General features: G+C 40.3%; 4 protein-coding genes and 1 pseudogene across 6 annotated transcripts; 1 reads left to right on the forward strand and 4 right to left on the reverse strand.

The window, feature by feature from the left end:
• Positions 1 to 8,618: 8,618 nt before the first annotated feature.
• LOC131247201 (uncharacterized) lies at positions 8,619 to 10,080 on the forward strand. The gene has a single exon (XM_058247623.1). It carries the CDS (start codon positions 8,733 to 8,735, stop codon positions 9,507 to 9,509), a length of 777 nt encoding a protein of 258 aa, XP_058103606.1. The 5' UTR covers positions 8,619 to 8,732; the 3' UTR covers positions 9,510 to 10,080.
• Positions 10,081 to 13,571: 3,491 nt separating this feature from the next.
• Positions 13,572 to 15,583, reverse strand: LOC131247202 (anther-specific protein LAT52-like). Its single transcript, XM_058247624.1, has 2 exons — positions 14,352 to 15,583; positions 13,572 to 14,281 (listed from the first exon to the last, which is right to left on the reverse strand). The coding sequence occupies exons 1-2, from the start codon at positions 14,509 to 14,511 to the stop codon at positions 13,953 to 13,955; spliced, it is 489 nt and encodes a 162-aa protein (XP_058103607.1). The 5' UTR covers positions 14,512 to 15,583; the 3' UTR covers positions 13,572 to 13,952.
• A 1,199-nt stretch (positions 15,584 to 16,782) lies between these two features.
• Positions 16,783 to 30,596, reverse strand: LOC131245378 (14-3-3-like protein D). 3 transcript variants are annotated; one of them, XM_058244808.1, is made up of 7 exons: positions 30,404 to 30,594; positions 30,008 to 30,314; positions 29,800 to 29,887; positions 26,578 to 26,687; positions 26,342 to 26,490; positions 17,155 to 17,210; positions 16,783 to 17,036 (listed from the first exon to the last, which is right to left on the reverse strand). In XM_058244808.1, the coding sequence occupies exons 1-7, from the start codon at positions 30,474 to 30,476 to the stop codon at positions 17,034 to 17,036; spliced, it is 786 nt and encodes a 261-aa protein (XP_058100791.1). In that variant the 5' UTR covers positions 30,477 to 30,594; the 3' UTR covers positions 16,783 to 17,033. The 3 variants fall into 3 exon arrangements, with proteins under 3 accessions (XP_058100791.1, XP_058100790.1, XP_058100792.1); XM_058244807.1 differs by having other exon boundaries at positions 17,155 to 17,213; XM_058244809.1 differs by lacking the exons at positions 16,783 to 17,036; positions 17,155 to 17,210; positions 26,342 to 26,490 and adding an exon at positions 26,968 to 27,098 and having other exon boundaries at positions 26,674 to 26,813; positions 30,404 to 30,596.
• A 7,865-nt stretch (positions 30,597 to 38,461) lies between these two features.
• Positions 38,462 to 39,160, reverse strand: LOC131247204 (heavy metal-associated isoprenylated plant protein 28-like; annotated as a pseudogene).
• Positions 39,161 to 43,156: 3,996 nt separating this feature from the next.
• LOC131245379 (phosphoenolpyruvate carboxylase 2-like) lies at positions 43,157 to 57,200 on the reverse strand. Its single transcript, XM_058244811.1, has 10 exons — positions 56,777 to 57,200; positions 55,296 to 55,687; positions 54,900 to 54,984; positions 51,897 to 52,119; positions 51,038 to 51,141; positions 50,805 to 50,892; positions 49,507 to 49,661; positions 45,539 to 46,537; positions 44,273 to 44,659; positions 43,157 to 43,782 (listed from the first exon to the last, which is right to left on the reverse strand). The coding sequence occupies exons 1-10, from the start codon at positions 56,942 to 56,944 to the stop codon at positions 43,486 to 43,488; spliced, it is 2,898 nt and encodes a 965-aa protein (XP_058100794.1). The 5' UTR covers positions 56,945 to 57,200; the 3' UTR covers positions 43,157 to 43,485.
• Positions 57,201 to 72,089: the final 14,889 nt, after the last annotated feature.

Here is a 72,089-nt window from a genome sequence, read left to right on the forward strand (position 1 = left end):
ATGACATATGCAAGGGTCAATCACATCTCACAATAAACATGCAGATGATGCGTATGAGCATGTATCATGATGCTATACAGTCGCATACTCATAATCGGTATCAATAACCGGCATTGACAATCGACCTCGACAATGTGGACATTTAACCAACATTGCCTCCAAGGAATGACTCACATAGAGCCAAACATAAAGTGGTCCCATGGCTTCACACAAAGGCCTATTATACATCACAATGGGCCTCATATAAGAGTTACATACACAACAGGTGGACCCTACACATGGGCCTCAAATACATTACACGGGCCACAACCCATGGGCCTCAAATACAACAAGCGAGCCGCATCAATGGGCCGCACCAATGGACCTCATATACGCAACAGGTGGGCCCTGCTCATGGGCCTCAAATACAGGATGTGGGCCCTACACATGGGTCTCATATGCATCAAATGGGCCACGTATCTGGGTCTCGAATACATTAAATGGGCTACGTGTCATGGGCCTAATACACTTCCCAATGGCAGCACGATAAGGGCCTAATACACATCATAAGGGCCTCGTGTTCTTCAAGTCGGGCCTCATCATATGGGCCTCATATGCGCCAAGGGGGCCGCATCAACGGGCTGCACCAATGGGCCTCATACATCACATTGGGCCTCACCACTTGGGCCTAATATACACCACATATGGGCTTCACATATGGGCCTTAAATATACATTAAGTGGGCCGCATCAATGAGTCATAAATACATCACATGGGCTTGATTCAAAGGCCATAAATACATCACAATGGACCTTATACAAGGGCCTTATCATATCGGGGTGGGCCCTACACATTCTAAATGGGCTCCATACACATCATCTGGGCCTCGCGTGGCAGCCAAAATGGATGGACGGCGTGGCTGTGAAGTACCTCAAAGTGGGTCCCACCATCAAATGGGCGGTGAGAATATTACGCATACATCATGGTGGGCCGCACCTGTCTAGCAAACGGAATGGACAGCGTGGTTGAAAATACATAACGTCAAGGTATGCTCCATGGTAGACGGACAGTGTGGAATATATTACATAATCAAGGTGGGTCCCACCTGCCCACACGTGTCACACATGTGGGGTGGCCTGTTGGACGGTACGAATAGAACACATACGTCAAGTGGAGTCCCACCATCCTTTGCTGATGGACGGTGTGGATATAAAATAGGTGGATCACGTGGGATATAATACATACATCAAAGGTGGGGTCCACGTATACGTGGACCACCAACACATACATCAAGGTGGGTTTCAACAACGGCCTTGTACACATGAAGGTGGGCCTCAACAACGGGCCTCATTTATCCCATTGGGCCTTATCAAATGGGCCCCAAGTACTCACATCGGGCCTTACAAAATGGGTCGAATCAATGGGCCAAGTCGAATGGGCCGAGTTGAATAGGCCAATTCAAATGGGCCGAATACAATTCATCTATTTTTAGAGATCAATATAGGGTATTATAAAAAGTGAATCATATCAAAAGATCAACTGGACCGCACTCCAAATAATAGTGGTGACGATGATTTCCACCATTAAAATTCTCAAGGCCCACCATAACATTTATTTTCTATCCAATCTGATCGTAAGGTCACACAAACTTGAATTAAGAGGAAAAACAATTTCCTAATGATCCAAAACTTCTGTGACAACAAAAGGTTTCAACGGCAGACACTCAATCCCCACTGCTTTTTACTATGTGGTCCACTTGATAGGTAGATTTGCCTCATTTGCCTCAAGCCTTAAGGCTAGCTTGCCACTGGATGGACGGTTTGGATGTAACCCATACATCATGGTGGCCCTACACATATAGCAGGTGAGCTTACACCTCCAAATGGGCCCACCAGATGAACAACTTGGATATACAACACATATATCGAGTGGGCCGCATGCCCAGCGGACTGGATGGCATAGAATACAAAACATACATCGCGGCGGGTTTTCAACAGATGGCCGGCCTGATAGACACAAGCATTAAGGTGGGCCATTGTACAGACGGTGCAGGTCCAACACTGCATCATGGTGGGGCAGTACACGACACTGTTCAGATGGACGGTGTAGATGAAACACATACTATTAAGGTGCATCCCACGAAATTTGGTGACATCATTACACAGCTACATAGCTGGTGTGGGGATCCCAACCAGTCTGTCCAGCAAGTGGGTCTCACATGGGGCCCACCACATACCTATATAATATATAATATATTATTTTATATACATATATTTATTATTATTATTATATTTTCTTTTTTAAAAAATATACAAAGCTACTATCCAGAAGCTTGGTTGAATGGACGGTTTAGGTGTAAGGCACGTACACCAAGGTGGGGTCCTCATTGACGGACAGTGTGTGTAGCACATACATCACTGTGGGGTTCACGGTCCTGGACAAGGATGGAGTGGAGATAGAACAAATACATCATGGTGGACCATACCACCATACTTGTCCAGCAAGCAGGGTGAATGGCATGGCTGAAATCACATACGTCAGCGTGTACTCCACGGTACATCGTCGAGGGACAAACGACTTGGATATACAATGCATAAATCAAGGTGGGTCTCACCTACCCACATGCGTCACACGTGTGGGGTGGGCCCACTCTATCAACAGATGGACGGCATGAATACACAACATACATCATAATGGCCCACAGCACACCGTCCAGACGAACGGTGTGAACAAATACATCACGGTGGTCCCTTAGCACCGTCCAGATTTCTCTGGATGGTGGGGCTCTTGGCATGGCACATGGATCAAGGTGGGTCCCTCATGGGGCCCACCATAATGTTTATCTTCCATCCAATCTGTTAATAAGGTCATACAGGGACCTGAGTACAGAGGAAAAATAAATTTCATAATGATCCAAAACTTCTGTGACTCAGAAAGGGTTCCAATGGTAGACGTTTAATCACACTGTCCCGTATGATGTGGGCTACCTGAGCATCACATACGGCTAATTTTTGGAGGGGGTCCACTACCCTAAAGGGGCTAACAAATGCACGGTATTGATGTCCACACACATCATGGTGGGGCCTACGTTTGGGGACCTACGGTCCCTGGCCGACCATCCCAGCGCAGCAGGACGCTGTTGCGGGTCCTCTGGATTTGTTATTATTATTTTTATTTTGGATTTGTGTGTGTTTTTTCCTAGGCGGGGCCCACATCAGGTGAATCCAACCCAACCACTGGATTCCAGGACTCGAGACGGACCAAACAAGCCCAATATGCAATGTGTTTTGGCGGGTAGAAATATCAAGGTGGATTTCAACAGTAAAAACTACTGTTTTCGATACTATGGCCCGCCAGAAAATCGGATGTGCTTCATTTTTCGGCTTAACGCCTAAAATGAGCTAAGAAATAGGATGGACGGCGTGGATTAAATCCATGCATCAAGGTGGGGCCTACATGAATAGCCCACCATAACTTTTAGAATCAAACTGATATTTTTGTTTTCACTACACGTCCAGCGTCCCTTGACGCTGGACGATTTGGGCACAAGTGGGCCTTGCTTAGGTGGGCCACCAAATGCACGAATGGTGTGGATAAAACATACATCAAGTGGGGTACATCCGGGTGTGCCACACCGGCACATCGTCACACACAATAAAAGTGAAAGAGAGAGAGAGAGAGAGAGAGAGAGAGAGAGAGAGGAATAGAGGCACCCACTTTACTCTTTTTCTTCTTCCCATATACTCCAATTCTTCTATGAAGCTCTTTCAATGGTGAAGATGACGATCAAGAGGTTGGATTGGTGGGGATCTAAGGTGGGAGAGGGATGGATTTTTGGGATGGGTTGGACGTCCATGGCCCTTGAAATGGAGAATAAAAAGGAAAGAGGGAGGGAGGGAGAGAGAGAGATAGGAGAGAGAGAAGAAAAGATCATGGCTTGAATTAATGATGTAAGCCATCATTAATTGCTTGGTAAGGGAGGGTGTTGACTTTTGGAAAAAGGAGAAAAAATGATTACCTAGCAAATCACCTCATGATGACTTAGAAAATTGTGTCATTGTAATAGGTAGGTCCTGCAATATGCAGTTTATAGTCATTACAATGCGCGGGCCACAACTTATGATCTAAGCGTCGCATTAACGCACGAGACGCGGCGATGACGCGGTTGCTAGGGTACAAGTTTCGAGTTAAGACGACTCTGATATATGGGACACGGCTCAGGATCGCGTGCAAACGTCGATAACAGATCGCGGGTCGCCGGAATTCGACCGAGAGGACCGCGGAAGCCTACGGAATGGTACGGGCTAGGATACGGGTCTTATAATGTAACCACCAACAAAATGAGTATATAGCTTGTTTCAACCATTTAAAAGTTTTATAGGATGAATCCATGTCATCCAGAAAGATTGCTACATTAAAATATGCCGAAAACAGAAAATCACCATTAAAGCTTACCATCCTCATGTTGATCAAAGTTGCACCGTAAGTTCTCTAGTGTCTGTATTATCTATTTGTACCAATTCCGAGGTTGAAATCCAACCCCATATACGCCATTTATCAAGTAAGCTTCCCTCCCAAGTTTCCTATTTAGGAATCAAATCATAGTTGTAGTTCATAAGGTTTGACTCATTGAGTTGACTCACCAAGTTGACTCAGCGAGTCGATGTGTTGATGTAGTTGGATTCAAGTCTAGAATATAAAAATTTTAGGATAATAGAAGTATAATTAGTATGTGTGTTTTCCTGTAGAGATCTCTAACATTTCATGTAAAAACGCTCACCAAGTGGCGTTATGTTCAATTGAGTTGAACTTGATCTAATTGGACCGAATGGACCGCTTTTGTATCGATCTTAGATCTTCTCCCCTAATCCAACCATACATGGAATCTGTCACACTAAATCATGTAGGTGATCTTCCCTGTTGAAAGTTTTAGGTTAACATATATATTGATTTGATTGTTTATTATGTATTAAATTTATTTGATCATTATCATGAATTGCATATTATTTTATTTGATTTCTTGGTTGCATATTGTAGAGATAATTTATTTGAGTTATTAATTGACTTCATTTCATTGTCGTGACATGCTTAAATTATAATTATTTTCTTATTATTACATGATGAAGAATATATTTCAATTTATGGGTGCTCTGCCCCAAAAGGATCACCATGTTATTTGTTTATGGGTGCTCTGCCCTAAAAGGATCGTTGTATTTTTATGGGTGCTCTACTCAGGGTCATTTTTAAAAGGATCGACACAGTACGGGTGCTCTACCCAGGGTCATTCTCGAAAGGATCGGCACGGGTGCTCTGCCCTGAGAACTTACTCTAAAAGTTTATTCACCAGGTGCACTGTCGAGGGTCATTCCCTAAAAGGATCGACACTGGTGCTCTGCCGAGAGTAATTCCCTAAAAGGATTAACACACATGGGTGCTCTGCTCTGGATTGAACCACAAGGAGTTTAAATGACTATATCATCTTATTTAGTTATTATGAAAAACAAATTGTTATTGTTGTAATCTAAAATGCCGATTCAATAATCGTAATTGATCATATTTATTTTATTAAGTTGTATTAGTGTTAACGTAGAATTTTCAATTTTGGAAAGGATGTTACCCTACGAGCCGTTACGCTCACACCCGTATAGATTATTTTGCAAAGTTTGTATATGAAGAATCAGTTGGGCAAAATTGAAGACTTTTTACCTTATTTATTTAGAAATTAATTAAAGTTCAATTGATATTGTTATTAATTATTTTTTAATATCAATGTAATTAAATATTCAATGATTGATTTTTGGATGTTATTTAATGATAATTACTTTGACCCTTTTTAGTTATTGTGATTGCCATAAAAATCATGAAAATAATGTGGGTTGTGGTGTATATTTTGTTTAAAGTCAACTCATAGTCCTGAAATTCGGGTTCGGGCCTAGCCAACTCGGGTTCCGAATTTCATGGCATAATAGATTGGTATCAGAGCTTAGGATTTAGATTCTTATGAGGACCTTTGATATATGTTACACTAATGGTCAGATTAAGCCTAAGTTGGAATCAATTTGAGAGCCTATGATAAAGATTGAATTAGAGATCCAAATATAGGATTCTTTGCTTTTACGATGAAAAGAAATATTTATATGAACTTAGGGAATCTGTTGTATCTGTATGACATCAAATATGATATTATTTAGGCCTGACATTGAACTAACAGCCTAAAACTGGACTCTAAGAAATTTTTAATAAATTTTAGCCTACTACGTTAAGTTGGAAAGCAATAATAAGTACAAAATACCTGAATTCTAAAATTATAACTAATTAATTATAATTTCGCTTAAGGCGATTCAAAATCTCAATCATATATTAACAAGTGTAATTTTATAGAAAAATAATACAAAAATATAATTATAAGTTTCTCTTATACCGATATTAATTTATGTGTATATTAGTCAGAAATCTTTACACGTACGAGTCCCGTTAGTGTTCCTCAGCTTCAAGGCAGGCAATCCGAAGAGAGTTCACAATGCTAATTGCATTGGCCCCCACGTGAAACAAATAACACATGCGTGATATCACAGCCGTTCATCAGACAATCTTTAGTACTCATGACGTGATATAAGTGGAAAAAACCTGTATTAAACAAATGAATGGCTAAGGGGGTGTTTGGACGGGCAGATTCAGTGGTATTAAGATGGATTTGGCGGGATTAGATTGCCAAATCCACCGTGGTCTCTACACCAGCTTGTTTGGGCGGCGAGGTATTACACTGGATTGGAAAGATCGATGGATTTCGCCGGATTAGATGACGGATTCCCAAATCCACTCCTCCTCCTTATATCCACTGGCAGAGTTCTCTCTCCTTTCTTTTCGCTCGCAGCAGACGGTCCACATCTGTTTTGGGAGGCGTTGTGGACCACCATCTTATATCAGGTGAGCGATCCAAACCGTTCATCAGTCACAGCCTCCACGCATGATCCAAGGATGTTGTTATTTCCAGCAAGGAAAGAACGAAAGTTGATCTGTCTTCCCGAACGAAATGGGCACTGCACAAAGCCGAACAAGGAGATGATGAGATCAGGGACCTCCCCTGCTCCCACGCAATGATCCTTGAAAATCTGGGTCATCCAATGACCAAAGGACGTAGATCCGATGTCACCCAAGGAGACCAGAAGGGGATAGGAAAAAACGGAGGATCGGCTTCTTACTTTTCTATCTCTATGCTTTTGAGGTTGGATTTATCTGTGAGTCTGATCTAAGCTGAGAAGACGGTGGTAGATGTGCCTGGCCAAACGGAAATGAACTTTGCATCCCCAAAGTCGTCCACCCGTCCAAACACGCCATAGCTTGGCCGCTGGATATAGCAATCCAGTGGGATTTGTTGTAATCCACTGACACCACCTCGGTAGCCATGCAATCCACCCTAATACAACCCAATCCCATCCAGGCCGCCTGTCTAAACAGGCCCTAAGGGGGTGGTTGGCGCATGGCATTGGAAAGGATTAGGTGGGATAGGATTCAAAAAACATAATTATTACACATGTCAGGGATTGTCCGCTAATACCACGGGATAAGCTTAATTCTATGCTATGTTTGTAATGAGGTGCTACATTGAATGGATATACCAACCATCATTTGAAACTATTGAGAATAACACATGTTATATCCAAATTGTTCATTTGTTTTATAACCTCATTTTATGGCATGAGCCTAAAAATGAGGCAGATCCAAAACTTATGTCGCCCGAAAGAAGTTTTCAGCGGTAGGTATTCAATCCAAATGAGGCAGATCCAAAACTTATGTCGCCCGAAAGAAGTTTTCAGCGGTAGGTATTCAATCCCCACCGCTTTCTATAGTGGGGTCCACTTGAGCTTTAGATCTACCTGATTTTTTGGCCCATGTTCTAAAAGAATCTCAAAAAATGAGTGGACGGTGTGGATATAGCCCACACATCATGGTGAGACCTACACAACTTGCTAACATTGAGTGGAATTGGCATTGACCCGGTGCAATTCCATCTAATCAAATTCCAAGCTTTTCCATTCTTACCAAACATTGAGTGGAATTGGCACGGGATCGAATGCAATTCCATCCCACCTAATCCCATTTAATACCATGCGCCAAACGCCCCCTAAGAAAAACTAATGGTGATTCGATTTCAATGTAAGCACGGGATGCGGATTGAACGACCACCGTTGAAACATTCTAGCCACAGAATTTTCGTATCAGGCTAAAATTTTGAACTGATTTCAGTTCATCCCAGTGGTAATGACCTTATAAACGGTTTGGATGGCATATAAACCTCAAGGTGGACCCCAGGAAGGTTTCAACGGTAGGAACACTTTTTACTCTCCTATGGCTTCCTTGAGTCTTGGATCCAACTCATTTTTCGTATCGAATCCTTGATTGATCTGGAAAAACAGATGGACGGGGTGGATTTCTCACAAACATCACAGTGGAGCCCACCTAGCTTCCCAGTGGTAATGTGCGTCCGTACATATGTGTCAATATAAGATAAGTACGAATTTCCGACACGTGAAATCTACAAAATGCGAATTGCCAAATGAGCTTCTCTGATATTACGCACTTGAGTCTCTTTCCACGTGTGAGTGAGTGTACTTACAAGATCGACGGACGATTGAAATTCGAATTTCTCTGTTGGTCTCTCAACTCAAGAAAGGAAGCGAAAGACGGTCCCACCTTTTCTCGTTTCATCTTCACCCTCGGGCAGACAGAGAGAAAGAGAAACGGAGAGAGATATGCTTTCTGTAATGCTGGTGCGTTCTCTCGTCTTGGGAGAAAACATCAACGATCCTCTCCTTCTAAATCGAATTGCCCATCATCATCATCATCATCATCATCATACCCATGATGTTGATGATGATGATCATGGTCATGACCATCATCATCATAGGGCATGTCTCTTCTTCATACCCACCCATGAAATCATCCATGACACATACAAGCTAGCCACCATAGCTAGAGACATGGGCATGGACTTCACCCCAAACGCTTCCCTCACCAACATCCTCTTCTCATGGCCATCATCATCATCATCTCCCATCACCATCATCCCTCTCCCATTCCCATCTCTCTCCTCTGCTTCCATCTCCCACCTCCGTCGCTTCACCCGTATCTCCAAAGGCCTTTTCAAGCTCGTTTCTTGCGATCCCACCGCGACGAATCATCACAACCGTTCATCTTCTCCTCCTCATCCTCTCTCCCTCTTTTCCCGCCTCAACGGAGAGAGAGTCGACGACATGGAAGCCTTCTTCCGTATACTCGCGGGGAACGGCTGGACTCTCTTCAAGACTAAAATCGACGGTGGGGATTTGTTTGTGTTCCGGAAGATGGATCCAGATCGACTGAGAGTTCGGTGGTCTAAGGGACTTGGGAACGTTGGTAAGTCCCCTTCTCGTGGGGACTGTCGTAGGGTGAGAGAGGTGAGGTTGCCTCCTTTGGATTTTCGCCACGTGTCGCTGCGGATCTTGCATTACATCCTTCTAATGACGGACGGGCTCTTCTATCTCGCATAACTGAACGGCCTTGATTACGACGATGACGATAATAAGAGCCTGCCGCGACTCCGGATCTAGCGTGTGCCGCTGACCTATGATTTCAACCGTCCATATTGTCGCTATTACCATGAATAAGACATTTCCCATCATCCTAGCCTTCCATTCGTAGAGTTGAATGACAGCCATTGAAAATTTTCTTTCCATTGTTCTAAATTCAGCTGCAGATGGCGATGACCACAATATGGACGGTTCTGATCATTTGACCACTCAACATGTGGCGGCAGCGGCACGTAGGCAAAACGAACTTGGTGGGCTGTTCCTTTCTTGTAAAGAAAGGTTTTTCCGATTCTGAAAAAAATAAGTTTTTAATTTTTATATAGAGAAATAATGCGGTGAATCTGACTGTTGGTTACCTGTTAATATTTGATCCGACGGCTGGGTGGGTTTCTTTGTATGTCCACGAAGGACGTGGTTCTTGCAGCACTCACTGACGTCTCAAAAAGAAAGATGGCCACGTGCGCCTGTCGTATGAGCACTACTGTAAAAGCCCATTATTCTCTATGGAAAATGAAAGGGACGCGGATTGCGTACTGACAGTGCTACGTGGTTCCATCGTGATATATATATAACAGTGCTATGTGGGTCCATCGTGATATATATATATATATATATATATGTGTGTGTGTGTGTGTGTGTGTGTGTGAGACTCTTACCTACGCTATCCATATATATTTTCAGACTATTTCATTGCATAAGACAAAAAATGAGGCAGATACAAATCTCATGTGGACCACACAATAGGAAAAACCAAAAGAGGGGTGATTGAACACTCACCATTAAAAACTTCTTAAGGGCTACAAAAGTTTTATATTAAGCTTATATTTGTATTTTCACTCTACTCTGGTGTGGGCGACTTGATAATTAACAGGTCGGATGAAAAATAAATATTACAGTGAGCCCTACGAAGGTTTTAATAGTGGGCATTCAATATACACTGTTTTCTTGTGGTGTGGTCCACTGGACATTTTAATATTCCCGTTTTTCTTATTATGTTTTATAATGATCTGAAAAAATAGATGAATGGCTTGGATAAAACACACATACACCATGCAGGGCTCACAGAGCATTGTCATTAGCCACCCGGCTACTGACGACTGTCAGTACGCAATCCGCGCCCATGGTTTTGGCCTGACTGCTGAGCGCGGCTTGGCTGGTTACCCCAACACCAGCCAGATAGTGTCAAATCTCTGTAGGCCCACCTTGATGTATGTGGTTCATCGATGCTGCTATTCTATTTTTGCGAGCTCATACTAGAGCAGGAGTGTAGAAAATGGGAAGCGGATTGCATGGTAACTCAGGACGACAAGCGTAGTTAGTAAACTCTGTGGGGTCCACTGAGATTTATATATTTTATCTATTCCTTTCATACATTTTACCAGATAATTTTAGGGACCGAGTCTAAAAATGAAGCATATCCAAGCTCAAATGGACCACATCACGGGAAACAGTGTGAATTGAACGTCTGTCTACCGTTGAAAGTTTCTTGAGGGCCACAGAAGTTTTGGATCAATGGTATATTTGTGTTTTCCCTTTCATCCATCTTTTCGTGATCTTATGAACAGGTTTGATGACAAATAAACATTATTGTCTAGCCTAGAAAGGTTTCAACGGTGGAAATCATTATTCCCACTGTTTCCTGTGGTATGATGTACTTGAGATTTGGATATGCTTCAATATTGGGCTCAACCCCTTAAAAGAGCTGAAAAAACGGATGGACGGCGTGGATAAACCACGTACATTCATGGTGGGCCCAACTGAGTAACTCAGTACGCAATCCGATATCCGGAAAAGGATCCTTGGTGGGACCCATTAAAGAACACAAGTGCCCGGGCTGGCCTGACTCTCACGAACGAGTGAGAGATCTAGGATGTTGATCCAGTGGGCCTCACATGAGTTGAGGCCCGAATGTAGCTCGGGTCTCTGATTGTTCAAGGCCCAGATCCGGGGATAAGATTACAATGCTTGGAAAGATCGAGCTCGGTCACGGCCTGGCCAATCCAGCCACCGACAGCCATTGGGATTTTGAATAACTTAAGCCCGTAACCAGATGATTAGTTATTAGGCCTGAAAGAATCTTGGCCCATCCCAAAACCCTATCAAGGATGGTCGATGATCTGTCCTTTCAAAACAGGTGGTCTTCGTGGTGGGGCCCACCTTATACATGGCCGTATGTCCTACACGAGAAACTTCGCGGAAACGATGTGCCTGCACAGCACATATGGCCCACTTGCAAGAACCCCGTTTTGCTAGTGACCCCATCACTAGCCGGCTAGCTGGTGTCAATGCTCTGTGAGCTTCACAACGATGTATGTCTTTAATTCACGCCGTCCATCCATTTTTCCAGCTCATTTTAGGGCATGAGCCCAAAAATGAGGCAGATTCAAATCCCAGGTGGACCACACCACAGTAAACAGTGGGGATTGAATGCTTAACGTTGAACAATTTTTTGGGGCCACAGGAGTTTTGGATTAAGCTGATATTTTTGTTTTCCCTTCATCCAGATTTGTTGTGACCTTATCAATGCATTGCATTTCAAATAAACATTACAGTGGGCATAGGAAGTTTTTAATAGAGGACGTTCAATCAAAACTGTTTTCCTGTGGCGTGGTTCACCTGTGTTGTGAATCTGCCTCATTTTTTGAATCATTCCCTTAAATAAGATGGAAAAATGGATGAGCGGCATGGATAAAACACATACATCATGTTGGGGCCCACAGAGCTTTGACACCAGTTAGCTAGCTGATGTTGGGGTCACTAGCCAAACAGCATCCCACTTGCAACTGTGCTGGAGAGAGGTGACATTAGGGCTACAACTTGGGTTGGGCTCAACACAAACCTGACTAACCCAATCCGAGCTTTAGATTAGTTGGGCTCGGGCTAAAAAATTTCCAACCCAAAACCAGGTTGGGTTGAGGGCGTGGACAACCCAATCCAGGCTAAAATCAACCTTATATCCGATACACGTAGATGTAAGTTAGGCCTAATATTTCACGATACAAAACCATGGTCTACATGAAAAGAAGAGCTCATGGCTCGAACCATTCATGCCATGGGCTCTATATGCTATGCAAGGTTTATGATTGGAATTGTCCACGCACACGGATGGTTTCACACGTGGATATTTCACATGTGGCCCACCAGATGGGTGTGCTAGCCTGACTTTTTTGTGCTAAGATCATCTTGAGGGTGTGGCCCACTTATGCACGCCCAGCCGTGTTTAGAGGTATGTGTGGCTAGCATCGCTCTACAATCGTATTTGGACAATGGTTTGATATTAAGAGGGGCTGGAGGCAAAGCAAGATCTTAGCCATTCATCAGGTGGGACCCGCAGTGAACATGACCTTGACCCAAAAATAAGGGCAGTCAGCCCATCAGTTCCGGCATAAGTTTAGAAGAGAAAAAGATGGTAATTGACTAACGATCCGTATTCGATGTATACACGTGCCAATCTCCGGATTCAAAACAGTGCAACTAGGCAGGAGCTAGGTTGGTTTTTTTTTTTTTTTTTCAATGGGGGCTTGTGTGGGGCCCACCCATGATCCGTACGTGGAATCCAAACCGTGCATCTGGTGGGTGACCTTGTTTGGAATCGCTGCGGTTTAGTTGTGTAACTTCAGCCTGATGGGGTGCAGCTGATGACTAGCTTGGACATCACTGTGGACCCCACAAATAGTGAGTGAGAATGCACAGCAGCAGTTCGAAATAACAGCCATAGATGGGATGGATAAGATCTAGTACCCTAAATTAATTTTGGGGCCCATCATATAAAGGTTAAATCAACACAATTCCACACTCGCATAAAACACATGCATCATAACAGTAGGTACATAATTATAATGCAATTAGTACAGCACTTTCATGCAAATAAATATAATCATGTAAGTCCACATCCAACTTGAATTACATTTTGTTAGTATATGCCCCAAAACATACACATCAACCATTAGAAGAGAGAGAGAGAGAGAGAGAGAGAGAGAGAGAGAGAGAGAGAGAGAGAGAGAGAGAGAGAGAAGAAAAGAAAAGAAAAGATAACACACGTGGATTAGAAATTATCATATGCAGTCGACCGCATGGAAACTTGCCATGCAAATGAGTTGTTGAAGCCCCCTTAATCACCCAGCACGAACAACAGGTGGGCCACATTATAAAAAATAATAAAAAAAAAATACAGATAACTGCCCAAAAACCTTCTTATTCTTGTGTGGCCCACTTAATGTTTGAATTTGTTTGATTTTTGCACCGTGTGATCTTCATATCTATCAAAACACTTAAATGGGATGGATGTCATCGAACACAAGAGGTGAACCCCACTGCATGTGATCATTTCTCATGTATATAGTATAGTGATATAATAATCAAACACCATTGAAATTTATTAAGTTGAGAGAAGAATCGGCAGAATTATTTTTTCTTGCGGAAACCTACTTCTTTGAGAGCCTCGGCACAACCAGCCACATCATTATCTATCATGAATCCCAAGGGATTAGCGTAACGGATGTTTGATTCAATGCCGGCATTCCTAGTGAGGACGATGGGTCCACGGTCACGCTCAGGGTCTAATTTTTGGCAATCTTTTCTTGGGCTACTCACAGCCACAGCTTCGCACATCTCTTCTTCATGGTCCCCACCAACTCGAATGTTGTAACCGCCTGTCTCGTTCGTAACACCCTCAGCAGTGAAAGTTATTTCATTAGTTATAAGGCTCTTGCATTCGATCTTCACTTTCGCACCTACAACACCCAATGAATTTGAATATACATGGAAATGAATATGGAATTGACTATGAAGAAAATCAATCACCTGCAATGTTTTCACTCAAACGGGTTTCGAAGCCGGCACGGCAGGTGTCGCAGTATACCGTGCCTTGCACGCGTAGGTATTCAACGCAAGAGGCGAAGCTTAAGAGAGAGAAAAGACAAAGGGAAGCTGCAAGGATGGAAAGAGCATTGAATTTTGCCATTGATCTTTTTTTTTTTTTTTATCCTTCTTCTTTTGTGTAGAGGAGAGCGAAAGAGTATATAAGATTTAAGGGAGGGTGCAACGGTTGCTGTTATAACGGCATTTCTGTTTTAATGTTGGGAGGAAAAGGTAGTGGCAGTTACGTGAGGTTGAGAGGGTGAAGAATGGATTGACCGATTCCTTGTTGGTTACGCAACCCATTCAGCTGGCAGTTAGTTACCTCGCTCGTGTGTCAAAAATCACGTGGGGCCACACATTATGAGGAAAATGGTTGATTGCTATAGAAATGAACCAACGGTCAAGATCTATTTACGTTTGATAATCTACTTGATGCATGGAGTTGTTCAATCTTTGCTCTAGCATACTTAGAAATGTGTGTCGCATTGCTAATGGCCTGGATCTTGTACACGTGTGCGATGTTGGATTCTTTTTGCTGAAAAAGTCCCGCCATCTCATCATCGACTATACAGTTTGGACGCGGATGGTGGATCCAGCCAGGTGGGTGCAACCCTTATCATGGGGCCCACCTCGATGTATGTTTTGTATATCCACACCCGTCCATCAGTTTTGGCAGCTGATTTTAGGGCATGTTCCCAAAAATGAAGCTGATACAAATCTCAGGTGACCACACAGTAGGGAATGAATTCCCACCATTAAAAGCTTCTTGGGGGCCACAGTTTTGAATCAAGCGCTATATGTGTTTTCCATTCATCAATGTCCGTGGGACCTTATCAACAGGTTGAATTGCAAATAAGCATTACGCGTGGACCCCTTGGCGTTCAACACATACATTGTTAAGAAATGGTCAGCCAGGCAATCTATGTACCAAAATGAATGTGGATTCCCTAATCAGCCAGGCCAAGTTTTTCATTAATTACAAGAGAAATAAAAAAATGCATCAATCCAAAGTGCTCGTGGACGTGCAGCTCAATAACTGTACTACCCTGATTTTATTTTATTTTATTTTTTGGCATATATGCCCCGCCTCATGAATGGACCGGATCTCTTACACCGTCACATCAAGGCAGCTAATTGAATCACGTCCCTTAATCCTCATTAAGGATGAGAAGTATCATTTAATATATATATATATATATATATATATATATATATATATATATATATATATATAGAAACGCTCACTTACGAACCAGTTCGTACGTACTACGTACGAACTTTTTTGAGAACCCATCATACGTGATGTGGATCCATAATCTGAACCGTTCATGTGAAGGAGAACCCATCATACGTGATGTGGATCCATAATCTGAACCGTTCATGTGAAGCAGCACCTCGTGAATCCCCCTGGGCCCAAGTTTCACTTTGATCTAAAACTTTATGGGCCATGGAAAATGAAAACAGTTTCCTCCCTTGATTTGCATTTCTCTTTTCTATGGCCCACCATAATTATATATCGGGGTGAAAATTTGTCACATGAAGTTTCATGGGATTCCGCATCACATGGACCGTTCAGATTAGACATCCATGGCACGTGTGCAAAGGTGCGCACGTGCCTAAGTGCGCAGGGGAGCATGACTCATATATATATATATATATATATATATATATATATATATATATATATATATATATATATATATATATATAGGTATTGGGATATCAATCACATTGCTTGCTCGGATGTTTTAACTCGCGAAGAAAATATCCAGGCAAAAGAATGTGCTAGCTTAGGACTTCAGGGCAGGGCCACTGGCTGACCAGAAAAGTTAATTGGGATCATGGTTCTCGCTCGAAAGAGCAGGTGAAACCAATGGAGGATACAATGCCATCCCAGATGACATTGCCTCGGGAGAAACAACTCTCCCCAGCTGAGTTTAAACTCATAACATGTCAATCCTCTTTCACATATTCCAGGCCCATTGATTTGATCATCACTGTTGCTACAGGTGGGTCCACAGTCACCAGGCTCTTTAATAAACCCTCAAAAAGCCCTTTGGCACAGATGGGTTAGTGATTTGTTAGGGATGATCAGACTTTTTTTTACTCTGCATCCTATTGTTGATTTGGATGGCAGTGGCGGGTGGTTTTTGGATTGTCATTGGCACACATAAATGCAATAATCTCCTTTTCAACCAGATTATGCTCTATTGGGAATAAGACTTTGCTCAACGGCTCAACACATTGAGAAAATTTCAGTTTCCAACTTACAAAATGTAAGATGGTGCTAGTAGTGATCGTTGATGTCAGGCACCCAAAACACTGACAGTGTGCTGTAGTTCAAATGCTCACATCATCATACTGGGTACACCAATACAAAAAAGTACATCTCTAATCTAGCAAATACCAGTTCTCACTGGACATTTAACATCAGCAAAGCTAAACGATTGGGATTGAAAGTGAAACACAAACCCAAATAATCCAACTATATTGCATACATGGAACTCCAAATGACAAAAGCTACGGAGCCAAGAGGTGCAATGGGATTCCCAACAACCCCATGAGAAAAAAGTATCCTCCTGTTTACCCGAGAGACATGGCTCTTGGGCTTCAATTCCACTTGCATCACTGCACGACATTTCACATATATTAGATGGACTCGCATTCAAGTAAATCGGCCAAATAGAAAAATAAAATAAAATTATTGCTCCACAATTCAATGCAGAGAGCAAATGAAGAAACTCACCTCTGCATCTTCAGCTCCACCAGCTCTTGCGCTGCTGCTGTCCATCTTCTGAGGGTCTTCTGTCAGCAAATAGGTGTGTGCCAAAAGCCAGTGAGAAATGACAAAAACAGCAGAATGGCCGTGATGAAGATAGTAGTTGATAAGCAAATATCTCGAGTGATTGTAACCTAGTGAGTAACACACGTGTTGCGCCCATGAATGAGGGCATTCATATGTCCAAAAGGCATACAATAATAATCACCAAAATTGAATGTATCTCGATACTTCAGCACTTCAGACACAGGACCACTGAAATTAATGAAACACTAACCAACCAGTCAAAAGATTGCTCTGGATCATTGCTCAATTATTTGTTGACAAAAGAAAATTAAAACAGTTAAAAATTCAGCTATTAAGTTAACATTTTCTTTTCCCTAACATGTAAAATGCAGCTATTAAGCCACCAAAATTCAGATCCTGCCATGCGAATACACAGCAGTGCCTGAACCAGCTAACAGTTCAAAAGAAGCATGCCTTTCCACACATCTTGACGATCAGCTAACAAAGGTAAGGGACACCAATTGGGGGTTTTCTTCGCCTCAGAAAAGAAAATGTTGTCCATGACTCCATGGTAAACATGAGAGCTACAGAATACTTGGACATCTAAAGCCAGTCTAATTCTAATAGAGAGGCTTTTTTCCCTACATTTGCAGTGGTAATATAAGTCAGCTGAGGGCAGAATGTAGCCTGTGTACAAGGCAAATATGGGACACGGAGCCCAGGAGGGCGCTCCTCCCACCTGGCTGCCAGACCAGCTTATGGACAAGATTTTTCAATAGTCACCACGCTCATTATAACAGTACTCACTCTATACAATGTTATGTAATGAAACACACCTGTCAAATAATATCCATTATTTAATATATTATTTTTAAAGGTCATTGCTTTGAACAGAATACCTGCTGATATATACACAGTGGGGTTTTAATCCAATGGCATTACATCACGGCAGTGTTTGAAATATCAGTATCACGTTATATATCGCACCCTTGGGATGTAGATATATCGTTTGTATCGGGAAATTTATCGCACTTTTTGGAAAACACTGGGAAAATTGTTGAAATTTTCAATGAAACTTCAGGGATAGTTTAAAAAAAAAAAAAAAAAAAAAAAACCTTAACACACTTTTAAAACATAACATCTCCAAAAAGAAATGCACATTATCATAGGTTTCCTTTGTATAGAGTCCTAAGCCATGCATTGTCTGATTGAACTAATGCAATTATATTCAAAATGAATGCAATAATATTTAGAGTGTATGTGATGAACATTTCATCAAACACTCCTAAATACTTAGAAATTAGTCTCAATTGACAACTGGTTGAAGGGAATTTTTTTTTAAAAAAAAACAAATTAATATTTTAATATTTTGTTTAAATTTTTTTTTAAAAATTATTTTTATTTTCCAAAATTTGACAAGGATTTACCAAATCCGTAGATCAGCCCTCACACATTCTTGATTTCATGGTTGGAGTGCAACATTGCAAGCAATATGGGAGAAATTGGGAAATTTTCGAAATTTCCTAAATTTTTTCCAAATCGGACCACCTACACTCAAAATTTGAAATTAGTGTGTATGTGATGATCGTTTCACCTAATACTCTTAAATACTTTGAAATTAGTCTTAATTGACAAATGGTTGAAGGAAAATTTTGAAACATGGAGAACATGAAAAACCAATGGATATCGAAATCAAAGCTCCAACTCCATGAATTTTCATGCAAAACATGAAGAACCAATGGATATCGAAATCAAAGCTCCAACTCCATGAATTTTCATACAAAACATGAAAAACCAATGGATATCGAAATCAAAGCTCCAACTCCATGAATTTTCATGCAAAACATGAAGAACCAATGGATATCGAAATCAAAGCTCCAACTCCATGAATTTTCATGCAAAACATGAAGAACCAATGGATTTTTAATCATTTGATACTGATTTTAAAAAAGGAGATTGGAAATTGAAAATGCTCAGCGGATCAAACATGTGGGATATATCGGCACTACCTATGCGATTCGTATGGCATAGGTGGGATACAAGATATATCGTCAATATTTAAAACATTGCATCACGGTAGCCAGTAGGTAATGCTATTTTCAATAAATAAATAAATAACAGCTATTATGTTCTCCTGGGCCCAACCCATCCCATTTTTTCCATTTTCTGTTTATTTCCCTTCCATGAGAACAATGTCAATCAACTGTCATAAGGTCGTACCATCATTTTTCACTCGTTGCAAGTGGAGAGGATCTTCAACAATGGCAGCAAAGGCTACTAAATTGAAAGCAAAGCCTATCAGCTTTACAAGATTAATGAAAGCAATTCAGCCCTAACAGAGCTGATCCTTCATTAGAAACAACACCGATGCAGGACATGAAAATTAAATATGATATGTAAGATCTCAGGCTTTAGATTATACTAATTCAAAAACAATCACATAAAATTCCACATCCCACACATAAGTTCAAACATTCAAGCAAGGGGAATCTGTGCGGGTCCAGACCTACATAGGCTAGGATTGGATCAGTAAAATTATGAACCAAACGATACTCAAAGGAAAGTAAAAAATCATCTACACATGCACAGCAATTAGTCCCTAATCTAAAGGATTCACTAATTCCAATTCAGAGAACCCTAGGGTAAGAAAAGGGACAAATAAATTGAAAGTAATGCAATCTACGGTTAGGGTTAGGGAGAATAGGTATGAGAGGAGTAAAATATACGAAAATCTGAACCTGAAGATATTCCCCGCGCACGGACAGCGGGCCAGGCATGTCGCACGTGCGCAGGGGTCTGACCGCACGTGCGAGGGGGCGCCAAACGCGGAAAGCGCCTCCTTGGCTCTAGTCGGCTAGGGGAGGGCTTCAAAACTCCCAAGTTTCGTGTCGATCGGATGCACGGTCTGTGCGTGATGCTCCGCTGAAGTTTCAGCCCTCCGTAGGGCCAGAATCTGGAATTCTGCTGTAAAGAGGAAAACTGTTACAATAAAGGACAGATTTGAAGCGCGGATGGTGGTAGGAGACGAGAAATAGAGATGGTAAGGGATGAGGCGAATCGGGATCGATGTGGCTTCGCACCACGATAATTAGCCCTTCGATGAAGGGAGGGCTTTGCACCCAATTGGATTTCCACAACTCGAGAACTCAGAAGAGTAGAAAAACACAGAATTTTTATTAAGTTTCAATAAGAAAAAAAAAAAAACCTACAAGGGGTGCCTATTTATAAGAAAACCCTATACTTCAAAACTCGCGCCATGTGCGCAACCTATTACTTGGCAATGAAGTAAACAAAAATAAAAACTAATCAAAGATATCTAAACCGTCCATGATACTCTAAATAACATTAATAAGTAAAACCTAAAATATAACATTAATTAGACTAGTAGGCCACGATTATGAGATCCCATGATGGGCTTTACTTGACTATCGGGCCCACTCCAACGAACCAAAACTCCGTCTTCTAGCCTCCTTGCGTACGTGTGCATGTGCACGTGATGTTCCCATCAAACACCCGCAGAAAAAAAAAAAAGAAAAGAAAAGAAAAAAAAAGAAGCAAAAACAGGAAACTTCAGGAGACGGGGGCATGGAGAACCCTGGAAGTCGTTAAAAATTGATCCACTACTTGCAGCAGATAAATGCAGTGAAATATCCCCTTTACATGCTATTGGCATCATTTATTTCACATATTCTTCAGTAAATTGACAATGAAACAGTATCGCCAACCCTTTTTATCTTCCCTTCCAGTACAGTAGAAGATTGTTTGCCTGCCAAGCAATCAAAGGCTTGCAAACATGCATTACTTGAAAGGAGCTGGATCTAAGCACTTCCTTGGGACAACACATGCTTTCACAACCTTCAAGTACAGTTTTAACTAGCATCTATGCAAGTGAACAGAAATCCTCTTGTGAGGGAGGTCTTTGTTCTAATTTCTGAACGAAGTAAAATGAAAAGAGCTTTAAGGCAACATACATCTAGACCCATACGTAATGGAGTCAAAACTGGCAGGCTTCTTTAAGCTATGATGAGAAGGGTACAACAGCATACATTCTACATAAGATGGAAACAAAAGAATTCCCATGTTCAAGTTGGAGAAGGTAAAGCCAACGCTGATAGCACACAATCTCAGGAGTTTACCAGCTAGGGCCATCGACACTAAAAAAAACAACCCAAGGTCAAATTTCTCACAACTCTGCAAATGATAGTACAGTAACCATAGTCTGCCAACCCGGTGACTTGACCCAGGACTCAGGCAAGTCAAGTCCACCAGGTCAACAACTGGGTGACTGGGTCGAGATACGCCAGGATTGCACCTAAGTCAGTTACTTTGGAGTTGGGTAAAATTCAGCTGAATCAGCTCTAACATGGCAAGTAGTCAGGGTCAGAATCCAGGTTTGCGGTCTAGGAAGGTAACAAGGAACCGTCACCAAGTGAGCATGAAAACCCTCTGGCTATGGAAGTGTGAGATTGAGGAACCATTTGGTTACTGAGAAAGTTCCATTCAGACAGATTCTTGTCCGGATAGGACACGTCCATGGTTTGTAACAACCATTAATCCGACTTTTTTTTTTGAAGCGAACAACCGTTATTCTGACAGCATCACTAATTCCAATAAAGCCAAAGACAAGGCCTAAAAAAAAAAAAAACTGTGATTTGGACAATCCAGACACTGTTGGTTTTAGCTATTTTCCATAAGATGCGAGCAGCTAATCTTTGTTAGGGCTGTGAATAGGTCGACCTGGGGTTCACTATGGTGCAGATTTTGAATGGTTCTGGCTAGGCCTATTCATAATTTCATTTTGTCAGGCGCCCGGTCCATTGACAGTCCTAATCTTTGTACACACACATGCCACACGTGCCAAAGATGTGAATGTGCCATGAGTGATGTGCCACATTGGACCGTCAAGCGTCCATATATGCTGATACCCATGTGTACATATGTCACATGTGCCATCGTGCATCTTCAAGCGGCCGAGATGTGCCACCGGCCCACCGCACAAGTTCAACCAACTCACATGTGCGACATGTACTAGTATAAATATACAAGTGCAGCACATGTCCACATGCTTGTTCAGACAGGGTGTTTAACAAACAATGGTTAGTACAACAAAATAGCCTATCCATACATGCCCATTCGGACAAGCCTATCTGGAATAAGTGTTTAAACACTTCCATGCGAATACAACTTTGATGGTAACCACACAAGTCCTAAGTTGTCAATGTTTGCTAGAAACTAACAACCATGAAGACTGAACTCCAGAGCATTTAAGACAACCATAGCCATCATGGTGCTGGAGACAACAATGGCAGCAGCAAAACTGGCAGCGATAACTACCAAGCCAGTGAGCCATGAAAACTGCTGATAGAAAGAGCACACTAATACTAGTTACACCTACAGTAAACCCTACTGGACGCTGCAAATTTTTTTTTAAAGGCATATACATTGGATGCTGCATCTCTTGAAGAATTTAGATAAGAGAGCCTAGGAATGTAAAATTGGTTCCCTGATGCTTATCCATGGTTAGGACCAATGTATGCCAAAACAGTTACGCAACGGCTGTTATGTAGCAGCAGTTGTAACCATTATGCGTTACAGGGCCGAAACAGCCGTTACAGAAAAAAAAAAAAAAAACACACAAAGGCCAGTAATGGTCTGAAACAGTTTTTTTTTCCAAAAAAAAAAAAATACTATAACTGCTGTTATGGCCCGTAATGTAACGGTAACAGCAATGGCCATTACGGCCACCGTTACCATTATGGAATACCTTGGTTAGGACAGCATTTTATGTGATATGTGATGCAATTAATTAGAACACAATGCAATCGAAGCCAAAAGACTATATCTTGCTTGTGAGGTAATCAGTTGGCACTGGTGGTTGATAGACAGTGAGATCCATCTCAGATTGAGCATGGGCTCAATACCAAATTACTAACAGCCAGGCAGTTTTGCCCAGATGAGATGAGAGTTGAAATTAGACTAGGAAGTATAGAATTGTGAATTTAAACCGAACCATACAGTTAAATTCCTTTGGTTTGCGCAACAAGTCAAATCATGAATCACCATATAAAATGCATATTTTCCAACGTCATGCAGCAGTTAGCAGATCCGGAGAAAATATAAATAAGCACCAAAAACTTTTGTTCAACAGCTCATATATGTTATTATTCATAAAAAGGAAAAGGACAAATCATACATCAGATTATTCATCCCATAAGAAAAGGAGAACCCATTTATGTGATGCATGTAGTGCTCAATATAAACACCATACCTTAGTTGGTTCTGAAATATCATCACCTCCTACTTCTACATGCACTTCTACATACACATTGTACCTTTGTTCTGAAAGGTCACCATCTCCTATCCACGCACACATCATGCCTTTATTTATTTATTTATTTTTATTTTGTTCTCAACCTCCTGCTCCTACCTTTTCCTGGTCCTCACTGTTTCTTTGACTTGCCAATCTGACTCGACTCAAAACAGGAAGTCACTCTTCCCAGAGAGGCAATTCAAGCCTCGAGAATTTAGTGATTTTGCTTTTACCCATATGATATACACATTATGGAGCATATAATTACAAGTTCACATTCATATGCTCCAAAAATGCAACTTCCCCTTTTCTTCATAGTTTTCCTGTTTGTTTTTTTTTCTTTTTCTTTTCCCTATAACCTAACTAGCCACTCTAGAATGATTCTACATGTCTGTACTCCAAAACATCACCTAACTTGTCACTCTAGAAAGATTCTACATTTCCCTACTCCAAAACATCAGTAGTTGTACTTGTGCCCATCTGAATAATTTATTTATTTTTCTTTTCAAAGGCTACATATATTTTATTGAAACCAAGAAAATTTACAAAAGAGGTAATGAATCACCAACCATGAGTGACCCTCTCATCCATGGTGTGCCGTAAAGGCTGTTAAGTAAAGGTAATGATGGCAACCGTTACACGTTACGGGGTCATAAAGGCCGTAACGGCCGTTACAGAAAAAATGACCCGTAAAGGCCGTTACAGCCCCCGTAATGGCCTGTTATGCCTCTTGTAAAGGCTGTAACGGTCTAAATTACAAGATATTCCTTTTTGTCATCATCTAAGCCTGATCCCAATTAACTAGAGTCAGCTACATGAATCCTGTCCCACTATTTCACCCTATCAAGGGTAAGACCTTCAGTTAGACCACAGGTCATGAAGTCTTTTCTGACCAACCCCATCCATATATTCCTTTTTATCTTTTATCCATTTAAATACAACAACCCTACCCAAGCAAACCAATGACCATGCTGTACCTGGGTCTCAAATATTACCGAAATTAACCATGCAATAATGTGGAAAGATGCAGCATACCAGGAAAGGATCTGCTGAGGAATAGATCTATACCATGCAATGGATGATCACTTCAAACTGCAGAGCTAGAGCCCAGAATGGAGTTGAAAGAAATAAAAAGGAGCATCCATAGTTACACCTAACTTACCGCTCTATCAAACCTACATCATCTACGCATGGCTCAAATATTACTGAAATTAACCATGCAATAATGTGGAAAGACACGGCATACCAGAAAAGGATCTGCTGAGGAATAGATCCATACCAATCAATGGATGATCACTTCAAAATTTGAAAGAAATAAAAAGGAGCATCCATATAGTTACACCTAACTTACCCCTCTATGAAGCTTACATCGTCTACACATGACTTTGCAACCAGATAGAGTAATGAGGAGCTTCTGAATTTTAAATCTAACAATGAAAGCATATGGGACATCGGGCAACCAATAAATTACCATGGAAGGGAGGCTGAACAAGATACCCAAAACAAATACACTCTTGTTTGTTAACTTTTAGATTGACGATAAATAAAGGGATCCATCCACAGACTATGCAGCATGCATGTCTTTTAAAACGAGTCTTCTTAGAAGAGTCGCATAGACCCAGGACAGTTATATATGAGGCATCTAGCAGGTGATTAACAATCCCCCTAAATATGCATGCACATATGTTCTTCCTATATTGAAAGTTGCCACCCTAGTTGGCCCACCTATTTCACTTGACGGCTGTCAAGGGTAATTAAAGTAACCAGAAAACATAGTGAATAGACCTCATGTTTCTAAAAGGAAGATACATAATGGAGAGGAAAAAGACATGAATTATGTGCATACATACAATGCAGAAATTCAGTTTTGAACATCGTCCTAGACTTCACATTCTCAACCATAGTTTGACTATTCGTCTGACTGTGATGGAACTTCGACTCAGTCAAGGCCAATCCAGTTTGGCACCATGAGTCTTGTACCATGGATCTGACTCAGATGAGTCAGTTACAGACTCGGACAATTCTGCATAGTCAGGCCAAGTTGACCTGTGCAACTCGTCCAGCCAAGAAGTGCATTAAAAAATATAAAAAATAATAATAATTTTAAAAAAAAAAAAACAAAAAAACAAAACAGCTGCCTTGCATCTGCCATAAGGACGCCATGCAGATAGCATGAACGCTGCCCATGGATTTTCAGTTCTGGCAAGTGGGCCCATGGTTGGCAATTCAGATTGTTGATATGTCAAGGATCGCTGTGGATACACCACACTCCAAACAATTTTTCAGATTGGTGATCCATAGATACTCAGATGGACAGATAAGAAGAAAAAAGTAATCACAATACACATTTAACTGAAATAATAAACGTCATTGGATTCTTCCAGACCGGATTTTTTTGGGGGCCGTGCTCCATTCAAGATGCGAATCAACAGACTGATGGTTTGGATTTACTGAACCATGGGCTCCATTTGCCAGAATTGGAAATATGGGGCAACTCACCCCAACTTGTCTAGTATGACTTAACTTGAGACCAGACGAGTTGATCCAAGTCGGTCTTAAAACCATGTCCTCAACCTTCCAATTTCCAGTATGATAGGAATTTTTTTCAGGCATCACATTCAGAAATTATGCTTAAAGAATGATGCAATTTCTACGAAACGATGAAAGTTGCAATGAAAACTCCGGCCCAAAATGCATGTGAGGGAAGGGTGAATTCAGCTCAAGGGCCAAATTAAAGAAATTAATATGCAAAAACTGGAGCACTTAACACCTACTGACTGATGCAACCAAGCCCACACAAATCAACTTTGCATTAAACAAAGGATTCAACCATATTACCTCCGTCCTCTGGAATGTCAGAAGTCCACAAGGTGAGATTATCCCTCAGAAGTTGCATGATCAAAGTGCTATCCTTGTAAGATTCTTCACTCAGAGTGTCAAGCTCAGAAATGGCTTCATCAAAAGCTTGCTTAGCCAGGTGGCAAGCCCTGAAAAATAATAAGAAGCCATTTGGATATAGAGAATTTATGATTCAAAGAAATAGCATCTCATCACACAGAATATAACATGCACACCTTTCAGGTGAGTTCATAATCTCATAATAAAAGACGGAGAAGTTCAATGCCAAGCCCAATCGGATTGGATGCGTAGGAGACAAATCTGCTTCTGCTGTGGTCGAAGCTGTCTGCAGACAGGTTGCATAAAATTATACTAAGAGCCAGCTGTATGGCACACAAAACTACCATCTTTCCACAATATCTTTTTAAGATACTTAATGGCACGCCATATTGTCTTCGGCAATGCAGGATATCTACAGGTTGCACACGGGTTAACAATTGATATCTTTATACACAATCACAAAATCATACATAAAACAAGGAACTCCATGATAAGCATTTTTTTAAGTGAAACTCCACGATAAGCATGCATTCAACTAAAATTTAAATCATTACAGAAGCACCTACTCCAATATCAACCGCACTTTCAGGAATACCAGCAGCTCTGTGGCGGTATTGAGTAGGAGGGCTGTCATGTTTGTTAGTCTTTTTCCTTGCTCTTTTGCGGCTTGCCGCTTGTATTCTTTGCCTTTGGCCGCCTTTTAATAAAATTCATTACTTTTCAAAAAAAAAATCAACTGAGAAACTAATTATTAACCATTTATGACTTGAATCTGATGGTAATATTTTTTATAAATGCAAATATTTTACTTCCAGAAGCAGTGAATGCAAACAGTATGCATGTAAAAATAGTGAACCTAGCCCAACGTGAGAATTGAGGTAGGTCTCAAGGCAAAGCATGTTTGGATCTTGAGACAGTGAGTTGCTGTGTGAAAGAACAGGACGCAAAGGATCAACTGAAGATCTTTTTTATTTTCACCTCAAGCATAAAAGCAAGGCATATGGATGTCGATGGAAAGCAGGCTACTTTCCACCCAATCTATAGTGCAGAAAGAAAGCAAACAACCACTACCTGCTCAGATGCTCTCGACTCTGGAGATCTATGAAATTCCAAACATGAAGTGACTGGAAAAAGTTGATTGTTTCAGCTGTTATCCATGCCACTCAAGTTTTTGCAGACATCCAAACACAAGCCATATGCACTGATAGAAGAAATACACATCATTAGAGGTGCAAGCATCTGAAATGCTATGGCTTTCTAACGGCAACATGGGACTAGTTTTGACCTTTTCTATTTCTGTTTCTTTTTCTTTTTATTTTATTTTCAGGAAAGCCTTAGCTCAGTAACTTATGCTAGTTGAAGAACTCTTGTTTATTGTTCCCAAGGAATACACAATCAGTAAACCAATTGTTTATATACACCATGATTCAAGACGAAGGTTTCACAAGGACTTCTCAAACTTTCTAGGATGGCTTGCACAGCCTGGAACAAGGTTACCTAGATCACATCGTTATAGCATGTAGTTCGCACTAATTCCTTGAATATGTGGTCCTCCTTTGAGTGTGAGAGAGAGGGGTCTGTCTATCTGCTCTCGGCCCACATACTGACCTGATATTTACATTAGATGATAATGATGATGATAAATGTTGACATTTATAGCAACCCAATAAGGTTTCTTAGACCACACAAATGGAAGACAACCAAGTAAATGCTCTTCTTTGAACCTCATCAAACTTGAAACCCAGATCCAAAGACCTGATAGGTACCCAATGGGTACTCAAACCCAATTGGATCTGCGTCCAGGTCAAGAACGAGGCCTGAACACAGTTAGCCCAAGTATGAGTACTATAAGGCCCAACCCGAACCCAAACCATTGACAGCCCTAATTGTATTATGCATGCATAGTATTATATTATTAGGGTTGAAGGGCCTGAACTAATGAGAGACCTAAAAGGGCTTAGACATAGATCATAAGAAGTGATAATCATATGAGGGCTTTCTCCCCAGCTAAAGGTAGGACCTTATACGTTTTTCCAAATAATCAGAACAAGATAAGATTGCCATGATTGCAAAATATAAATTTGATAGATCAGAACATTCTAAATATAAATTTGATTGCTAAAATAGAACCCACGACAACCCCTTTTAAGACTCCTCCAATAAAATATTTACAAAATTCAAGCTATCAGCTATTTGCAACACAACCACCAACTCACAAAGATAGAAATAACAGAGAGGACGAAGAGAGAAACTGGAATCCAAGACAACCCATTTTAAGACTCCAATCAAAAAATTACAAAATTCAAGCTATCAGTTTTTGCAATACAATCATAGTTTACCCAGATAGAAATAACAAAAAGGAAGAAGAGAAAAACTGGAAAAGCTAAGGAATTCCAAAGTCACAAACCCATGAGTTGCAGGATATCCACCCATTGATTGTCATCTCAGCAATATTTTTAGATTACAATTTCTTTTTCTTTCTTTTTTTTTTTCTTTTTTGTGTAAGATAAGTATTGGCTTGAACCCCCCCACCTTAATGTTGAAATGCACACCGCCTACCACTTGAGATACAGGCTCAAACCCAGATCACACTTAAAATACTCCACAAATCTTTGCAAACAGGAACTTGCATCATCAGTAAAACATGTAATTTGGTCCATCTCCATATCCACAGATGCATTTTATTAAGCATCATGTATTTTTGTCGGGTACTGTTCCTGGAAACTTAACTTTCAAACAAATGTTGTTAGCACTCCTCTCAATCAAACAATTTCCTAAATCCCACTTCAACAATTTTGTAAAACAAAATATGATATGAAACGACAATTGAGCCTCTAACAAAATCTATGGCCTGCACAATGCTTGGCTACGTGTCCGGCTAGAAGAAAGCAAAACAAACATAATAACCAGTAGATGAAATAAATGACTCGCACTCCAAAGATCTCAATGAAAAGGGAAGTCTTAAAATAATGTTGTGAAAATCCAAACTTAGAGAAGCCGAACTATTAGACTACTTCGCCTAAAAGGCAAGATTTAGTTTATACAACCAATGGCACGATATACAAGCATCATTCCTACAAAAATTCCAAATTGAGATGGAGAAAGGGGAAAAAACAATTCATACATCATCGATCACTCGTGCAAGGGCCTGTAGATGTATTTAAACAAGCATTCTGTAGAAGATCATTTCTGTCAAAGACAATTTTAAATACCAGTGACTAAATTGGAGCAGTGATGAATATCAAGCAAATATACATAACAGAAACTATACATATGATACTCAGCAAGCACACAATTCAATTTGCTCATTTATGAAACAAAAAACATTTGTCTGCGTTGAAATATTACTTTAAAAAGATCTTACTTTCAAAATCGAGAAAAATAAAATAAGCAAATACCTGATATGCTTTCAGAGATTGATCGGCTGCCTCTTTCTTCTCATTACCATTTTTGAACTCCGCAAGATAACGATAGTAATCACCTTTCCTGCAAACCAGACGGCGGAAATGATAAGAGATTGACTTCAAACCCTCAAAAACCTTAAACATTCAGCCAAAAACCGAAATGCAGTGATCCAAATGTGCCGTGGTGAGAAACACCGCTCACATTTTGTAGTAAAAGACCGTCGATTCTCCTGCGGTGGACGAAGGGATGAGATGCTCGTCGATCACGGTCATGATATCATTGCAGATGCTGGTGAGCTCAGATTCGACCTTCTGCCGATACTCCTTGATCCGCCTCGCGTTCTGCTCGTTCCCCTTCGATTCCTCTTTCTGCTCGATCGAAGAGAGGATCCGCCACGACGCGCGGCGGGCTCCAATCACGTTCTTGTATCCGACGGAGAGCAGATTCCTCTCCTCGATGGTCAATTCGACATCGAGATTCGCGACTTTCTTCATGGAATCCACCATCTCTGCAAGAGAAAAGAGAGGAGGCATGGAGATCATCAGAAACCCTAACCCTAGGACGACGGATCGGCGGCAAAAAAGGAGAGAAACCTACCGTCGTAGCGCTCTGCCTGTTCGGCGAGCTTGGCGGTGTAGACGAAGTTCTCGCGTTCTTTGGTGGATGCCATGGCAGATCTGTAGATTAGGTTTTCCTTCTTTCCTTTTTTACTCCTCTTTGTTCCTCCTTAATCGAAGAGAAGACGATCACTGAAGAGAAAGAGAGTGGGAGAAATGATAATGACAGGGCAGTTATTGCAGGCCGGACGTACTTATACGGTATTGAAGATTAGCGCTGTGGTTGTCCACCCATAGCCCCGCCACGTTGGATTCACGATTTTCGGTTCGACGAAATGCGAACCGTGGTTAAATGATCCAGACCGTTGGTCTAGAGCAACGCGATGATCCCACCCTCAAAAATGTCCCATTCCGAAGATCCTGTTCGTCTGTCAATGGGCTGGGCTTGCCTTTCGGGCATTCGGACTGAACTATCGGGCCTGAGGGCTGAGTTCGGGCTTAAAATTCAAACACATTTTATAATCCTGTCGTGTTTGGACGATATACAAATGGGTCATTTTTAGACCATGTACAACGGTCCATCTGAATCTGATTAGACCGGCCCATTTAGCTCTCCTCTCTTCTCATCTCTCACCAAGCAACCAATGCCTCCTATTCCTCATGGCTGGACCATTTTGGATCATTACAAGCCTAAGCTAAATCTGAGCCTGTATTCTGAACTTGGACCAAGCTTGGCCCGGCCCGGCCCGGCCCGTTGACACCACTAATCCCTCCTTTCTAAGTAGCAATAGGCTCTGATGGGCACCCGTTCCCTGCGTAGTTCGGGTATGGTTGTTAATTCGAACTGATTATTAATTAGGCCCGGTATGATATACAATGATGAACCAAAGGACCATATCCTCTCCACAGACTTTATAGAAGTTTATTCCACAATGTTGCATCCAATCATGTGGCCCCCACCACCTCTAAGACTGCGCCCACCTGTTTCAGAGTTGCCTATTTTTGGATGTCCATTCATTAGGGTAGGGAGCTTCTTCTTATTTAATAAAATTGTATTGCATTTACGAAATGTGGTCCCCCCATCCCAGCCTTTAATTTTTTTATCGCGTACAGGGCTTGGGTAGTGACCCCTCCAGTACTAACTTCTGTATTGATTGGTTATGTGGGTCCCACATATTATCCATGCCGTCCATCCATTTTTTTCAGATCATTTTACATCATATACCAAAAAATGAGGTAGATTCAAAACTTAGGTAGACCACGATACAGGAAACAATGGTGATTGAATGCACCCACCGTTATAAACTCCCGAGTGCACATAAGTTTTGGATCAAGCTTATATTTGTTCTTTCCCTTCGTCCAGGTCTTTGTGACCTAATCAATAGTTTGGATGACAAATAAACATTACAGTTGGCCCTAGGATTTTTTTAATATTGGTCGTTCAATCACAACTGGTGTGGTCCACATGAGATTTTTATTTACCTCATTTTTTGAAATGTACCCTGAAGTTAGCTATAAAAATGGATGGACGGAACAGATAAAACACATACATCACGGTGGATCCCACAGAGCTTTTCCAAATGGACCGATGCCATGATCTTTGCATTGGAGGGATGGCTACCGAATACGAATTCCTTTTGTTGTGTTGTGATTAGAGCTGGGCATTGGACCGAATCGGATCGGATTGGCTCCAACTCAGTTCGGGCTGAAAACTAGATGGTCTAATCCGAACCCGATGCGATCTGGGGCCGAGTCCGGAACAGCTGACCCGAACCGATCTGACGTGCTGTTGGCCTGACCCCGAACCGAGTCGGATCAGGTTGGGTAGGATTCAGATCTTTTTAATGGTGAAAATCATTATCCTCACTGCTATTTTCGGTGTGGTCCATTTGAGCTTTCGATATGATTCAATTTTTTTCCTAATACCCTAAAATAATCATCAAAAATTGGATAAACGGTGTGGATATAATAAATACATCATTGTGGAGCCCATGTAACATTGATCTTATTTGAGCCATTGGAGCTCGAGGTGTTAGCTGTATTGATGTGTAGCAGCTGTGACGTGCTGTGCACAAAAGAGCTGCTATTGACGTTGGCAAGCTATGTGGGTCCCATCATAGGGTATGTGTTATATCCAAACTGTCCATCCATTTGGCGAGCTCGTTTTAAGGCTTGAGACGAAAAATAAGATAGATCTAACTATAAAGTGGACCACACTGAAAAAAGCAGTGGGGATTGAACGTCTACCATTCAAACCCTTTTTGGGGTCACAGTCTCACAGACTTTTGGGATCAATTTGCAAGTTGTTTTGTCTCTTAATTTAGGTCTTTGTGACCTTATGAATAGATTGAACAGAAAATAAACATTATGGTGGGCCCTACGAATTGTTTAACGGTGAAAATCATTCTCGGCGGCTATTTATGGAGTGGTCCAGATGATCTTTGGATATAATTCATGTTTTGGACAATGCTCTACAATGATCTTTATAAATATATGAACGGTGTAGATATAATAAATACATCACTATGGGCCCATATAACTTTGATCTCCTTTGAACGGGAAGTAGTGATCATATACTTAATGGTCTGATCTGAGAATTTTTTGAGACTATCCAACCGTTCATAATGAGTTTCATTAGATAAGTGGTTTTGATCAATGAGATTAAATCAGATCTAATATTACTTTTAAACTACACACGTACGTTGAATGAACCACTTATAAATGTCTTTACACCGTCAATTCTTTTCATATGATGGTGGTCCACTTGATTATTGGACAAAATCATTCACCGCTGGCTTGGGCTTGACCAGTCTTGAATTTCGAAGCCTGAGCTTGTCATTCAGGCCAAGGATAGGACCCTAACCCTTGCCCCAATAGTTGGGCTGCTTACGTTGAATCAGGTCTCTAGGCCTATTGCCACCCGTGGATATAGGGTAAGTTTCCAAGGACGCATCTTATAAGTAGTTTATATGTGGGCCCAACACACCATTGTGAAATAATCTTACTCTACAAAAGATGTTAGATGAGGTGGCCTCATATATTACATTATTTACATGCCCAATGCTTTGATTAATTTATTAATTACCAACTACTAATTAATATAATAACTGTCACTTTTAAATTCTTAAATCGGTAAAAAAGAGGTTGGTTCCTTTCATACCTTAACAATAAGCTTATTCTAAAATATTGCGTGTGGGCACATGGTGGTGTCTTCCTTGTGCATGCCATCTAGTCAACCCAGTAGGGTCGCCTGGATAGTAAAATAACTTAATCAATTATCCAACTAGCATGTGGCCAATGGTGAATTTGGAGGTTTTTGGATAGTCGTTATTGTTAGAACTGTACATGAGCTTAATCAAGTTGAGCTTAGCCTAGCTCAGCTTGGCTCAACCAGCAGGCCGCTACCCAGCTTCAACATGGGTCGACATTGTCCTTGAGCTTGATTAGCCAGCTTAGCTAAGCTTGATCAACAGCTCGAGCTAGCTTGAATCAAGTTTGAGCTCGATCTTTCAAGCTGAGTTTAAGTTTGAGCCTACGAGTTGAGTTCGAGTTTAGGTTTTAAGGTTTTTAACACACACACACACACACACACACACACACACAATATTTATATCAAGTGAATTCGATCTGAGTCGACTCAATTCAAATCGAGTCAAGTTTCAAGTTGAGTCAAGTCGAGTTCGGTCTAGCTTGGGCTCGGCTCAAAATTTTTTAAAGCTAAAAAATTGGTCTCAATCCAACTTGAACTCCATTACGACAATGCCATATAAAGGCCGGCTTGATTCAGGATGATTTTCCTGAGCCATAGATTGATGGGGTTCTTAATATTTTTATTTTTTCATGATAGATTGACATTGTAATTATAATAATGATTCCTTTGGACTTTTTGTATCTTCATCATGTTTTAAATTGTTTTGTTGGAGCATAGTTGTACATGGAGGTAACATTAAACCATATGATTTATCCCTTCCAATTTGGACCTCTCAATATTTTATTTTTAATCCTACATTTGATAGCTATTAATTAATTGCATGGTTCCATTTATTTTAGTTACCCCACTGAATATGCTATTTGTACCGTTTAATTTGAGTTACCGTACACATGATTTTGAGTGACTGCACATCAACTGTAACATTTTGCCAGAGTATAAAGTAACTCCCCATGTGACATTTGGCCTTTTATTGGGTTAAAATCCGTGCTGTAAACGCAGATAAGGATCGACTTGTGATGGGTTTTAAATTCCAACAGGTGGGGCCCTTGTTTGGGTGATGTAAGGACATTGTTATGCCTTGTTCCATGTTACGTAGTGGATCGATTAGTTCCAGGAAACTAGCCTCTGGACAATCTTAACCTTTGGAATTGTGGCTAATAGATAGATGATTAAGAAGATAAATAAAACAACTGTCTATATTCAATTGATTTGGATTCCCAATCTGAAATAATTTTGAGAATGGAACATCACGGAGTGACAAATCAGAACAACGGTTTGGATTATCCTATCCATCCCTTCATATGAGTCGTACCATCTGATGAAAAATAAGGTCCAAGATTTCGAGTTCATTATTCCTACAATATCGTAAGATTGAGTTGTTTGTGGCTCCAACGTGAGAATTGACTGGCATCCATATAATGTAAAAATGTGCGTAAAACCTCCAAACCAAGTTCTGTGGCCCACCTGAGTTTTGGATCGACGTGAATTTTTGGACGACCCTCCATCTTGAAAGGATGAAACTTATGAACAGGTTGGATTGTATGCACCCCCACAGTGGGCCCTACATGATCAGATATTTTTCTAAGGTTGCCATCCTCTTTCTTGTTCCCTCACTTGAGGCTCACGGGAGTTCTCGTTTGGCCTGAACATGGTGGGGCACACCAATGCTATTGCATTCAAATTTTTTTTTTTTTTTAAAGATTCAGATTGACTTGGGTGCAGCTTGGATGAGTAGCCTCAGACGCAGTGGGACCCACTCACCATGAATCACCTCTAACTCAGGCACGTAGGAAGATTCAGTTCCCCCTGACTAGGGCGAGTCACCACTCAGCTCATTGCTCGACTCCGGGCTGAATGAGTCAATCCAAGTCCCCGAGTCATGTTTGGCCTATATTTCAACCGATGGTATGTAGACACCCCACTCTGAGCTGACAAACTGATCATGTTGAACAAACCTAATCCAAAGCCTAATCCATGATCCAAACCCTAATGCAAGCCTTAATCCTTAACCCAAACCCTAAAACCTAGCCTTAAGGAAAATCTAGTCAAACCCAGTCAACCCACCAAGTCAATCCATTGAGTCGACTCACACGATCAACCAATCGAGTCAAACTACAAGTCAACTCATCTAGTCAAACCACACCCTAAACCGAACTTTGATCAAGCCCGCATCTGAGCCCAATGGATCTCATAACCAAACAACAATACAAAGCCATCGGAGGCAGAGCCTCCACATGTGCATGGGAACCACTTTTCCAAAGTAGGAACCCTCGTGTAGTACTTACAGCTCCTTAGGATACGCCAATCACACAGCAAGTCTCCTGCCAAGGAAATAGTCCCTGCATGAGTGGAGAGCCTCATTTTGCAACCCTCATCCTTGTGATATTGTGAATAGACTCCTATGCTTGTTCCCTTTACCCAAATTCACAATTTTGTCACCTAATCCAACCTATGAGACGTTGCCTCGCAGCAATCTTAAATCCAAAGCTTCCAAGTCACTTTCAACGCTACACTTACTCCAAATTATAGAAAAACTAAGCTTGTGAGCTATTTATAACTCCCTCCCCTTCTCATTTTAATCATCCTCAACCCCTTAAACATCAAGAAAACTAAGAGTTTAAGAAATCCCTTAAGCCCTTGGAGCATGTTTGGGAGTGTGGATTTGGAACCCCCTAGATTTGGAATCCTCCCATTGTGTTTGGCACCTTGGATTCATAATCCCTATAATCCAAAAGTAGTTATGCATAGTATATTCATAGGGGTTTGAATTTAATTACTAAATCAATTTTAATATTTCTAATTAGTGTACGTATCTAGTGTTCAACATAATGATTGTAGTAAGCTCATTGAAATATATACTTTGCTTGAAAATAATAAAATTCTAAGTCTTGGATGGGTCACAAGCACATGATCACATCCGGGTGACTAACTAACAAATTTTAATTGTTGATTTACATGGACAATATTTGGACGGCACATATTATCCTATTAAAGTGACTATAGTGGTGTAGTTAATAATCTAATTGTTTTAAGATGTTTGGACGGTGTAGATTATCCTATTGAAGTAATTATGGTGGTTCATGTGCCTAATAGATTAGTAGTCCAGTAACACCTAGGTTGCACATGTAACTCTTGGAAGGATTTCTTAGCATGAATGGACTAAAAGAAGCTCTGACGGAAGTAGACCTAGTTTGTCATATTCAAGCCTAGACCTATGTAGGGCACGATGTAACTGGGTCCCATGCATATCTGGATTAAAGAAATTCATTTCGAATAAAAGAAATTGTTGTTGAAAGTGCAAACCATAAATCAACCATTACGTTCAATCTGGGTAATATTACGGAATGTACGACCTAAGAATTTTGATTGGAACAGACCATCTGGGGCCAACCGACCCCATAAGTGAGTCGTGGCGCTCCGTTTCACTAGAAAACACTTTCTTTCAATTCAAAATTGTATTTTTAAGAAAAACATGTTATAGTTTGCATTTTATTAGTTAAAGCATTGTAATTTCGTTTTAAAGACAAACATCAATAAAATATTTTGATTTTTTTAAAAAAGCTTTCCTGTGGATTTTAGAGCTTTTAGGCCTTATGGATTTAAGGTTCATACCACGTACAGGAGACTATATTCTTCCTCTATTAATCTTACATTCCTTCCTTGCATCACGGACATAGGGTTATGTTCCAGTGATCTAAACCATTGATACGATGGGAGTCTCCATGGACGCATGCACCAAAATTACCATTGATTAGGTGACTTGGATATAGAAATTTGTCCTTTTATTAGTTCAATGGGAATTATTGTTGCAAATTTTATTTTTTATTTTTTTACCACCTATTAATAATTTTTCTACTTCTAATATTTTTGTGAATGGATTATTCAATGGGCCCATAATATCAAGATTTTGGAGGGAGCGGATTAGGTAAGACCTCGGATCCCCTAAGGTAGGTGGGAACCTTGACTGTGGGGCCCGCTATGATGTATGTGACTACATCCATATTGTCCATCCGTATTGAAAGCTCATTTTATGGCATGATCCAAAAACTAAAGCAGTTCCAAATCCCATATGCACCATAGTATATGAAAAGGTGGTGACTGACCATTAAAAACTTCTTATGAGCCAGAGAATCTTTAGATCAAGATGACATTTGTGTTCTCTTCATCTAGGTGTCCGGGACATTATTATAAGGTTTGATGGCAAATAAACATTCACAAATTTTTTAATGGTGGGGATTCAACCATGATTGTTTCCTGTGGTGTGGTTCACCTAAGACTTGAGTCAGCTGCATTTTTGGAATCATGCCTTAAAACGAGCTTTTAAAATGGTTGGACAGTGTAGATTTAAGGCACATACATCATTGTGGACCCCACAATCAAAGGTCGCACCCACCTCAGTGGACCCAGGGTCTTACCTAATTCACTCCCCATTTTGGATCATTGAACATTGGACCTCACTTTGATTGACTGAAAACTAACTTGGTAATCTACCATTTCATGCTCGATCATTGCACAGTACATCTAATGCCATTGGATTCAATTGTTCGTCCTCAGTGGTATACTTGCAAGACTTTCAACATGAGGTCATGGGGTCGACTACCCATTATGGTGAAAACTTTCCATGGTGTGAGTGCACATGTAAAAAAAACCGTTCATTGCATAAAAATAAAAATGAAATTCCGCCTGTATTAATATTAAAAACTACTAAAAGCAAGTAACACACTTCTTACAACAGAAAATTTTCGTATTGTCCATCAAATGTTAATAAATTTTTGTGGACTATTGTTGATTTTTTTTAAAAAAATTTTAAATTTTTTTATAACCATTTATAAGCAAGTGATGCAACGGTTAGAAATCTATAAAAAAGATACCTCTAATGCAGTAGAGCCCACAATATCAACAGTCACAATCAGAATAAAAAAGTGCCCCACTTGTATAAAATGGATATAATATCACCCTATTCAAATTCCATGCATCATAACTATTATTCTTCATCACATGATAGAACATGCATGTGGTTTTCATCGCTGAACATGGCACCAGCCCTTTTACCCAAGATGGTGGAGTGTGCTGGCCTATATATGGTAGTAGCCATGGTCATGCCCATCATATCCATGCTTGTAGTAGTTATAAGAAGATGAGGGCCGTGCAGTGTATGTTAGATGATGGCTCTGATGATTCTGATGGTATTACTGGTGCGTATATGGATGGTACTCCGGATTGTATGGAATGGCCATAGCTCAGCCCTTCTCCCCGTCTTCCGAACTGCTTTCAAAATCTTCTTCTGGTCTGCCCAGCCAGTAACTGTAACCTTTTGCATGGCCATGTCTACGCCGATGTCATCAATACCTAAAATACATGCATCCATGCATGGATGAACTAAGTTAATACATGCCATGTAATGGAAGGGCAGTTTTGTAATTATATGTTGATTATATGAATAGCCATACCTTCTAGCCTTTGAAGAGCTCTCTTTATCTTGCTCTCACATCCAGCACAATCCATGTGTACTCTCATCTCTACTATCTGAGTACCAAAGTCCATTGAGTTATGCATGACCATGGTTATGATGAAGATGATGATGGTTAGACATGCTGGACGGTCCACCAAGATGGTAGTCTTTGAGAGTAAGAAAGTTATGAAATAAGTCGCATTGTATAAATCATCTCCACCGTCCAATAATGTACACGCCCGTTAAACAATTTCCATCCATTGGATGGGTCAAAACCCAAATTCACTTATATGATCAAATGATCCTAACCATCCGATTTAGCAATCTATTCGCATGGTCGGTTAGGAAGATTCGGGATCTGAGTCTGTAGTTTATATGGCCAACTCAAGAGGAGAGAGAGAGAGAGAGAGAGAGAGAGAGAGAGAGAGAGAGAGAGAGAGAGAGAGAGAGAGAGGGTATGATTAACGGTCTCTATGGAAGCTGTATCTTTTTCCAAGATGAATGAATGGACGGTTGAGAGAACGAGCAGGGATGGCCTCTATATATAGACCTCTTTTTTTATGATTTGTTATTTAAATGCACCGACCATCTTCTCCCTTGCGTGAACTCCGGGGACAATGCAAATGGAAACATGTTCAGCCAATTGGAAACGGCCACGTGTACATTGATGCCCATCAAGTATTATGTAACCGTTGGTACGTGCGACCCTACCAGCTCTGGTCTTTGAGTAATTGAGTGTATTATCCTCGACGGAGGATGTGAATAGGAATCCTCGGGTTTTATGATTGAGTGTGAGAGGCTCTTGCCAGGCCCGGCCTGACCCATTTGCCACAATCTCTGGCCTTTTCTTAGTTGAATTTGGGCCATTGACTTTTTGCTATCGGGCCGAAAATTTAATGGTCTGGATTTTCTATGGAAGGACATTGGTTATGGGGTCCACTCCGGAATCTTGATTAGTAAACATGGCCCACCTAATTCGGACTGAAATTCAAGGGTCACATGATTGCCGGGTCGGTGATGCCCTCTAGCAAGCTTTGCCTGATGGGAGGGCACAAACCTCTCTCCTCATGCACCTCTTAATGCGTTCACACGTGCTAACCACTAACCAGGAACAGATGGTGGAGACTGAAGCCAGGAACCATGCATCTGGTGATACCATTGCCACATGGCTAACTTAGTCCAGAAACCATACTGTTCAACTAGCCGGGTGGGCCACGCGTGTCAGAATACAAAGGACTAATGTAGACATCTGATATCCCTGGATGTGAAATCCGGGTCCTCTGCTTGCCGTAAGTAGGAAAATTCTGTTTTCTGTATTCTGATTGATCCAAGTCACTATTAGCATTTTTAGCGCTTCTGACTTTAATGCAGTGTATGATATAGCCTAATTAGATTAGGCCAGACATGATTTTACTGTTCCTGGCAAGTAGAGGATCCGGATTTTGACACGCATTTCGTAAAATACACACGTGTGACAGATTAGGTCCGGCCCTTACTGTGGGGGTCAGTTTGATGCATGTATTAAGACCGTCAATCCGTTTTGCCAGATACTTTCAGGGTCTGAGCTCAAAATTGATGCAAATCCAAATCTAAGGTGGACCATACCATAGAAAACGATAGTGATTGAATGTCCCACTTTTAAAAACTTCCTAAAGCCTCGCCTTAATGTGTATTTACTATCCAACCTGTTGATAAGGTTACATAAACATAGATGAAGGGAAAAAGCAAACATCAACTTACATTCAAAAGTTTTGTAGTCCATTAATGGTTAATCACCAATGTTTCCTATAAGACGGTCCACCTGAGATTTGGATCTGCCTCATTTTTTTAGCTCATGCCCCAAAATGATACGAATGAAATCAGATGGATGGCGTGGTTATAGAATGCCTACATCAAGGTGGGCCCACCTATATAATCGGCTCCGTGTGGGGCCCATTTTTTGGGATCACGTTCTAACATGTGCTGTAACACACGCATCAGGGTTGACCCCACTATGTTGCACGGGCGCTGCAGCATGATTATTGGCATCCCTGAATTTTCGCCAGGTCTTACGCACTCTGGGATGTCCCACATGCGATCTGACACGTGTGGAACATGCGGCGGTGCAATCGAGCAGGCTCAGCAAAAAGCTTGCAGGATTAGGAATGCAGACGAAACTCGCATGGCTGAAGTTGCCATCCCGGCGTACCTGCCGACGTGGCCACTTGTCAGAAATATGGACCATTCATCAGTGGGATCCACCACGAACAATTCCTGACCCAGCAAGAGCGCCACACGTCTCGAATATGCATTCCTGGTCGTGTTGTTCTAACCGTTCATTTTTCACATGCATGTGCGGCCCACCTGATGTGTGGACCAGCTTGATTTTAGACCAAAAAAGTTCATAGCGGGTTCCTCTTCATGAATGGCACAATATCCATTAATTGGACGGCTAGGATGGTACAAAGGTGTGGTTTCTGTACTCAGAGCCCAAGCACACAAGGTCACACCAAACGACTGGTCAGGATTCACCATCCAGCAGCCAAATGAACGCTGGAAGGCAATGAATCAGGACCGCTTCACCAAGGCAAGCGAGAAGCTCCTCCTCATCAGGCCATTCCCACTTTGTAGAGAGCGGGTTGCGTACTGAGTAAACTCAGTGGGGCCCACACGTGATGTATGTGTCTTATCCACGCCGTCCATCTGTTTTATTAGCTTAGTTTAGATACTAAGCCGAAAATTGAAGCATATCCAAAGCTCAAGTGGACCACACCACAGGAAACAGTGGGGATAATGATGTCCCCCGTTGAAACCTTCCTAGGGCCAACAGTGATGTCTATTACTCATCCAACCTGTTCAGAAGGACACGTCTCTGGATAAAGAGAAAACACAAACCTGTTCAGAAGGACACGTCTCTGGATAAAGAGAAAACACAAATATCACCTTGATCCAATACTCCTGTGGCCTCCAAGAAGTTTACAACGGTGGACGTTGCATTCCCACTGTTTTTTTTTTTTTTTTTTTTTTTGTGGTGTGGTCCACTTGAGATTTAGATATGCTTCAATTTTAGGGTCATGCTTTAAAATGATATGAAAAAACGGATAGACGGCATGGATAAGATACATACATAATGGTGGCCCCACAGAATTTACTCAGCACGCGATGCCCTCTCCACTCAATAAACACCAATCTTAAAAATCAGGCCAATTTGATCACCAGGTGGTCCACACGTACATAGCATTCCAGACCGTTGGTCATTTTCTCTTAACTGGCCCTTTTGGATCCAACCAATGTGGATCGTCTGCTGAGCGGCTCCCATCTCACACGCATCTTCCTTGTTTCTATGTGTGTAGAGAATTACATTTCCGGTACTCGTCTCCCAAATTATCTACGTGGCACACTTGAATGAGATCTGAGACGCATATCAGGTGGTCCGCAGCGTGTGGATCAGACGCTTAAAAAGATCAGGCCAGTCTGCTCATCAGGTGGGCCCACCGTACTTTTGAATGTTGTGGTTCGTCCGTTCTTTCGAACCAAAGACCACATGATGTTAAGAAAACTATAGGGTCTGCTCACCAGCAAACATATGATCTCTGTGTCCGTACATGTGGGGCCCAAGGGCCGGTGATCAAGCAACACATCTGCTATTACCTTCAGTGGACTAGTGATCCTCCATGATCTTCAAGATTGAAAGATCATAACCCTTTGACAAGATGGCCGACTCAGTCGTTTGAGGAAACATCACGATTCCACATTTGATGGGGAGAAGGTCAGTTATTAAAGGGTTAGGATTTTCCAATCTAGCAGATTTACTGGGCAACCCCTATCAGAAGTGACATTTGAAGATGAAAAATATCCAACGATCCTATTTCCACAAACAAGTGTCCACTAATTTTATTTAAAAAAAAAAAAAAACCAATCTGATCTTGGGATTGTTGATCTCCACCACCAATCTGCTTGCTACCAGATTGTGAGGATTGCTATTGATCTCCACCATCCAGTGCATCCAGGCATGTGGTGGGGCATTCCTGAGCAATGAATAACCAAAGTGAAGATTGGAATAAGCAAAAATCAGGGCAGCCCACTTATTGGGTGGGCCATTTGAGTAAAATGTACCTATTGAGCCAACATTGTTTAGGTGGGCCAATCAATACCAGGAAAAGATTTCTGTCGTTGCTACTTTGTTATTCAAATCAATAGCTGATAGTTCCCATTGAACACAAGCAAATTTCAGTTCATTCTATTTGACATAGGCATTCACCAAAATCTATTTATATTCCACAGAATAATAAGTAGAGCAATCTACATATAATTCCGATCTTGATTTCTGTCAACGATCTTAACAACCAGCCACATAACTGTAAGCATACCTTTTCAGATTCGAACATTGTATAGAGAAACAACATGCCTCTCTTATTTTATGCTATAAAACTATGAACGGGATGACAAAAGAAACAAAAAGAGATGCTTGAAGTGCATTTTAACCAGTGTTCTGCATGCCGGCGGCAATACCCTTCATGGTCAAGATGAGGGTGTCCTCCAGGCCAGGCGCATACTCGCTCGTTGGGTTCAGCTTGACCAATTCCGCGGCTGGATTGCTTGATTCCATGATCTCCCTCGACAAGTGGGGTCTCACCGTGACATGGTAATCGGGGTCCCTAATCCGCTTCAGCGTGTAGGCTTGGCACACGTTGAGAGTAGTGATGTATGAATGACGCAAGCGGAGCCTTTGTTTCAGGTATGGGTCCCCTTCAAGAAGATCCCTGTGACCAGCAACCTGTGGACAGCAAAAGCAGGATATTAGAAGGCAGCTGTGATTTCATTCTGCCGAAAGATGGACAGTGGGCATTCAGAAATGAAAGAAAATTCAATCTCTTCCCACCCTCCCCCCCCCCCCCCTTCTTCTTGAATGTAGCAAATAATAACACTACTGACTAACAGTCTTCGAAGCACATAGCTTCAAAATCATATATTTAACCTGAGGGAGTCCTGCTATAATAAGGATTCACATGAATAAATTCGCAGTTAACACATGCCCATGTGGCCTACATGTTCGAGATCCAAGCTGCTCAAGAGGTGGACCCTGCTGTATAGATGCCCTCGCCCAAGTCGTAATGTTTTCAAATGGGCTATGTGATGTGGGTGCATGGAAATAAAGGCAATTTGTTGTTGATTAAATAAAAATTTGAAGCCTAGAGGACATGTGACATCCTATCACAAGGAATGTGGATGAAAATGAAAATTTCATGGAGGGGAATGATCTTCACCTGGAGTACAAGGCGCTTTGTTTCATCATAGTTGGCTCTCAAGTGCTCTCCAAATGCCCATAAATCATCTGATACTAGCAGCTTGTCATATAAAGCAGCAATGCCTGGGTCTCCCTTGGCGAACACCATCTCAATCAAATCGATCGTGACCCTGAAGAACGGCCACTCGTTATACATTTCCTGGAGCACGTTGAGATTCTTGACATCCTTCTGCATGATATGCTTAAATGCCGCACCAAAGCCAAGCCACACGGGAAGGTGAAATCTTGTCTGTGTCCATGCAAAGATCCATGGAATTGCACGAAGTGACTCTATGCCTCCACTCGGCTTCCGTTTTGATGGCCGGCTTCCAATGTTCATCCGACCATACTCCAACTCTGGTGTCGCCTGTCAAGTTAAAAGGCAATAAATCAACATCTCATTTTCTTAGGCCATATTTGGATACATGTATTACAAGGGAAAAAGAAAAGGTAATGATTAGGCAATGATTACTTCCACGAGCACTATTGAAACATGGATGCCATTTTTTAATAGTCTTGTTTGGGTAGCAAGTGAGAATCTTATATTTATGATACAATAGTTACATAGCTTCTCATGCTGAAGCATCCAAACTATGGAAAAGTGCAGTCATTGCTTTGTGGAATCCTCTCTTTTCCTTGCTATCCAAACATTTCAAACAGACACATCAATGGAAAACCTTTTCTATTTCCATTGATTCCCGTAGAATTGGCGATATACAAACATGCCCTTATGTTTATGAAGAAAATTAGGAACATAGATCCATAGCATCATCATCATCATCTAAGCCTTATCCCAACCAATTGGGGGTCTGCTACATAAATCCTGTTCCGCCATTCCACTATCATAGTTCCAGAGCATGATGATAATAAGCTAAATGATCATCTGAATCTCTTGAAAAATGAACTCACATATGTAGGCCTGTCAACAGCCATGCTTGGGCCAGTGCTAGGAAAGCCCATGCCTGCCCATTTATTTTTTGGGTCTTCAGTCAGGCCCCGGACTGGCATGCAGGTCTAAAATTCAGGCCCAGCTCTGCCTATAACAGTAATATAAGGGCTTGCACTTGGGCTCATAAAGATATTAAAAATCCAAAATCTAAGCCCAGCCCAACATGCCTGATGTTCAGCTGAAAGTTTAGCCACGCACATTAACAGCCTTACATAACTCATGTTTTGCATGAACTCCGCCAGAACTCATTTTCCGACGGCAACTAATTGTTTACTAGAGAAACCAAATGGTACTTACGAGACGGAAATATTCGACAAATCTTGGTTCTTGGAAAACAATGGATCGGTATTCCTTTGTAGCTATGATAGCCATCTCATCCATCAGTGCACGCCATTCTTGCTTCGGCGAGACCGGGGGATGCATGCCATGCTCAAGAGTAGCAGCCGTGAAACGTTGGAGCGTTCTGAAACATAAGTGCTCCTCCCCAAAAGACTGCTCAATTACTTCACCTTGAACTGTCACACGAAGTGACCCATGGATGGTGTCCGGCGGCTGAGACAAGATAGCAAGATGGGTAGGACCGCCTCCTCTTCCAACAGTCCCACCTCGACCGTGAAACATTGTCAACTTCACTCCATACTTCTTAGCAACCTTGATAAGCTCCTCTTGAGCTTTGTATAACTGCCAAGCAGCAGAAAGACGCCCAGCATCCTTACCGGAATCCGAGTATCCAATCATGACCTCCTGCTTTCCATCAATCCTGTTCCTGTACCATTCTATCGAAAAAAGCCGGGCAACGGCAGCGGGAGCAGCCTCAAGATCATCAAGCTTCTCAAACAATGGGACGACTCTCAGTGGCTTCTTCACATGGCATTCACGCTGCAAGAGTTCGACAGCGAGCACATCTGAAGCGGCTGTCGCCATTGAGATGATGTAGGCCCCAAAATTATCTGATGGAAGTTCAGAGATGACATGGAATGTATCCAGCACATCGGCAATTTCTTCCGTTTTCGGAAGGTCAGGGCCAAATAATGGGCGTTTGCCGCTGAGTTCAGACAACAACCATTCCTGGCGCTTTTCCTCAGGCCAATCACGGTAGGATCCAATGCCCAGATGCTTTGTGATAGCATCTATGACATCTGTGTGCCTGTCCGATTCTTGCCTGATGTCAAGTCTCACAAGTGACAGGCCAAAGGTTGAAACTTGGCGCAAGAAATCGAGAAGGCTCCCATCAGCAATTGGGCGGTCACCGCAAGAACAGAGAGATCTGTAACAAAGCTCAAGAGGCTCCAGGAACTGCAGGAAATAAAAGGCTAATTAATACTCAGTCTAGGAAGACAAGGGAAAGATGAAGAAGAATAAAGAAACCAAATCGTGGAATTTTCATTATATCATAATAAAATTGCTATTTGATCGCAAGATTCTTTTTCAGAGTGAAAACCTTCTATTATCATGCAAAAATCATGATGATTGTCATAAACTTTAGGAAGCATGTATGTTTGTGCATGTTCAAATGCATATAAAGTCTCGTATATACATGTAGCATGTGCATGCGTGTCTATACATGGATCTTATTGAATATCTACACAGTTTTTCTAAACCTACACATGCATACAAGTCAGCAATGCACACGCCACCAAGTATACAATGTGGCAGACAGGTGAAAAACCAAGCCATCCATCAGAAGGGTAATAATATGTAGTTCTCTGTCCCAAGAATCACATTGGTCCACTAATCAGGTGGCACAAAATTAACAAAACAAATGTGCACTTGTGAAAAAGAAAAAACAGCCGAAGTTTTCTAACCTGTCCACTTATTTCTAATATCATGGCATACCCACTGAGTACACCATCTATTTCTTTTGGCAGTAGCATCTACATGGTGAGGTACACGTGATGGATAGCTTTGATATTTCACCTAGATGCCACACTGGCAAATGCGGCGGTGTGTGCTTTAGCTGACTTACACATGCATGAGGCCTTAGCAAAGCTCTCTATAAACATTATACGAACACATGTTTGATGTGATAAATTTCCACTGAGCCTTATCCTTTCATAGGCCAAGAAGAAGTAGTGCAAGAAACTAGGGCTGGCTAACCACGCTCAAGTCTTGACAGATCCAGGTCTCATTCTTGAGGATTGGACCCGGACCCGGTCCTGGATCTGGACCTTCAATCAGTTCAGTTACCTAGCGGGTCTTTGGATCTAGGTGTCTTTGGATCTAGGTTTTGAGCCAATAATAGCATTTGCATGGTTGGGCTCACCAAATGGATGGATTATATTGCACACCCATTTGCCAATTTGACACATGGATTGGTGTTTAAATGGGCTATATCTTACATGCGTGTACATGTAGTTTAGGAAACGTCATTACTTTGCTAGAATGATCAATATATATTTATATATGATATTAATATTAAAAATAACCGGACCTTACCCGTACTGGACTTGACCCTAGCAGACCTGATTTTAACTAGGTCCATCAACTTGGACCTGGCTAGATTGGAAATTTAACGGGGTCCAAAAAAGTGAGACCCAAGGTGTGCCAAATCGGTTACATATCGGCCATATCAACTAACAGTAACAGCTAGGCCATGCCATTAAAATGGAATGTACATGGGTCATAGGGTATGTAAAAACTCCAAATGTAAATACTCAGTCTAGGCGAGGAAATCGTCATCATTGTTTGATTGGTTGCATGGGAGTCCTCCAAAAATCTCTACCTTTACTAGGCTAGTGGGGAGAAACAAGATCCTCACTATTGAAAATCCTCTGAAAAGATCAATGGTTCTCCCTAATATGTCTTTTATGCCTGAATGTTGAGGAGTCCGTTGATCACCTCTTCATTCACTATTGATTCTCCAGAGTGATGTGGTTTGGTATCCTCTGAATTCTGAGTGTTTGCTGGGTGATGCCTAGATCGATCAGCTATCTCTTTTGGCCGTGGCATGATGGAGGGAGCAGTTTAGGTCGATCCAGATGGACGTTGGCCTTGCTTGCCATCTTATGGGCAACTTGGTTGGAAAGAAAAAATCATTGCTTCCGAAACCAAACGGGTTCAACAAGTTTGGTTCTAAATTGTGTCTTCTGTATATTTCGAAATGTGAGGCCTAAGCTCCTTGTTCTCTTAGAGTTGTTTTTTCAGGAGTTTGGTTGTATTTTTCCTTTTCTTTTCTTTTTTGTTCTTATTTCTTGTTTGTAGTTTCATTTTGTTGTCCTTTTCTATTGGCTCTCTTAACTTAATAAAATTGCTTCATCTTAATAAATAAATAAATAAATAAACAAAGAAAAACCAACAAATGTAAGATATTTTGGTATCACATTCATTCTAATATATTTATTACTGATATTAAATAATTAGAAATTTAAAGATAGGAGATTTGCAGTCAATCCTAGGTTGTCAAGTTCATAAATTTATTAGATGGCCAATACAACCCTCTCACCAAAGAGTGGACCGCTATGCCACTATAAAAGTATAAATATGGTCAAAACAAAAAATAAATACATATTTGGAATATTTAGAATATTTGGATTTTTTTTAATAGAAATTCTGGATTTTTTTGTGAAAAAAATTCCGACTGACATGACAGGCGTAACGGCTATTACACCTCCGTATCAACCATATTGGCCGATACCCATATTGGTAATGGCGGCCACCAGTGCTGATATGGCACACCTTGGTGAGACTTGAATCCTGCCTGATTTCTTAATGGAGAAGTTGGACCTGTGCCCGTTAAAATCAGGTTAGGCCCATCGGGTACCCATTGACAACCCTCCACAAAACCATGATTTGGCCTGAAATTGAGGCTAGAAAACTGAAAATTTTTTATTCTCACATCCATGTTCAAGGAAAAGGCGCCCACAAATAATGATTGGTTCACATAGGCAGTGAGGCACACACATCCAAGTATGATGCACTTGTTTGCTAAGGTTGACTGACTTTGTTAACAACCAAGGGCATGCAGGAAAGTTTTTCCTCACAGGAATGTGCAAGATTAGCAAGTCTAAGAAAACTGATGTTCAGAAACAAAGTTCTTCTGGATCAAAGTTCTAATTCATCACATTGATTGCAACAACTTTAAGTGAAGAAAATATGCCCAAGTTTCAAGTTACAATGTTGGCCTTCAAGTTAATATGTGAAGACACTAGGCACATGTTCTTGCTCTTACAGGAAACATAGGTAATATTTATTTTTTCACAAGAAGATTGCCAATTCTTTCCAAACTTTTCCAGTAAAAAAGATTGGAAATGTTAAGAAATGGATACCTGCTCAATGTTGGTGAAAGATGCTTCCTCGGGAATGTCAGAGATCCCACTGGCTAACAAGTGGCGGGAGCGCTCACGCGTATGATATAGCTTATCTCTCACGTCACCAAGTATGACACGGTAAGGTTCGTTTGGAGGGACTTGCTTCCAAAATTCTGCATCCAAAAATATTTGAGGACAATAAAATGCCTACTCAACAATTCCATTCTATACAAATAATCCTTTTTTTCCCCTTTTGTTTGAGTATTTGACATCGCTAGCAAGAAAACTATTGGATTAGTACTCCAAAAAATAGAATTAAAAAGAGAGAGAGAGTTAACAACACAATTAGAAAATAGAGAAGGAAAAACAAAGAGAACCCATGCTTGCTTCATAGAAAAAACAAGTTAATGGCATAGTTTAAAAAAAATAGAGAAGAAAAACCAGGGAGACCCTATGATCACTTCATAGTTCTTTCTGAATCTTTAAGGGCATGTTTGTTTCACCGATTACCATGGTAACGTAAAGGAAATGTGCAATGCTTTAGAAATTACTTTACCTGTCTCCTAACAATATTTGCATTTGACCGCCGATTCCCATGTTTGATTTATCAGTAGTAAAATCATAGTGATGACATTTTTACATTGAAGTTGTTACTTTAATGTTAAATCAATTCCAAAACACATTGATGTCCCTGCTTGGATATGAGATTTTCATGGTAATGCCATTGCAACGATTACAAATTCATTTACCCGTCTCTTGAATACATCAGCATTTGACCGACGTATCCCATGTTCGGTTTGGCAATGAAAAAATTGTAATGATGACACATTTCCTTTACATTACCAAGGTAATTAGCAAAACAAATAGATCCTAAAACTTCTTTTGGCATCAATGGCATTCTTTTGTTTGAATAAGGAAATAAAAAGGATAGCAAATAACATACAAAGTGCACGATGGGATGTTTTAAAATACTTTTGGTTTTGGTACTCACAAATGGATAATATAGCTTTAGAAGATTTTTCAAAGGATTTCAATATTTTCTACTCTGTCCTTCCAAATGGAAGATTTTTTAATGTTTTGAAATTACTAATGAGGGAAGAATGCACTACCAGTGGACTTTTTTCTTATTTTTCTGTTGAATAGAGAATGCACCACCTGTGGACTTGATTACATCAAATGGCAAATAACTTCTTTTTTTTTTTCTTTTTTTCTTTGCTTTTTTTTTTTAGTGATAAATGTCAAATCACCTTGTTTGATGCAATAACTGGCAAATATGAGCAAAATCTCCCATTCCTCTTAACCAGTATATTCCATACCTATGTAATGTTTTGCATCTTTCCTTGAGGATCTGTGTAGTTCATCTGCACGGACACGAAGCTCATCACTGCAACGCCACATGGACAACTACGAGAAATACAACAATAGTGGTAAGAGGGTGCCCATAAATCATAACCAATCATATTAATAAACACTTTTCCGGTTTCAGAATGGAAACAATGCTCCAGAAAGACAAAAATGTAAATATTCAAGACTGATGAAGCTTTCATACCTCGAACATTAGATCCTCTATCTGGGAATAGTACAAATTCGCAGCCATCATTCTAGCCAGCAAACATACATCCCTTGTAACCTCAGGAGTTACTCTAGGATTTCCTGCATCGAATATACATCTGATGTTAAAACAACAAACCATCATAATTCCTTTCATGCTGGCATAACTACACCAAAAACCGTCTCCTCAGTACATGCTAAGAGTGTGTTTGGATGCACCATTGATTTCAATTCAATTATAAATCCAATAGTGGAGTTAAATTATATTTCAAAACCTGCACGGGGTTTGGGCGAATGGCTAGCACCATGGGCTTGCTCCCCACAAACGCGAGTTCGATTCCCCTCTCCGGGATTACCCGATGCACGTGGTTTGTGGGTGATTGTGTGCATTTGCAGGGATTAGTCTCACCTCAAAATGGGGAGGGAACACCCTGTCGCCATAAATATATATATATATATATATATACACACAAAAAAGAAAAAGAAAAAGAAAAAGAAAAAGTGGAGTTTTGCAAATTGTAATTCCCTTCAATAACATTAATACTGAGAGGCAGGGCTCCAAATTACAATTACTTTAGTTCCAACTTCGACTTGAAAGAAATGTAATTTCAATTTGAGGGTTACTTCCTTGCTATGAAATAATACTCGGAAAAATCAAAAGTTTTGTAGTTTATTCTTTGGGTCTATTTGCATACACTATCAAAATGAATTGCAATTGTGAGTGAAATAAAGCGGAAATTCATGGAAAGAACAACAATTAATTTGCAAATTCCTTTGAAGGGGTAAAAATATCTCCAACTTATCAGGGACATGTAAGAAGCGTTGATGAAATAAGAATCCCAGGAAAGTGATCATACCATCACGGTCACCACCCATCCAAGAAGAGAACTGAATAAGAGGCGCATTATAAGGCACGCGCTCATTTATTCCAATGTTCTTCAAAGCTGTGTCAACCCGACGTAAAAATTTCGGGACACCCTTCCAGATTGTTTCATGAAAATAACTCATTCCTGCCCGCATTTCATCTTGTGGAGTAGGAGGAGTCCTCCGGATTTCATCAGTACGAAATGCAGCTTGAATCTGCTCAGAAGGGAAACAAAATGAGGAAAGCAAAATCAATATGAAGACTAGGTAAGGAAAGCATGCTGCAGTCTCAGGCATTTGGTAAGACTGGACCGCTTTTTTTCAGTAAATGTCATTTCTAACTCTCATGTCTGGTTCGACCTTCATGGTTTCATCTTTCAGGCCACCATTAACTGCAAGACCCAGCTATGAAAGCTTTGCCATGTTTTGGGGCCTTGCTTTGTTTCTGCTTAGCTCTAAATATAATAAAGCAGATGATCTTCTGACACTGGGTTGCCCGCATGGCAGTGCTTTCCTCTATCCATTTTCTCTCTTCTGTTTTTTGGTTAATTTCAATAATAAGATATAATAAGATTTTTTAGCAACCAGTTGGAATGCTTCTTCTTTTTTTTTTTTTGTAATCCAGTGGCTTACCCAAGGGAAGGTCCTCTTAACTCTATGAGCACATGTGCCAATGTGACACACATGTGAGATCAGTGACCACCTGATCTTGATCTTGACCAGCGCTTGTTAAGAGTGGATTCCACCTACGAATGGCCTCTGATCCTATACAAGTGTGATGTTTTAGCGTGTGTTGAAAATGCTTCCTTCATCTGGCATGCAGAGATACCATTAACATTCCTCTTTCGGGTGGCCAACATTGAATCATCCTAATTACAGGTCATGGCACATGCGCGGTGGGGGCCACCTGCTAAATGGCTTGGATCTTGCAAAAGCTTTCTATATTGGCACATGTTTGAATATCATTCTTCACACGCACCCACACATTGCGCCTTGCTAAGTAGTTTTTAATAATTGAATTGATTCAATTCACTCAGAAACATCTTCACGTCAATGTTTCATCATGCCTTTGGATGATAGATAAAGAAAGGAAGATAAGATTGAAGAATAATTAATTGCAAAATATTTTCAGATGCTTGTCTCGATGCAACCAGTAATGGTCTGTATGGGTTTTTTGGGATTATGTTTGCAGAAATCACCATCAGAGATTTGCATGGGTGTGAGCATAAACATCAGAACCCTATGTGAGTGCAGGGAGTTCAACATGCTCTCATAAGTCCTAACAAAACCAGACCAGTTACCTTGTCCTCGCACTTTTGATCAGAATATACAAAGTCCAGCAATGCCAAAAGCCAAGTTTTCTTAAGGTTCTTCCTGGCAAAACCTTACTATATTTTTTTCCCTAGTTGTCATTCACGCTCCACAATTGGAGTGGTTAGAAACCTTCCTCTTTATATCCATTACTGCCCCCTAAAAGGATCACGAAATAGCAGGCTGGCTGGTTGTCACCCTACAGAACATCAGGTAGATGAAAAACTCTGCTTCACAGGAGTTCGACATCATCATCATCATCATCATCATCTAAGCCTCATCCCAATTAACTGGGTTCAGCCACAGGAATCCTGTTCCTTCATTCCACTCTATCTAGGGATAGGCTATCGACTCTTAGTCTGTAAAATTTAATAACCAGGAAAAGTGCATGGAAAAACATTTTTCACTAAAAGCATGTTGAAGTTCAGGGAGAAAAAAACCAGCTACATCAAAACACTTTGGAAGCTGACAATTGACAATTTTAACCAAAGCTAAAAATTGATAATCGACTGCTCAAATGCTCATATCAACATGGATATATATGGTGTGCAAACACATACAATCAACGTACTGATGTATTGTATGTCAGGATGAAATCTGATAGATGAACAGAGAAGGGGGAAAAAAAGAAGGGAAAAAACAGGGTAGCTTCAGCTCCTCCTAAATTGCAAGCTTGACAAGAGCAAACTCTTTTCATCTCTCATGGAAACAAAAAAGCAATCCTCCACATGAATGAATTAAAAGTGAGTTCAGATAGTAAAAATAGGGCCATAAAAGCAGAAATAATTCCAAATGACTGAACATTCTGAAGTTAAGGTGTTCCCAGGAGAAACTGAGATTGGCATATTCAGAAACATAAAGTAGATATTACCAGTTATGTGCTACATTAGAATAGAGGCTTTTTTTCCTAATTACGAAACAGATGTATATTGCAATGTTCAAAACTAGTTGACTAAGAACTCGTCCTGTTGGACTCAGATCAGCTGGGCTATAGGTACTGAGTATATTAGAAAAGAGGCTTTTTATTTATTTTTTTATTTACTTAATTAATAAACACAGATGTATATTGCAATGTTCAAAACTAATTGACTAAGAACTCGTCCTGTTGGACTCAGATCAGCTGGGGTATAGGTACTGAGTATATTAGAAAAGAGGCTTTTTTTTTTCTTTTTTTTTTTTTTTAAATTTTTAATTTCCTTAATTAATAAACACAGATGTATATTGCAATGTTCAAAACTAGTTGACTAACAACTCATCCTGTTCGACTCAGATCAGCTAGGCTACTGAGTCCAAGCACTGACTTCATAAGAAGTTCTGAGTTTATCTGATTCCTTAGGCCTATCCATTGGCTTTCCAGAGTGAAATTGGAATTAGAAAGAGTGATTCTGGGTCAAATCTAAGTTATACAACACCGATACATAACGATTCTACAAGGCAATGCAAATTTTGCATCAACAAGCCTGATCCGAGTTTTCAAATAAATAGCAGCCAGCTGACTCCTAAAAAAATCAATGCAGATTTTCTAGATCTATAAAGCTCCTCTTCAGGATGCTAATGACAACAAAAACATCAAGCACATGATGATGATAGAATCCACTATTTAAAACCCACATTGGAGGCAAAAATATATAACTTCCCTGACAATTTTCATGAATCATTTTACAACAATGGGAAGTAAATGTTACCTCTCTCTGTAGAGCTTCATCAAGCTCCTGCTTATCATCAGGAGTAATGTCCTTGGCATGCAGCTGTGTCAAGCAATTCCTTATCCTGCATAAAATGAGCAAAAAACAAGAAATATGCAAAGAACGTAAGTAAATGAGTATTCACCCTACATCCCAAACACAACAATCCCATGCCATTAGAGCTGATCCAGGCATTGCCCCGCCAACTAAGAAGTTCGAAGCCAAACAAAATATCTAGTAGGAGTTTGAAGACATGAAAGAGGATTTACATCCCATTACACTGATCAAAATAAGCAAAACAGAAGTTTTCCGACATATGCCCACATCAGTAGAAGTGATATTCCTAATGAAAAAAAAAAAACAAATATAAATTACTTTGGTAGCTGATCAACCAACCTTCCATGTTTCTGAAGCAAAGATCTTCGGACTGATTGAGTAGGGTGAGCAGTAAAGACCAGATCGACAGTTTGATTCTTCAGAGCATCGAATACTTCTTCGGGGGACTTATTCAGTTGCGTTACAAGCCTCTTGATGGTCTCTTCGATGTCTGATTCAGTCGTTGCAGAACTCTCATCTTTAAAGTCTCCCTTCTTTAGTTTGATCCGCCGCCGGTAAGCAATCTGGACCTCCTCAGCCAAGTTAGCCAAATTAAGCATGTTGGAGAATGATTTAGCAACAACAATAGAATCGCCAGGATCCAAACTTGTTAACACATTTCCAAGTTCTTCTAGCTTCTGAGGGTTGTGATGTCCCTCATACTCAGCAGAAAGCTCATAGCAATCTTGAACCTAACAAGATAGTTCAAAAATTAAATATTACAATTTTCTGCATGTGACCACATGGTTTTGGAGGAAATCTAAATACAAACACATACACAGCCTACTCAAATTGATTCTTTTTCCTAACTAATAATTAACAAATCAGTTCAAATCAAAACATAAGACGCAGGGGTTTGCATCAAACTCAACATACTGAAATGCACCTATACTGCAAATTTGCAATTCCTTTTACATTTCTTATGTTTGGTTGAAATGGGTTTTTCGCAGCAATGCTAAATCAATCTGAAAGCTTACAATAATCACTTTTTTTACACACCCCACACACACAAACCCACACATTCATGCCGTAGTGGGATTTCACCACCTATGGGTACTCTTTTTTCTTTCTTTTTTTTCGTTAGCTAGTTAGTACACCCCACTGTCAGTTCACACATCACTGTTAGCCACCCCCACTAGGGAATCGATGCCAAGATCTCATTGTTGAAACGAGGTATCTTTCACTCAGTCTACCACTTGAGCTATGGATCAGGGTGTAAAGTAATCATCAAACACCTATGGGTTATCAAACCCTTGACCTGGTGTTGAAACTCTTGTGAGTCTACTACCGCAGCAAGAGTAAGGCTTATAACAATCACTTTAAACATATGAACATGTTGCAAATCTTTAAATAAAAAAGAAAGAAAAAAAAACTATCTACCAATTATTTAGTCTTAAACACTGTAAACTGAAATGGGCTTTCACTGCTTTGGGTTTTTTTTTTTATTGGTTTGCAAAATGGGTTTTTATCGGATCAATATATGTATCAACAAAACTTCCAAATTTCATGGGAACTGTGAAAATTCCAATACACTGAAATTGGTTCATTCTTCAGCTTTGTTTGGCTGATTTGTGAGATGCTTTTCAACTAATAAAGCAATGGGAAATAGAACGCCCAGATTCATGAAAATTTGCAAATTGCATCTGCATTTTGAAATTGGTTTCCACTGTCATGTTTTCTTTCCTTAATTTTGCAAAATGGGTCTAGCATGAAAGCTTATATAAAGCAACAAAAACCAACAAAAGACATCAAATTTCAACAGAAAAATCCAAATTCCATACTGTTTCCTTGATATCATCCCCGTGCAGATCCTGGAGAATGTCGAGAAACCGATCCAAGAGAAGAGCATCGTACTCCACCAGCTTATCATCCTCCGAAACCTTTGCCGGAACAAGAAGCCTCAACTGCGCATCAATCGATGCCAGCTTCTCCAACGAGTTCCGAGACATCTCTCTCTCTCTCTCTCTCTCTCTCTCTCTCTCTCTCTCTCTCTCTCTCTCTCTCTCAATTCAATCTCACTCTCACTCTTTCTTCTCTCTCAATCACTATATCGATGCAAGAGAACTTCAAGGCACGGGAATTCCGCCCTTTCCGACTGGTCCAAGTAATGAAAAAGGTGGAAGATAACCTGCCAAAGGTAACCCCAATCACAGTCCGAAGTTAGATAATTTTAAAAAAAGCAAAAAAGAAAAAAAAGAAATCGTCGATCTCTCCTCGATTCCCTGCAGAGTCAAGTGCAATGCACCTCAAAAGGAAAAAGTTCCATTGAAAGAAAAGGCACATGGAGATGCTTGTGACAAACAGATGAGAAATAACAGATGAGAGAGAGAGAGAGAGAGAGAGAGAGAGAGAGAGAGAGATTACCTGCTTTTTTCTGCAGGGGAGGGGAGGAAAGAGGTATACGAAAGGAGAAATTCACGAGCTTGAATCGATGAATCGAAGCTGTTTGGGATTCGTTGGGATTTTATAGAGAGACGTGAAGATACAGTCTTTTTCATCTCTCACTCCCCATCCCTCTCAAATTTCTCTTTTTCTTTCTCTCACGAGGTGGCTTTTGCGTCGCACGGGCCGCCAAACAGCGCTAGTTTCACACGTGGAGCCGGACACACGTGTGAAATATCGGAGCTGCCAATGATCGTCACGTCAGCAGCAACTAAATCAACGGTTCAGAGAATTTAACCAATGACTAAAAATCCTGTTGCCCATCGATGGATGGCCCACGTAGTGATCATATTTGCCTCCTTTAGATGAACATTATCTGTGCCGTCCGATCTTCCATACGTGTGCTAATCCCACTGGCGACTGGCGAGCGAGTACAATTAGCTTGCCTCCTTGAGTTTTGCTCGAATACATCTCGACGGAGAAACCGAGGTTCTTCACTCGTGTACACTTGTTTGTTCAAATGAATTACATCTTATTCATTTTTAGCTGTCCTAAATTGTCCACAAATCCCATAGATATTCAAATAAATTTAACATTCTAAATGGTTTAATTTGACTTAATTATATAACAAGTATATGATTATTAATATAATTTAAGTGCGCATGTATTATGAATCTAGATCTTCTTCTTGTCACAAGCAAGATTAGCCAATTTATTACAATGTGATTGAGCTACATCATCACATATTGCATTTAATACAGTATTGTTTGTCAATGATGACATGCATAAGTGGTGTTGTACACTAATCACAGTGTAAAAAAAAAAAAAAAAAATTCATTTTAGTGGGAACCCGACTGGTGTATTATTTATTGGGAAGGGACTTTGGTCTTAATCTAATAACATTTACGGTGCCATCAATTTTCTGTCCAATTAGGTCACACCATGATAAGCAAAATGATAATAGCTCTCATCATCTAACCCATTTATATAACATAAACTCGAACAGAAGTGTAAATACAAACATCAACTTTGATAATAAAAATAATTTACTTTTAAAATTTTTTAATGATAGGCATTCTAATCCTACCACGTGGTCCACTTTAATTATATATTTGATTTCATTCCTTATAAATATATGAAAAAAATGAATGAATGACACAAATATAACATATACATCAAAATGACTCCACCAAGACCAAGACATGTGAGGTAAAGTTTTTTAATTTTCCCATTAAAAGTTAGTCAAATATAACTTTGGCATTGGGATTGGAATATCCTCTTACGATGCTCATAAGTTAGTTGGCTTTACTTCTCGAGTAGAAACTCTAGTAGATATGATGAATGATAGGTGGGCCTAAAGACTATTTATAAATTGTACACATGGTATAACTAAGTGGTACTAAAATATCCAAAATAGGGTTCCGGTTCGGATTTTTGGTGATTAAAACATTAAGAATGTTGGTTTATCAGATTGGTGGACTTTTATATGGACGGTTAAAAATGAAAACTTTCTAATGGTGATGTTTCAACAAACAAGTGAGAGGTAATGATTTCTCAACCAATTTGATTTTGGGATTGTAGCTTAGTTACGGTAAGCTCCACAATTTAGTCGGTTTAATTTTAGTCAATGTTTGCCATGTGAAAATTTTCAAGTGCCTGTGTATCAAGCTTCATGCCCTGGCAGAGTATCAAATATGTGAATAACTTCCCTTCTTGCCGAGTGACGGCCACTGCACGTCTGCACGTAGCGACGACTCTCGTTCTCGAAATTTCTCGGCGCTGAAATTTCGGCCGAGATTTTCTGATTTCGAGGCTTTTTTGGGATATTGTAAAAAGATCTCTCCAAATTTTAAAATATTTCTTATAAAATAAAAAAAAATTTAATTTTAAATATCTACTTATAACTGAAATTCCTTGAGGATTTTTCTACGTGATATTGCCACGCTATTTTAAAACATTTCAATAATCGTCAAATCTCGCGATAATACGGAGACATTTTCAAAATCTCGATCTTTGTCCTACTCACTGGACGCGGATTCTGCGCTGGGAACCCAGGTGGGGCCCACTGTGATGTTTTGAGAAATCCTTTCCGTCCATCCGTTTTGTGAGTTCATTTTATAACATGAATAAAAAATTGAACCGTACCTAGTTCTCAAGTGGGCCGAAAATGTGAGAATTGAATTTCAACAGTTGAAATATTCGTGGGCCACAGAAGTTTTGAATCATTCTAATATTTATTTTTTCAGTTCGTTCCAGTAAGAATGACGTTATTAATGGTATGGATGACATGTAAACATCACTGTAGAACCGAAGGATGTTTCAACGGTATAAATTTCCCTAACCACCTTTTCTTTAGTACGGCCCACTTTAGTCGTGTATCCTCTCAATTTTACTCTCCTAGCTTAAAATGAGCTCACAAAAGCGATATATCAGGGAGATTCCATACAAACGTCACGGTGGGCCCCACCCAGGTTCCGGGCACAGGAACTCCTGGTCCCTGCGAAACGCTTCGGAACGGATTGGCTACCCCCGGACACCAGCCAATGGCTGGTTGTCGGTGCCATGTGGGCCACACTATGATGTATATGTTTCATCCATGCCATCCATCTGTTTTTACTGATCATTTTATGGTATAAGTCCAAAAATGAGGTATATCCAAATCTCAAATGGACCACATTACTGGAAACAGTTTTGAATGAGGGTCAACCATTAAAAACATTTTGGGGGCCATAAAAGTTTTGGATCAAGCTGATATTTGTTTTTTCTCTTCATCATGCCATGTATGACCTAATCAACAGATTGGATGTCAAATAAACAGTATAGTGGGCCATAGGAGGATTTTAACGGTTGATATCCAATCACTATTATTTTCCTGTGTTGTGGTCTAACTTAGATTTATGTCCCACTCATTTTTAGGATCAAATAATAAAATGATAGGTAAAACTGGATGAAACACATACATCATGGTGGGCCCACAGAGCACTGACCACCGGCCACGGAGCTCGTGTCAGGGGGAGTAGCCAATCCGTTTCCGAAACGATTTCGCAAGAAATCCGCGTCCTAACTGGAGTCGGGCTCTGCCACGCTACCTGCGAGAGGAGGAAGCAGATTGCGTACTGAGTAAACTCTGTGAGGCCTACAATGGATGTATTTGTCTTATCCACACCGTTCATCCGTTTTTTCATCTTATTTTAGATCATTAGACCAAAACTGAAGAATATCTAAATCTCAAGCATACCACACCGCATGAAACAGCAGTAATAATGACACATTTTGATGGTCCCCACATAATAAAACACATATATCAGTTTAATCCAAAACTTCTGCGATCCGCAGTCATTTTCATCTATAGTTCTTTAATTAACATTGTTTCCTGTGGTAAGATGAACGTTGTGGATAGACACATTTTGATGGTCCCCACGTAATTATAGCCATCCATGTGGCGCATGCAGAAGAGTTGGGCATTCCTCAGCCCCTAACAGTACAAAAGAAGAATAAAGTTTTGTAGGCCCATCATGATATATTTATAATATCTACACTTTTCATTTATTTAGCAAGAACATTTTAGTGCATATATATACCAAAAAATGATTCGTATTGAAAGCTCAAGTGGACCACATTACAAATAGTAGTGTAACAGTGATTCTTCCCATTAAAATGTTCATAGGGCCTATTGGAATGTTTTTTCTCCATCTAATTTGTTTATAAGATCACGCGAATATAAATGAAGAGAAAAAACAAATATAAGATTAATCCAAAAACTTCTATAACCCCCAAAAAGGCTTCAATGGTAGACGTCTAATCTCCCACTGCTTTATGCAATGTGATCCACTTGATCTTTAGAACTATCTTATTTTTTAGTTTCAAACCTTATAATAATATCGGACAGACAGTTTGGATATAACACTTCCATGGGGCCCACCTTGATGTACATGTTTTATATCACACGGTCTATCATTTTTCAAGTTTATTTTAGGAGATAAACCTAAAAATGGAGCAGATCAAAAATCTCATGTAAACCACTTAGTAAGAAATGATGGTGATTGAACGCTCACAGTGAAAAATTTTCCATAAGCTACCGAAATATTTATTTGCCACCGAACATAAGAGAAAACATAAATATCAGCTTATCCTAAACTTTTGTAGCCCACATGAAATTTTTAATGGTAGCATTCAGTTACTGTTGTTTCTTGTAATGTAATTCACTTAAGATCCTAATCTACTTAATTTTGGTCTCATGCCCTAAAATGAGCTTTAAAACCAGATGAATTGCTTCGATATAAAATACATCGTACGTTGACAGCCTCACCAAAGGGTGTGTTTCCCTGGCTTCACCAAATCCACTCACGTATGAGAGACCCAGGCCATTTATTAAAGGCCACCCACGTGCCACGTAGAGTGAACTAAAAATGTCGTTGTGTGGCGTGAAGTGGACCACATGTATACTCTAAACATGAATCATGGATTATTTTTCAAAAAAAAAAACCGGTCGTTATTTTTTTAATGGATGTAGATTGAGTACTGCCACTGCTAACTGGATGGTGCTCTTTGGGCTCCACAACGACGTATGTATTTTATCCATGCCGTCCATCCATTTTGGATTGTTATTTTAGAGTGAGCATCCAAAAATGAGGAAGATCCAAATTTCAGGTGGACCACTTCATGGGGAAACTGTGGTGATTGAACACCCGCCATTAAAAATTTCCAAGAGCCCACTATAATGTTTATTGGTCATCCAACCTGTTGATTAGGTCACAAAGTCCTGGATGATGGGAAAACAAAAATATCAGTTTGGTCTAAGACTTTTGTGCCCCCATAAAGTTTTTAATGGTAGGCATTCAATCATCACTGTTTCTGTGGTGTGGTCCACTTGAGATTTTGATCTGTCTCAATTTTGGACTAATCCCCAAAAATGATCTGGAAAAATAGATGGACCGCATGGATAAAACACTTACAACATGGTGGGGTCCACATAGTACCGTCTAGTAGTCATCGTTTCAGTAGGCAATCCGCGTTCTTTTTTTATTGCATGAATGGATCACCTGATGACTTCGACCCTGTACCTCACTTGCTATTAACAGCATTAGTGCGTGGAGAATAGGATTCGACTGTTATTCTCGCGAGAAGTCAGTTACTGGGTGTTATATCGCAACCGTGTGGGGCCCACCTTGATGTATTTGTCGTGTATTTATGCTGCCCATCAGTTTTTCATTTCATTTTAGGATGTGATCCCAAGCCTTAAGAAGATCCAAATATCAGGTGGACCATACCACTGAAACAGTTATGAATGATCGGTAAAAACTCTTTTATGAGCCATAAAAGCTTTAAGTCAAGCTGATCTTTGTATTTTTCTTTCATCCAAATTTTCTTGACATTATCAATAGGTTGGATGAGAAATAAACGTTACAAAAACCTTTTGATGAGTCCTTTGAAAATTTTAATGGTGACCCATTCAATCAGCACTATTTCATGTGGGGTGTGGTCCACCTGAGATTTGGATCTGCTTATTTTTTTAGACAACGTCCTAAAATGAGCTGAGAAACATATGAATGCATGCTATACAACATATCATCAAGGTGTTAGGTAGTAGCTAATCCGCTCTTCATAATTTACACTGCTATTTTTGTGTGCAGCAAAATAGGAATTAAATGTAAACCCTAAAAGTTATAATTGGAGGCTTAAATAGCGGAATGCTCACCCGTGCACTACCTATGCACACCTTTGCACACTACCTATGCACACCTTTGCACACATATCATGGGCATGTAATCCAAACAATTCACATGATGTGGCACCCCTTGAAACTAAGCCCAAATTTCAGCTTGATCCAAAACTCTAGTGAGCCATAGCAAAGAGAAATACAAATCAAGGGAGGAAACTGTTTCCTTTTACCATGGCATACTAGAGTTTTGTATCAGGCTGAAAGTTGGGCTGATGAGGTTTCAAGGAGTGCTGCATCACATCACATGAACTGTTCAGATTCTGTGTCCATGACACATGTGCAAAGGTGCGCATAGGTGCTTACACAAGAAGTATGCATGTGAGCATTCCTTGACTTGAATATATTCCAACCTATTGCAATATGATAAGTATGGGATCTTATCCTTTGAATCCGGGTCATCTTCTAATGATCCAAACACTATTCATATGACAACTCTCTATGGTGGAGATGTTTGAATTTTTAATGTCCCAATTTTAAGTTGCTTGTCAGCCAAAATATATAGTAATTTGAATTGGTAAATTGTTATTTGCTAGGTGTTTTTATGGACAACCAAACAAAACAAATTCAACTGTCTGAATCAAACGAGCAAATGCTTAATCACTGAGGCTAGAATTGTTCAATATTCTTAGTTTGAAGTATAACATATCCATGCTAGGTCACCCAATTTGGATTTCAATGCACCTATGTATCAATATTCATAGTCTACCAGAGTATTAAATATCTCCCTTCAAAACATTTTCAGTTTTCCACAATTTCCGTTCCAAATTCCATAACAAAAGGCAAAAGTTGTTGACTACACGTCCTTTCCCATACATCATGGAAGAATTTTAGGCCTTAAACGTATATTACTCATGTTAGACATGACCATGAGCTCTGTTGTCATGGCCCATGTATTTATTAGTCTTCCATTCCCAAATGGCATGCGTCACATGATGTATATATAATAGGTCCCCATTGGACGGACATGAAGTACCTATCACCTTGCGTTACAAGAATCCTACCGCCCATAGCATGGACCGATGCAATTATTGTTGGAGATTTGTGCTGCGGATCACACAGATCTAGATCTACGATAGCAATCTAATGGCACCAAGCAAACACAAGAAAACACGCAGATTTAACGTGGAAAACCTTTATAGGAAAAAATCACCGCACAAAGCGACAAAATTTCACCATGAAAATAGAAATTACAAAGAGAAAGGACTTACCCGATTCGAACAACCTCGAATCTCACCCTTGCTACACCCTTTAGAAACCCTAAAATCTTTTTACGAACCCTTGAAAAACTTTTAGAATGCCTTAAAATGCCCTAAAATAGCCCTAGGGACCCCTATTTATAGTTTAGGAAACTCCACTTACATACCTCTTTGAAACCGCCTCAAATTTACGCAGTCCGCGCACAATCTGCGTAACCCTTGACTGGTCGAAGGGCAACCTCGACCCGTCAAGCTGCCCGGACACTCAAAAGAAAAACACTCTAGACTTCGAGTCGAGCTGACCTCGACCGGTCGAGCAGCCCCCTCAACCGGTCGAGCAGCGCGGTGAATACAAGATTTAAGACATCCTTTTACAACAATCTCCACCATATCTTCAATCTTTAACCGTGTAACTTCTTGACCTCTTCTCGTATCTTATCTTTGCATCACATCATAGCTTCTTGTGTACACTACGTCCTTATTTTCCGTCATCGCCAAACCCAAAGAAGTTGCACAGAACTTGAACTTCTCTGCAGGAATGTTTTAGGTGAGCATGTCTACCGGATCAAAATCTACGTGCCCAACTACCTTTTCTCATATCTTCTCAAAAAGAAAGACGTACTCTTCTTACAATCTCACCGCTACCCAATTTGCTTGCTGGAGTATTTGCTCACAATACTGATAGTCTGTGAAATAACCGGTCTAATCCAGACCATGACATGCATTGCCAACCGCATTCGAATAAGGCTCATGAGATATATCCTGTTTTTCCTCAGCTGTTTTGGGACATGTTCTGAGGAAAACTTTAAGGAAAAATGCATAGGAAACGCTCTCCGACTTTTCCTGGTCCATCACATACTTGATCAATACCTACCCAAGGTATTCTACCTGAGATAACCAAAGCCTACTCATCTTCCAGTTTTAATGCTGATAACCATCTTTGCAGCCCCCCGATCATTCATCCTGAATGTCCCACTTAACCGAGTCTTCAGTATATTGATATCAGTCATGTCATAATTAGCAATCTACATGTCATCAACATACAACACCTGACCCACTATAAAGGAATCAAACTTTATACCACTGCCTAGGTGACAGGTCGTACCACGACCTCCTGCAAACTCTTTTTCTCAGCCCTTTTAACTTCAAATCGCTCTGGTTACTTCATGTAGATCTGCACTTCCAATTTCCCGTACAGAAGTGTTGATTCCACATCCATCCTTTTAGCTCAAGATCACATTGGCCAACCAACGCCAATCACGGATCTAATAGACACTTGCTATACCGTCGACGTGAATATATCTAAGAAGCCGATCCCTTCTCTCTGAGCATAACCCTTCGCCACCAACCTCGCTCTGTATCTATGTTGTATCCTCCTGAAGATCTACCTGCATTCAATCGCTTTTCGGCCTAGTAGAAGCTCCACCAACTCCCATGTGTCGATTTGATACAACGAGCCCATCACATCGCCCATAGTCACCTTCCACTTCTCAGCACTAGGCTTACTTAGAGTCATTTGAATAGAAGATGGATCCACTGTAATATTGGAGTCGTCCATGTACCTCGCTGATATCCTGCGATTATGCTATATGATTCTTCTCATAGGTGGCTGCTCCACCTGCTTTGTATCCCTATTCACGTGTCTCAGCCTTCCTGCCCTGTCCGCTCATGTGGCAATACCCAATATGCTACACACGTGCAGAGGTGGAATCCGTTACAGCCATTACAGCTCTACCTTTTGAAGTGCTCCCGATCAACCTGTACATGTTACCGAGTCGTTGCACTTTCATGATTACCCGTGCCCCCTTAGATACCTTAAGAGCACCATCAATACCTATAAATTTGTAGTCCATTGCTTCAAGTACACCAAGAGAAATCAGATTCTTCTTCATGTCAGGAACGTGCCTCACATCAGTCAGGGTACGCTCTGCCTCATCAAACATCTTAATGCGCACCATACCAATAGCCACAACATTACAGGCAATGTCATTGCTCATAAATACTTGTCCACCATCACACTCCCTGTAACTGGTGAACCAACTCCAATGAGGAGTCATGTGAAAAGATGCCCATGTGTCTAACATCCACTCGTCCTTACGATCATCATAAAAGTGTCTGATTGTAGACACAGACAAAACATCATCATCACATCCATTCGATCCATCTGATGTGGCAACATTGGCTTCCCTGTATGAAGCCTCATAATTTTCTCTTAGATTTAGGATTTGTACAATCTTTTTTCACATGTTCTTCCATCCCACAGTTCCAGCACTTTATCTTTCCTTTACCATTACCCTTAGATTTGGATCTAGAACTTGAAGAACTTGTACCTTGTTCAAAATTTCTACCCCTTGTAAGCAGTGCATTAAAAGATATTCCCATGTCGGCGTTAAGCTTTCTCATAGCCTTTCCTTGAATGACTGAGATAACGGTGTCGACACTTAGAGTTTTATTCGTACAGCACGTTTTGTCGTTAAATGACTCATAAGACGCCGGAAGAAAATTCAGCAACATACATGCTTGTTCTTCATCTTTCATTACTTCCTTCATGTCCAGTAATTTGCAAACTAACTTATTAAAGTTGCTGGTCAGGAACGTGCCTCATATCAGTCAGGGTATGCTTTGCCCCATCAAACATCTTAATACCCATCGTACCAATAGCCACAACATTACAGGCCATGTTATTGCCCATAAACACTTGTCCACCATCGCACTCCCTATAACTAATGAACTAACTCCGATGAGAAGTCATGTGAAAAAATGCCCCTGTGTCTAGCATCCACTCGTCCTTACGATCATCATAAAAGTGTCTGATCATAAGCACAAACAAAACATCACCATCACATCCACTCAATCCATCTGATGTAGCAGCATTGGCCTCCCTGTATGAAGCCTCATAATTTTCTCTATTAGATTTAGGATTTGTACAATCTTTCTTCACATGTCTTTCCATCCCATAGTTTCAGCACTTTACCTTTCCTTTGCCATTGCCCTTAGATTTGGATATAAAACCTGAAAAACTTGTACCTTGTTCAGAATTTCTTCCCCTTGTAAGCAGTGCATCAGAAGATATTCTCATGTCAACGTTAAGTTTTCACATAGTCTTCCCTTAAAGGGCTGAGATAACATTGTCGACACTCAGGGTCTTATTCGTGGAGCACATTGTGTCGTTGAATGACTCATAAAACGTCGGAAGAGAATTCAGCAACATACATGTTTGTTCTTAATCTTTCATCACTTCCTCCATATCCAGTAATTTGCAAACCAATTTATTAAAGTTGTTGATGTAAGCCTCCAGATTTTCACCATCTGCCATCTTAAAGTTATACCATTGTCGCTTCAAGTGTAGGCGATTTTCAGGGAATTTTTTCGTATAGACATCCTCTAACTTCGCCCATAACGTAGCCGTAATTTTCTCTCTCATGACATTGTAGAGAACCTCATCCGTAAGACAAAAACGGATCGATAATAAGGCCTTCTTGTCAAGAGTATTCCATTTAACATCAGTTATAGTAGACTTTCGCTCCTCAAGAGCACCATCTTCGCCTTGATTAATGAACTGATCATCTTGATTTTTCATAACTCAAAATTATTTTTTCCCGAGTATTTCTCAATCTCATACGTAGTGCTTCCATTATTATTAATCCTACAGACTCATATCTGTGCCCCAATGATTGCTCTGATACCACTTGTTAGAGATTTGTGCTGCGAAATCACACAGATCTAGATCTAGGATAACAATCCAATGACACCAAGCAAACATAAGAGAATACACAGATTTAATGTGAAAAATCCCTACGAGAAAAAACCATTGCGTAAAGTGACAAAATTTCACTATGAAAATAGAAATTACAAAGAAAAATGACTTACCCGATTCGAACAACCTCAAATCTCACCCTCTTTTTACACCCTTTAGAAATCTTAAAACCCTTTTAGAAACCCTTGAAATTTTTTTAGAAAGCCTTAGAATGTCCTAAAATAGCCCTAGGGACCCATATTTATAGTTTAGGAAACTCCACTTATGCACTTCTTTGAAACTGCCTCAAATTGACACAATCCACGCACAATCTGTGTAACCCTCGACTGGTCGAGCCAGGTCCTTGACTGGTCGAAGGGCACCCTTGACCGATCGATCCTGACCCTCGACTAGTCGAGCGGCTCGGACACTCAAAAGAAAAACACTCTAGACTTCGAGTCGAGCAGACCTCAACTGGTCGAGCAGCCTCCTCAACTGGTTGAGCAACCCCCTCGACCGGTCGAGCAGTGCAGTAAATACAAGATTTAAGACATCCTTTTACAACAATTATGCTTTGTGCGCATATCACATAGAGGGCTTACAAATAAAATCAACAACAATAATTATAAGAAATATTTTAATTGCTCCACGTCAAGGATTACATGAGATTTTTATACTTTCATATCATATGCAATTTGTTTCCATCAACAACGTGGATTGAAATAAGCCTATTGATCATAAGCATCATCCATGGCATACTAAGAATGCATTGTACCATGCATTCAAGTTTAAGAAAGAAATAAAGAAAAAGCTAGGCCAAAATTCCTTAAAATGTGAGTGAGAATTTGTAAACACATCTCTCTTAAATATGAGCTTATAACAAGTAACAGTTATAAAAATTTGAATTTAGTGGATCATTTCATTCATGATAGATATGGGTCAAATTGGCTGAATTGGCTTGATATTGCTTAGACATGGGTTAGTATATCTGTATTACTCATGGATGATGCTAAGTGAGGCTTAATGGCTTCGGCATATACTCTAAACCTTGATAGGGAGGGTGTTGGTGCGACTGACTCCTAGCATTAGCTATAAGGCCATTTGTATGACTAGTCATCATTCTATAGGTCACACTGTGAGTGGGCCATGGGCCAAAAAGGGCAGTGATCGAGGATGTGGATTGCCTAGAGGCCTATTGTTTATGCCCGGCCTATGCATGGCTAGATTAGATGGCTTAGAGGATGCTATGTGGTAACCATATATACTACATAGTGAAGATAAATGCCAAAGACAAGAGGTTAGAGACGTATTTGTGTTTGGAAGTAACTCTTTGCAAATCAAGCGTTTCACAAAAGTAATTCTCTACCTAGCATTAAATCCTAGAGACTAACAAGAACAACTTTTTATAAAGCAAGAGTTCAACAACGATAATTCTCTAACAAGTATTAAATGCTAGAAACCAATAAAAGCAACTCTCTACAAAGTGGGAATCCGACAATGACAACTCTATATCAAAAATATTAAAGATAATAAGTCCAACAATAGGATTCAATGATTCAGACGTAAGGCCACCACTTCTCCAAACCTATAAAAGCAACACATAATGAAGAACTCTAGGCCTCATGCTAATACAATCAACACAACTTTTTTACAGTTCAATATTATTCATCTTTTTCAGAACAATGTTACAAATCTTTTCTCTCATGGACATTTATTTCAATTACCTTAATTTAAATCCATTTCCTTTTGTCCAACAACATATTGTAGCAAGTCCAGAGCATTTAGCATAGTTAATTTAGTTTTCTGCTTTTGTCTATCACAATGTTGTAACAAGCCAGTTAATTTTAGGTTAAATATCTAACCCCATTGTCGAACCCTCCAAATTTTCAAGTCATTACTTAGTAATATTCCAGTCATGATTTGCTAACAAAAACCCACGACCATCTAGCTTTCTCACAACTATCTCATGATCGTTGAGATTTGAAAGATCAATATTAGCACCAAGACCGATTCTCCAGCTTAAATTATTATTGGTAATTTATTCTACTTTTTTTAAAATTTTATTCACTGACTGTACTTCATATATCAAGATTAGTAGAATTGACACTTAATACTCACACACGCATCTATCCATCACATGTGTAACCATATGCCCAAATTGAATAGCAACATTGATTGTTAGAGATATACCTAACAACCTATCCATAATTGGATAGCAACATCGATCACTAGAAACATCTCTAGCAACCTGACTCCTTGGGGCCACTGTGATGTATATGTTTTAAGCATGTTGTCCATCTATTCTGCCAGCTCATTTTGCCAGCTCATTTTAAGGCATGATCTAAAATTTTAGGTAGATCCAAAGCTCAAGTGGACCACATCATAGGAAAAAGTGGGGACTTGAACCCTGACCATTGAAAAGTTCTTGGGATTACTTAAGTCATAGATCAAGCTAATATTACTGCTTCCCCTTCATCCTACGTGACCTTATAAATACGATGGATGTCAAATAAATATCATTGAGGGCATTGGAAGTCTTCAATTGTCGGCGTTATTATCCCCACTATTTCCTATAACGTGGTCCACTAGAGCTTGGGATACGCCTCATTTTTGGTCCATGCCAAAATTAAGCGGGAAAAACAGATGGACAGCATGGATAACCACATACATCATGGTAGGCCCCCAAAGATTCAGGTCATCAGGGATATATGCAGGCAATATGCGCCGGTGATCAGCAAGAATCAGTGGCACAAAAATTGGAATTGAAAGAGGAAAAATCGTGGAATCTTCTGGTTTAAATTTCCAATAAACGCTATTTTTGGTCAACGGCGAACCCATGTGAGACGACTGTGACTCCGTTTCTCACGGAGGCACCCATCACTCGAGAGATTTTGATACTCTGGTGGAATGTGATGGTCCATACTCCTGCATTCCGCAACTGTACATTTACCATGTATTTAACTTAAATCAAACCGTCCAAAGTCCTGGGATCTACTTTAAGTGGGTCATGAGCCAAAAATTACATAAACTGAGGTCTGAGCTGGCATATTGGTGGACATCTAATGGATAGTTTAAATAGAGAATCGTCAGTGATTTGAATTCAACAAATAAAATGGCCACTGAAGATTACAATCAACAAATATAATGTGGAGTATGACATATATACAGTGGACCCTATGGTTTGGGTGGTATAACTTGAATTACATGCATGCCATGTATACAATATTGAGTGCATGAAAATGATCAGATCTTCCCATGTTTTGGGCGTTATTTTGATTTTTTTTTTTTTGTTTTTTTTTGCAAAATTCCGCACCAATTTTCATTTTACCAAACAATGCCTGAATAATGTTATTTTTACAAAATTCTTGAGTAGTCTATATTTAACTAAATAATGCTTCAATGATTAGAAATAACAAAGAGGGCCTTTTTGAGAGACGAAATTACAAAAATATTCTTATTTAGTTTTTTTTTTTTAGAAATTAGTGAAATTCAAGAATTGTGGGCCCACATTGAATGTGCAGAATATGCCGTATGCACCACTGGACTGCATGAAAAAATAAAAAATAAAAAATCAGGTCATTTGATGATCATCAGATGGGCTGCATTTGAATTTGGATCTTTTCAAATGATATACATTATTTTTTGTTGCGGGTGGGCTTATCTTATTATTGATATATCATTATTTTTATTTATCTAATAAAAATATTGTTGTGTATTTGATGGACGGATTGGATGCGCGATGCATGCCATGCCATGCCATGCCATTACGTCGGGCTCCACAGTCAAGATCCACCGACCTCGGTATATCCGGGATCCAGAAGCCGTGCCCGTGGAAAGCTAACTTACGAGTGGGCCCCGTGCAAAGTACCTTCGTCTCCGTACATGCGTCAAAATGTACAAGGTCCTCCCTATCCGTTTCTTCCGTATTACATGCCATACCTCCTTTTCCCCGATGACCCTAACAGCTGATTAGACTACGTTGGAAAATTGGCCAGAAAAATCCAACTGACGGTCCGCCGACTGATTTTAAATTTCCACAGGAAAATGATACAGTAAAT

Source organism: Magnolia sinica, chromosome 5 (genome assembly GCF_029962835.1).
Source record: "Magnolia sinica isolate HGM2019 chromosome 5, MsV1, whole genome shotgun sequence".
Taxonomy (NCBI): Eukaryota; Viridiplantae; Streptophyta; class Magnoliopsida; order Magnoliales; family Magnoliaceae; genus Magnolia; species Magnolia sinica.

Bases quoted from the DNA above. Each gene is read 5' to 3' on its own strand.
- LOC131245379 (XM_058244811.1), bottom strand. From the start codon at position 56,944: ATGTCTCGGAACTCGTTGGAGAAGCTGGCATCGATTGATGCGCAGTTG. The intron at 44,660-45,538 runs GTAAGTACCATT...TTAACTTGACAG, and splicing joins TTGTCGAATATTTCCGTCTC to GCGACACCAGAGTTGGAGTA. The intron at 43,783-44,272 runs GTGAAGATCATT...TGCTGTCCACAG, and splicing joins CAAAGCGCCTTGTACTCCAG to GTTGCTGGTCACAGGGATCT.
- LOC131245378 (XM_058244807.1), bottom strand. From the start codon at position 30,476: ATGGCATCCACCAAAGAACGCGAGAACTTCGTCTACACCGCCAAGCTC. The intron at 26,688-29,799 runs GTATTTGCTTAT...ACCTGTCTGCAG, and splicing joins AATCTCTGAAAGCATATCAG to ACAGCTTCGACCACAGCAGA. The intron at 17,214-26,341 runs GTAATATGGTTG...ATTTGCTGACAG, and splicing joins TGACATTCCAGAGGACGGAG to AAGACCCTCAGAAGATGGAC.
- LOC131247202 (XM_058247624.1), bottom strand. From the start codon at position 14,511: ATGGCAAAATTCAATGCTCTTTCCATCCTTGCAGCTTCCCTTTGTCTT. The intron at 14,282-14,351 runs GTGATTGATTTT...TGGGTGTTGTAG, and splicing joins TTTGAGTGAAAACATTGCAG to GTGCGAAAGTGAAGATCGAA.
- LOC131247201 (XM_058247623.1), top strand. From the start codon at position 8,733: ATGCTTTCTGTAATGCTGGTGCGTTCTCTCGTCTTGGGAGAAAACATC.